General features: G+C 36.3%; 6 protein-coding genes and 1 pseudogene across 8 annotated transcripts; 2 read left to right on the top strand and 5 right to left on the bottom strand.

Moving 5' to 3' along the window:
* Positions 1–3,721: 3,721 nt before the first annotated feature.
* On the bottom strand, positions 3,722–5,494 carry LOC121252032 (transcription factor MYB14-like). The gene is made up of 2 exons (XM_041151486.1): positions 5,195–5,494; positions 3,722–4,919 (listed from the first exon to the last, which is right to left on the bottom strand). Exons 1-2 carry the CDS (start codon positions 5,455–5,457, stop codon positions 4,115–4,117), a joined length of 1,068 nt encoding a protein of 355 aa, XP_041007420.1. The 5' UTR covers positions 5,458–5,494; the 3' UTR covers positions 3,722–4,114.
* A 23,585-nt stretch (positions 5,495–29,079) lies between these two features.
* On the top strand, positions 29,080–30,460 carry LOC121252033. Its single transcript, XM_041151487.1, has 2 exons — positions 29,080–29,587; positions 29,712–30,460. Exons 1-2 carry the CDS (start codon positions 29,399–29,401, stop codon positions 30,294–30,296), a joined length of 774 nt encoding a protein of 257 aa, XP_041007421.1. The 5' UTR covers positions 29,080–29,398; the 3' UTR covers positions 30,297–30,460.
* A 14,424-nt stretch (positions 30,461–44,884) lies between these two features.
* On the bottom strand, positions 44,885–45,886 carry LOC121253379 (annotated as a pseudogene).
* Positions 45,887–48,551: 2,665 nt separating this feature from the next.
* LOC121252031 (G-type lectin S-receptor-like serine/threonine-protein kinase At2g19130) lies at positions 48,552–51,360 on the bottom strand. The gene is given in 2 exon segments (XM_041151485.1): positions 48,552–50,397; positions 50,400–51,360. Coding segments are annotated over 2 exon segments (2,460 nt in total). The 5' UTR covers positions 51,244–51,360; the 3' UTR covers positions 48,552–48,781.
* A 4,318-nt stretch (positions 51,361–55,678) lies between these two features.
* Positions 55,679–58,864, bottom strand: LOC121253378. Its single transcript, XM_041153399.1, has 4 exons — positions 57,754–58,864; positions 57,447–57,643; positions 57,082–57,344; positions 55,679–56,624 (listed from the first exon to the last, which is right to left on the bottom strand). The coding sequence occupies exons 1-4, from the start codon at positions 58,862–58,864 to the stop codon at positions 55,679–55,681; spliced, it is 2,517 nt and encodes an 838-aa protein (XP_041009333.1).
* A 6,527-nt stretch (positions 58,865–65,391) lies between these two features.
* On the bottom strand, positions 65,392–68,277 carry LOC121253614 (5' exonuclease Apollo). The gene is given in 4 exon segments (XM_041153599.1): positions 65,392–66,379; positions 66,757–66,864; positions 67,109–67,317; positions 67,855–68,277. Coding segments are annotated over 4 exon segments (1,320 nt in total). The 5' UTR covers positions 68,147–68,277; the 3' UTR covers positions 65,392–65,668.
* A 436-nt stretch (positions 68,278–68,713) lies between these two features.
* On the top strand, positions 68,714–70,474 carry LOC121251538 (crossover junction endonuclease MUS81-like). Of its 3 annotated transcripts, XR_005938045.1 has the most exons (4): positions 68,715–69,372; positions 69,683–69,762; positions 69,962–70,016; positions 70,128–70,474. XR_005938045.1 is itself a non-coding variant. In XM_041150810.1 (3 exons), the coding sequence occupies exons 1-3, from the start codon at positions 69,196–69,198 to the stop codon at positions 70,180–70,182; spliced, it is 312 nt and encodes a 103-aa protein (XP_041006744.1). In that variant the 5' UTR covers positions 68,714–69,195; the 3' UTR covers positions 70,183–70,474. The 3 variants fall into 3 exon arrangements, 1 of the variants encoding a protein (XP_041006744.1); XM_041150810.1 differs by lacking the exon at positions 69,962–70,016 and having other exon boundaries at positions 68,714–69,372; XR_005938044.1 differs by having other exon boundaries at positions 68,719–69,762.
* The last annotated feature ends 1,615 nt before the right edge of the window (positions 70,475–72,089 follow it).

Below are 72,089 nucleotides of genomic sequence, written 5' to 3'. Positions count from 1 at the left end.
ATTAGGACACAAATATGATGAAAATTGGGTCGAATTTCGAATCCAATCCGACACATTTTTTGCATTTTCCATCCGCCACACACGGCATTTGGCTGTATAAATGATCGAGGCTTCACTCCATGTAAGTTTGTATACTAAAACCCACGATTCTTGATGAATCGTTGGTTTTTTGGTTCGGTTCCGAGTTGACTTAGCCATAAATCTTCATGGGTTAGCTCGTTTGAATGGCTTGAAAACTGCTCGAATAGTTTTTGCCAAACAGACATTTTCCAGTTCGAACGTTGTACTACATGTTCAAACGACAAAAACTAAGTTAATTATTCATTCAAATATATTTACTCTGTTCGAACATATAAGCATTAGTTCAAACATTATTAAATTATCATAATGATGGCCATATGATGATGTTGTTCGAATAATATTTTTATTTATTCAAATGTGTATAAAGCATTCGAGCAAGTGTCACTTTTGTTCAAATGGTTTTACTTAGCGTATAATTTTATCCATTTGAATGGAGTAAATTTATTTGAATGAATTTATGACTAGTTTTTCCGTTTGAACGTGGAGTGCCACGTTCGAACTGGAAAATTTCTATTTTGCAAAATCTATTCGAATAGTTTTAAAACTGTTTAAACAGGCTATTCGAATAGGCTACCTTTTAGTTCAAACAGTACTCAGTATAATATTTTACAATTTTCCATTTTATTTATAGTTTGTTATCTATTTGTTTTATGAACAATGAATTAATGGCATATGGTTGAAGGATACATGGGAGGGAGGGCCAAACAAGTGGTGAAGCTAGTGGGCCGAGGAGGCCGGTACTGGTTGAGCAGGAGATCATTATAAAAGACTTTCTTGATTTTGTCTAGGATGGGAGGAGCCTATTATCTATTATCACCGGTAGAGGATGGAGCCTGATCTTTCAACAGAGGGGGGTGGCCTATCCTGACATGGTCAGTGAGTTTTATCGGGTCATGGGTCGAATGGAGGCTAATGAGGAGTTTTTCTTGTTCATTATTTGGGAAGTGAGTATTACCATCTTAGCAGACATTATAGCTGACTTTCTTGGGATCCCCCATGAGCTTGGTGCATACTGTGCACAACAATCAGGTGCAGGGATAGATGGTGAGGATGCCATCGAGGATGAGGCTCCAGAAGACGACAGTCCCACTCAGATGAGATTTGTAAGTTGATGCATGATGATTCAGCTTCTCCATATGATGGCAGCAAGGTGATCAAACAGGTTGATTGTATCGCATTTTTTCAAATGCTGAATTTGATTGTCTTCCATAATATTGGTCTGAGGAAACACAAGATTGACTTCGGCATCAAACAGGCTCGATTTATGTTACATATAGCAATAGAGAGCCGATTGATCTACCTTTATACTGCCTCATCTGCATTCGATCTGAGTATCGGTATTCTAGTACCGTCTACCGTTTGCATTGATGATCTCTAACCTCCTAGTCCAATCAAGGGTCGATGTGCTAATGACAAAGCAGAGGCAACCACAGATGGGGCTCCTTAAAAAGATAACATTTGGCAAGAGTGAGGGCCACTTGTGGAAGGCTCGTATTAATGTTCCAGCAGCACAAGATAGTGGCACGGAGTGTGATCCAGCTTCTACTGATGCCAGTGTTGATAGACATGCTGAGGGGGCTACTACCACGAAGATGCGATCTCTGCTCGAGGTGCGCCGCACACGTTTAATCCAGGACATGAAGAGGACTGTGGAGAGGATCATTGCGACCATCATGGTTCAACTATAAGAGATTGAGGGATGCATTACTGTCATCCAAGAGGACCTGGATAGTCTTACTCAATAGTTTTATTTTTTATTTGACCTTTTTTTTATATCAAACGTTGTCGATTTAATTACTATATCGTTTTTGTTTGTTATATATAGCTAGCTTGTTTCTTATAAAAAAATAATTTTCTTTATTTTACTAACTAGTTTATGATAATATAAAAAATGAAATTGCCTATAAAGTAATATTTTTTTAATTGCAAATTCTTATTTACTATAATAAAAGTCATTAGTTAATTTTTAAATTAATTATATAAAATTCCTAGGACGACATATATGATATATTTTAATTCATAATAAATAATAATAAATCAGTATAGGTAGATTTTTCATCTTTTGAAAATGATAATTAATAGACTCAAATAAGATTTATTTTTAAATATTTGAATTTCTTTCAATAAATTTTAATAAATAAACTTATTACGATTGTCTACGTTACTGTTCGAACGCCTCTTATGAAAAATTGAATGTCTTATAACTTTGTTTGAATATAAAAATACCGTTTGAACACTATAGCAACATCCCTGCCAAATTTATTTATAACTTCCCACCAAGAAATTCGTTCAAATGATTAAATATAGTGTTCGAACGGGTTCTAACTTTGCTCGGAAAAAATTGTATATACATTCCCGCCACGACTAATATTCAAATAATTATATCAGCATTCGAACGTGAATTAAATTACTGTTCAAAAGTGTATGGGAACGTTCGAATATTATAGCAACCATCACCGCCTGATTTTAGTTTTAGACACAATATTTCGTCCTAGAAAGTATAGTTCAAACAGATATTTGTCTGTTCAAACGAAGCTAAAACCGCTTCCATATTTTGAGCAAAATTTAATTTTCTCCCCAATAAGTACTTTTAGGGACAAAACTTAATTCGCCCCTAAAAAATTTGGTCTCTAAAGATCGAATTTCTTGCATTGGATCGATCAACTATCATTAATTGTCTCCTCAATTAGTTATATTTATTTGCACGATATATATATATATATATATATATATATATATATATATATATTTGTTGTCGATTGGCCTTCAGACTAAAGAACTTTCCTTTTTTCGGTTTTCCCTTTTCAACTCACACCAAATTTCGACACCAAGTTTTGTATTTTTTTTTCGGAGTTTTATTGCAAAGTCATGACGTGGATCAGCAAGCAAGTCTAGTACTTTTGTTGGAGTTCCTGGCTCACTTCATTTAATTAATGTTTGTGTCCAGTTTTCTTTTGTCTTCAATAGTCAATAGACCCTTGCAAACAAGATCAGTACTCAACCGCGCGCAGTACTGGCTTGAGAACATGATTATAGTGTTCCGTACTTTCATTGAATTTTTAAGTTTTAACTACTGCATGCAAACATGATTTGCCGTTATGATCCGTTAAGATTCAATATTGCTAAAGACTGAGTTTATAAGCCATTTAGTGTTTTATTTTTTGCCAATAATTAAAGATTTGCCAGTAAATGGATTGTTTCTAAGAGTGTATCTTCAGACAGAATGCAGCGTAAAAGTATTTTTATAAGCAACTTGCGATCACAAGACGTTATTTATTTCAATTTAACACTTCTAAAACGTGAGGAATTAAGAAAATTGGATATGATCGATTAGAATAAGGATATATATTTCATAAGAAAGCAGTAAAAACATGATCAATAACATTTGATCATTAATTAAATATGACGGCCATAAAATGCACGAGGTGTGATTAGTAATTGACTCTAAATTTATTGAGGGGAGCTTGACCTAGTATACGCATATCTACAAGATAGGCAGCAGCACGAAGTTGCGCTGCCTTTGCAGCTTCGGTTGGGCTGTGACAACTCCATGATCACGTCAGATATGGCCCACAAACCACGCATATACATCATACCAAAATCACTATTAAAGGATCAGAGGCAAAGGGGGATAACATGATTGATCATGAATTAACTTTCCCTTGGATGTATTATATAGTATTCTACAACCCATACATCACATCATATAGGGAGTGATCACAGTAGGAAAGCAACTACTATTACTAAAAGGTAATGCTATAGATATTATAAGTTTTGCTACATATATATAAGGTAATTTGACAAGCTATGTGTCACAAATCAAAAGGCTAATTAAAGATGTACTTATTATATATTTTGGGAATGTATCACTCCAATTTCCAACTCAGTTTCTAAGACAATAGTTATAGTAAAACATGTACTGCATTTAACATCTTCCTCACTAGAAAACCAGTAGTAAGCAAGCAACGTAGGGAATGGATGAAGCTCTCCATGCATAATTTGCTTGTCGGTTCAAGTCCTCAGTTTCCTCATCTTACAGGACATATGCGCACAAGAATTCATCAAATGCTGGAGATAAGTATTCATCAGTGCAGATAAATGGTGCTGAGAAATCACTTGGAATATAGGAGTTATCTGCAAAAAATGGCTCTGTCCAAAAATTACTACCGTTTTCCGTGGATGCTTCAAAGGAAGTAACGACGTTATCGTCCGCAACCATGTTTGTTCTAGTTGTAACTGCTGTATCTTTGGTGATGGAGGATAATTCACTTGAGCATGGTTGTGGTGATGATGGTGAGCTATCAATAGTTTGGGTACTTGGATGTAGAAAAGGTTTATTTGGCTGATCATTTAGCCTCTTTTGTCTTTTCTCGCTCGGGGAAAGATTGTTTGAGTACTCGTCTTTTTCTTCGAATAAACCATAAGGGGATGACAACAATTCATCAAGCACTGAACATAAATACTCGCTGTCCATAAATGGTGAAGGGAACCCAGTTGTAATATTGGAATCATCTGTCAAAAATGGCTGTGTCCAAAAATTACCATCGGTTTCTACATATTCTGTGGAAGTACCATGATTAATATCACCTGCAACCACGTTTGTCCTCCGATCAAGTACTGCAGCATCAATTGCCTCAAGCGTAGTTTCTGGATTTTTAAGAGAATGACTTGGCTCCTTTCTCTTCTGTCTCTTTTCACCCCTAGGAAGATCATTTGAGTCGTGTTTTTCTTCATGGGTGACACAGTTTTGTTTCAAGCGTTTCTTCAGGTTGGTGTGCCAGTGGTTTTTGATCTCATTATCTGTCCTTCCTGGTAGCTGAGCAGCAATTGTAGACCATCTGCAAGTGATCAGAAAATGTAAGAGGCCTTAGTCCAGTACTTCATACAAAAATCTGTTGGGTATGCATGCCTTATTAAAAGCTAATCGTACTAATTACCATAGAAAAATGAGGCAAACTGTATTCAGGAACAAAAAGTTTTGTACAAGAACTGTATGATCATCATGCATGATTCATCTTGGTCGAGTGATGATCATGTAAAATTAGTAAGCCTGGCCGCTTCTCATCATCTTGTTAGTTTGATTCGAAATTGAATGTAATTTATTAAAGCATACCTATTCCCCAACGATTCGTGCAAGTTGATGATTTTCTCCTCTTCTTCTTTGGTATAGTTCCCTCTTTTGATGTTGGGTCTTAGATAATTCATCCATCGAAGTCTGCAACTCTTTCCACACCTTGATAGACCTGCAAACCTGGGTAGCTGGCGCCAATTCCAACAGCCGTACCTAGTGACATAACTTATAAGCTTCCTGTCTTCCTCTGGTGTCCATGTTCCTTTCTTCAATCCATTTTTATCACACCGAGGAGTTCTCACCATCTTTCTCTCTCTCTCTCTCTCTCCAGATAGATATAATCTCCCTAGAATTTGAATCTCTCGGTGGACTTATTTATACCATTTCTTGGCGACCGAACGTGTTCCATGCTAGATATAATAAAGGGAAAACTTTCAATATTAAACAAACGAAGACTACATGTAATTATACAAGGGTCCCTCCTGCAGGAAGCTTGACTGGAGGTCCTTTTTTATTTTTGTTATGTTTATTCTGTGCGGTACATGAAAAAGTAGCAACTCCTACTCCTATAGGCATAACTGCCAAATTATAGGTTCGACGAAACGGGATGCTAGCTTCCTAAGAAACATCAACCCTGGCCTGTTGTGCACACTTTAATTAATGCTGGTCTATGCAATTAAGTACATGTTTTGCATGGTTTCTTGTCTATAGTTTACTTCGATTAGATGCATAATTGGAATTACGATTTTCTTTCTGAAGATTATCAATAAAATTATCATTTTTTTAAAAAAAAGGTAAAAAAATTAGAGCCATGAATAGTACGTACCAGCTAGGTGGTTTTTATTTTATCTTATTGTTTACGTTCCATGGAAGTAAAGTACTCGTATAAGTACTTTGTCAGGGCATTTCACATTTATTTTCTCCCCATCACCGGCCACCTCCTCTAAATTCATTGATAATAATAAATTTAAAGAAAGGGATAGCTCAGATAGGTTAATTTAGACGAATCAGAAACGCACAAACTTTGGGGGCATCCACAAATATAAGTCAAACATATCATGTTATATCGGTCGACCGTGATAGAGCATCATATCAATATGAGGTCAAGGATGCTTCTGGGTGTAAAAGCAAGATAAATTAGGACAAACGTAGTTATTGAACCATACAGAATACACATGGCCATAGCGACCTTAAAAATAAAACAGGGTGACGTACCCGCGTATATATACAGCAATTATTAGTACTAATTTTTATTTTTATTTTTTATTTTTTATTTTTGGAGGTGTTAGGGTTTAACGTCATTAATATTCTTAACGAGAGTGGGTAATTTTCACATTATGCAGACTGCATGTTCATACGTGTGAACCCAAGAACAGAACTTGTCCTGACATGGTTTGATTCACGTGTAGTAGCTACCAAGCTTGTTAGGATCTAATGAATGAAAAGTCACTAGAAATAAGAGTGGAATCAAAGGTTTGAACAGAAAATTATGGTATCTATCCCAAGTCATCATGGTAGGGACCAAATATATATGGAAAATGCAAGTCACCCATAATTTATTTCTAGAGTTTCTATAGATTTTTTTATTTTTTTATTTAGTAGTTAAAAAAGTATTTTTTTAATAAATTGTTAATGCCTTTAAAAAAATATTTTTTAAAAAAATTAAACAAAATAAAAAAATACATTTTAAACTTATTGGTGCATAGGAACTATCAAGATCACCTCACGGTGGCCCCCACAGTTCCCAATATATATAGAAAATGAGCGGTGCTTGTACTTTTGACTTTTGAAAACTTTCATGTTTTGAAATTTTTTTGTTTTGTCACTATAGAGGAGATGGATCCCGATAAAAATTAAAAATTAAATAAAAAATATATTTTTTAATATTATTATTATTTTAAAATTTAAAAAAATTAAATTATTTATTTTATTTTATATAAAAATTTTAAAAAATTATTATAATTAAATGAAATGTGGTAGGCCTAAAGCTGACATGGTAGACATAGCAGTGATATAGTAGAGACATTGAGACATTAATTGTGCTGACACAGCATGGAAAGAAATGGATCAAAAAGGCATTGGGAATCATGTGGTCATTGAAGCTGAAATGGGACTTTGAAAAACTTTAGAAAATTTTGTATATAATTGGGAGTCTTCTTCACGGTTAAGACGTATGATTCCCAACGTCTTCACTTCAAAATGGAAGTCAATGTATTCACATTTATAGTAATTTAGGGGGGGGGGGGGGAAAAAATGTAGACATATTGAAGGGGAATCAGGCAATCAGTGGTGAAGGCTGTAGCTGGGAGCTGACGTGGTTTTATATTTTCAGGAGGAGAGTGCCCCATCCAAGGCGGCCGGCAGCTCCCAGCCGTCAGCTCCGGCCAGCAAGAGCGGAACTAGAAAGTTTTATTCCAAGAGGCTAACTTAATTTCTCTTTATGAAATCTAAATTACATGTATATAAAAAAAAAGGCCTTAAAATTTAAATTTTAACTAAAAGTATTGTTATTAAATCATCTAATTGCTAACAGTGTTAAATATGTTACATCTTACATAATGAAATGAAAGTAAAATAATAATGTGTATAAAATTTTCATTAAACTAATTATTGAGGGGAGGGGGGAAGCTCATCGCATGTCATATTTGTAGATTTTGTCATACATTAATCATTATTCACTCATAAATTTATACCTGACAATTTTTTTATAAGATGTAGAATAATAAATAATGACTAATAAAAAAAATTATTCCATAATTTTACCCTGCCTCCGTATTCAATCGGCGGCCAAGCAACGAGGCAACCTTTAGAAAGTACAAATTTTAAAATGATGATAATGATGATGATGATCTCTTGCCAAAAATTAAAAAATAAATAAATCCACAAACACCCCTCCTCGTACATCCTAAAAAAGTATTAAAAACAATTTCTCCCCGCTCTACCCTCCATAAAGGAAAAAAAAAATCTAACAAAATTCCATACCCGTTTTTTAAGAAATATTTAGACAAATTAATTGGCCCCAAAAAAATTTAAATGATAGGTAATGATATTTTTACACTTTCTTTACTATTTTTTTACTACTAACTTTTTTTTTCCTCATACTCTTTAAATCTGAATTAAAAATCTCAAGACATGGTCGTCTTACATAATTTAGAAGAAATTAAATTCAATCAATTAACGTAAACATGTAATTAATTAAAAATAAATTCAATTTTATAAAAATTGACTTTCTTTCATTCTTTGAGCCGATTTTTATAAAATTGAATTTATTGTTAATTAAATTACATTATTACGTTAGTTGATTGAATTTATTTTCTTCTAAATCATGCAAGGATATCATGTTATAAGATTTTTAATCCAGATTCAAATAGCAAAAAAAAATAATAATAACTGGATAGTAAAGCAGTAGTAAATAATGTGTAAAAGTATCATTACCCTCTAATGATACCTTAATTAACCACATGAAAGAAAAAACCCATGATCCCTCCAAAAACTAAAAATCTGGTCCAAAAAGTTTATTTTGTTCCAATATTTATTTCCATAAACTAGAGAAAAATAGCGCCTTAGTCTTTAAAAAATCTATGAATTATTCAATTCAAGAGTTTGATCCAAAAAGTTTCCAAAGATAATAAGATTTATTCTCCTATATAAAGTTTTTCTACACTCTCCTTTAGTCCATTCAACCATCCTTTTGCTTTTTCTCTGCTTTTTCTATTCTCCATGACATAATCTCTAAGGGAAATGATTGTATACTCCTAAGTTGCATTATAAGTCTCATGCAGTTTTTTTTTTTTTTAAATGGATAAATCCAAGACACACATACAAAAACCCACTGTTTGATGTGTGTCCCACTATTCTTTAAATAGAGTGCGCGACAATTGCACATTATATATAAAATTATATTTAATATTACTCTAATTTTAAATATAGAGATAAAATCATTATCCATAAATTATGATCTACGATTACACTTCTCGCACGTAGAAAGTTAGACAATCTTAGGCTAGATGAATGTGTTGATAACCAATTTATGTCTTTGATTATGTTTGTTGTCTTTCCTTTCGCATAAGTACATATATCTAAGAAAACATGCATTATATAAATAATAAAAGACCACTTTATTGTTATAATATGAGTTCAACCTATCCTAAAGATAAATTCCTAACTCCTCCACAACCTGCAATATTTATCCCCTCGATCAGTATCAAATTGGCCAGGCCGGGAGGTTGATATTGCTGTAATTTGTTGATGTTACCATATTAAATCAAGTGATCACAAAGATAACGTTTTATTTCTTTATTTCTTGTAAGCTTTCAATATGCATGGCAGGGTCACATGATGAGGAATAAATATCCTAAGGTTGAGCTTAAAGTCAAAGTCAAGCTACCTTATTGATCTACATGAAAAATATCATGTTTTCACGTTTTTTTTTTTTTTTTTTTTTTTTTTTTTTTTTTTTTTTTTTTTTTTTTTTTTTTGCTCCAAGCCGTGCTAATTTACAGGCAAAGAGTGTATTCGACCATGAAAATATATAGAATTCAGTTTTGGTATATTCTTTCAAATGTGATCATGACATAGTTATACGAATTGACAAGATAAAAACAAAAAAGCAATCATGAGAGATAATATAACTTGACATGCATGCATGTAACGATCAAGTTTCGGACCATAGATTATATATAGATTTGTTTGGGAACCAGTATATATATATATATATATATATATATATAGGAGCACTACTAGGCCAAAAATACTCACTAGGAAATAAATCAGGATCCACAACCTGCCAAATTAATAAGGCCACTTCGAGTATGTTTAGACACTTTGAGTCTTTTGAAATTTTGTTAATAGTAGTGAAATAATTTTAATAAAAATATTTTATTTAGTTTTAAAAAATAAGGGAGAGAAAATTCAATAAAAATATTATAAAATTAAAAAAATGATTTGAACATAATATTTCGATATTATTCTTGTTTTAAAGTTGGTAAAGATTGTATTAATTTTTATATTTGTATAATAATTATGTAATGATTAGATGAAAATATTAAAAATTAAAATTAAAAAATATTTTATATTTAAGTGATGTTTGAGAATTTTAATACTTTTGTATGTCCAAAGAAGCCTTAAAGCTCTCCACGAGTTATTATGATGCCATAAATAAATAGGTTATTATATATATATATATATAATATAATATAATATATATTATACTTCACTCTCTTTTCGCTCCCATCATTTCATATTGGCTTGGTACAGTTCATCACTACTGTGATATTGACAAATTGACAGTACAGCATATAATATAACTGATCATAAAATTATTATATTGTTCGAATCCTAATATTTAAGAGCAAAATTGTTTTGTTCTGAAATAAAAATTTTGTTTGCAAAAAAAAAAAAAAAAAAAAATGTAGTTTAATTATTTGAACTCAATGCTTATCGATTCAAATGGTCGTGACTCACTTCTAGGGATTCGAACGGTGTTAACTATTTGAATAGTCCATTTTTAGATGTTTGAAATATAATATATCGTCCATATGAATGGTCAATTTTAGACGTTGGAATAGTGTTATCCACTTGAATGGTACTTAATTAGTTACTATACAAATGTATTTGTATAAAATTATTACTTATCCTAAAAATTTAAACTGATGAGAAGATATATAAATTTTATTATTTATTTTATATTTTAATACTCTCCTCACTTGTGGGTCAGACTTTTTTTCAATAAGTAGATTTAACAAGTAGAATATTTAATTAAATAGTGATAAAATACAGAGTCAAGATTCGAACTCGAAACTTTTAGTCTGATACCATATAAAATACCGTTTATCTTAAAAGTTTAAACGGATAAAAAGATATAGATTATTTTATTATTTATTTTATATCTTAACAATTTAGATGCTAAAATGTTAATTGAAAAGGAAAATTTTGTTAGAATTTGTGACTGCCAGGAGCAAAATTTGTCACAAAAGTTGGGAGGAAATTAGCCTCGTTTGTTTTCAGGAAACATCTCATCTCATCTCACTTCATTATTATAACTTTTTCAAATCTCTATACAAAATAAAATAAACAATTCGATTTTTTTAAATCTCAAAATAAAAATTATATTAAAAAATATATTCTAATAATATTTTATTCAACTTTTTAACTTTAATCTCATTTTATCTCATTTTATCTCATCTCTGAAAATAAACGAACCCTAGAGTTAGTTTAACAAGACGTAAAACAAAAGGGAGGAAATGGGAAAAATAGGATGAGATCAGTTAAATTAATATTGTATAAACTGTTATAAATGCAAAATTTTAGAGATAGGTAAGCCGTCAATTCAAAACATGTGGCTGAATTAATATCTAATTGACAGGTACAAGATACGAAAAAATTCATTAAAAAAATAAAAGAATTAGGGTTAAAATATGGATCCAAATTCTGGTCTTATCCGAAAAGTTTCGAAGACCAGAAGATTTATTTTTAATTATAAAGTTTAAAAAAAAAAAATGTATCAGTTTTCTTCATTCTCATACAGTCAATTCAACCATTTTTATTTTTTATTTTTGGCTTTTACCATTTTTTTCTCTTCTCCATTACCCATAATTCACGTACGATCGACTTTTACCATTCACGCGCATGAATTAAACTTTCTATATATATATATATATATATGTATATGTTCGTACACACGAGTCGTAGAAATTAAATTAATAATATTAGGGTTGACCTTAAAGTCAAGTCAAGTCAAGTTACCCATGATCTCCATATGAAAAATATACACGAGTTTTTCTCCTCATGATCGAAGTGCTTAATATGCAGGCAAATTAAGAGAATTAGTAATTAATGGCATGTGAAACATGATAGCTTACGCGTTTATGTTAGCTAGCCGTATCGACGTGTACTACTCGATCGAAGTTGAATTTATTTTTGGTATATTTTTCAATGATCATGAAATAGTAAAGCTTAGGTTTATGAAAGACTTCAAACGATCATGAAAACGTAGTACTAATTTGCCTTCGGAGGAGTTGCAGGATCATGGCCGGCTGCTACCAGAACAAAGCTTTAAAAAATGAGTTAATACTATATATATAACGACAACATTCTACTATAAGAAAATTATTTATTTGTGACTAACTATTTTTAGTGAAAATAATTATTTTATACTAAAATAAGTTTATTTTTGTCGCAAATAGTCGTTATCATCGCATGTAATCCATCACAAATGCTTGTTTTTCTTGTAGGCGCGCGTCATACACTCTCTAATCTCCAATCCCATCACATGATATATGCAGATCATTGTATTGATATTTTGATACGGTATTATTCATGAAACATTACATAAGCCATTATTTTTTTAAAAAAAAATTAAATATTCATGGACAATTAATGTCACATACATCATGAGTCTATATAATAAGTGAAAGTGAGACGAAATTGTATTATATAGCACAGCTAGTCATATCATAAAAATAAGGCATAAATTCAACCTTCAAAGTACTTTGAGATAGCTATAGCTAGCTAGTATGTTTGGCTAAGAATGGGAATGTAATTTGAGAGTTTATTAGAATTTTCTTAGATGGATTATTTATTGGGTTTTGTGAAAATAGATTGAAAAATCTGAATATATAAAATTTTTTTGAAGTATATTTTATATTAAGAATTATGAAAGTAGATAGGTAGATGAGTTGAAAAGTTATTTAAATATAATTCTTTAGATCAGTATTTTTTGTACTGATTTTTGTATATTTTGCTTTGCATGACTAAAATCTAGGCATCTAATTACATTAAAAACTATATATTAAAAAAAAAAAAAGTTGAAATGGGATTTTTTCTTTTAGATTGAAACATGTTTGGGTTGAAATTTAATTAATTAGATTTTATTTTTAAACAGTTAATAATTATTAACAAAACAAGGCCTAGGTTTTCACATGTACAGCATTAATATATATATATATATATATATATATATATATATATTTAGCATAACTAGTACTAAACATGATTGCAAATTAATGTATTTTTTAAATGAAATCTTGTGTTTCATCCATCTAGTGTGCCAAGTTTGACTTTGTGGATTCAACCTATATATAGATTATATAGTACGCGCGTACGGCTTAGTCCTTAAGCCCGTTTGAATACAAAATTTTTTCTAAACTCATCTTATTTAATCGTTATAATTTTTTTTAAATTTTCAGACAAAATATAAAAAATAATTCTACTTTTTCAAATTTCAAGATAATAAAAATATTAAAAAATAATACTCTAATAATATTTTTTTTAACTTTTAACTTTTATTTCAATTTATCTCATCTCAACTCACTATCTTATCTATATTTCCAGCTTCATGTAGGCCAGGGGTTCGTTGATCTGTCTTCCTTACTAGCTAGCCTGCTCCATCACCCAAAAACACTGAGAGTACTGCTCCTAATGAAATAATTAAACCACCATTAATTGTAGTAAAGTATTATTGAACCATTAATAGGGTTACAATATTTGCTGTCATTGTTGGAACCCATGCATCCTGAGTTTTTTTATTTCGAATCATTCGTAATATTTAATCTCATAATATATTTTTAGGTTGCAACTTGCATGACATGATGAGTATTGTCTAACATGCATGTAATGTACTGTCTTGTTATTATATATATATATATATATATATGATCATCAAATACTTGTATATTAGACTCAATCTAATTTTCCCCGCTCTTTTCCCGTTATCCTTTGATGGTAAATTAAGCAGTTATATATATATATAGTGTTCTAATGATAATTTACTTAATATTTAGAAACTAAATTATTCATTTTTAAAGATGTTTATTTAATCTCGATTCGAAGAAAATTCAAGAGTACTAGTCCAAGTCACATATATACATATATATATATATATATATATATATATGTCTATTCATTCGAAAGGTATTATATATCTATTTAAACAGCTATTTTAGGCATTCGAACGGTATTGTTCATAATTTCGACTGTCAATCTTAGGCGTTAGAACCGTATTATTTACGTCAATTGTTAGATACAGACTTTGATGAGTCTTTAGTTATATATACTTTAATCTTTGAGCCACTATACCAAAAAAAAAGGGGGAATGAATAAATTAAGAAGTAGCTAGCATTCATGCGTGATTTTACAGGGAGCCAAATAGCTGTATACTTCTATTTTACAGATATATATATATATAGGTCAACCCTAGTGATCAATTCAAAACACGTGGCAGACTGAGTTATTATATATATTGATCTTAACCCGATTTTAATGTTGTAGAAACCCACCTTATTACATTGTACTTTCTAGTGTAAACGTGCAGACTATGAAGCTTGACTGCAACAATCAATTAATCTTTCCACACGCGCTTAAAGCTAGAACTCATATATATTCTAATGTGTTAGATTCAGTCTTTATAAGTTGTACACTCGTTTAGTGGTACAAACAGATTGACTCGAAAGGACAAGTCTTGATCAATGAATGGATCATCTCATAACAATTAAGGCCAATAAGTAATTCCGACGACTCATATCGAAGTCTATGTTCTAAATTAAGCTGAAATACAATGTTACATTAATTTAAATCACGTTCAAATCATTTTAAAGAGCAAAAACTTCTCGACGTTCACAAATTAATAACGTGATCAGATCTTATTCACCACCTCAACTCGATCGGCCTATTCTTGATATATGCATGGTTTTACACAAATTATATGCCAATTTTAGTGGGAGCAAAGCTAGCATTTGTATAGGGAATTAGGGATAGGTCAACAAACAAAAGATCAATATTATGTTCATACAAGATGCGATTATTGTATTGTAGCAAGTCACATTCGAGCCCTGATCTTTCGTTGTATTTTGCATGGATACATGATGCATGCATGCATGCAGACGATGAAATTTGACTTTAACAATCAATTTACAAATAAGATTCCAATAATGTGAAACCCCATAATTTTTTCCACACCCTGAAATCACCCGTTTTATATATTATAATGTGTCGCAATGACGTTACTCCATACACTTGCAATATATATATATACACAGATTAAGGCCCTAGCTGTTATTAAGTCACTGTCTCCAGAGTAGTGGACCTTCAAGCTTCTGATCTCAAGGCCCGGAGGATACTGTACCTTCGCAAGTGGATCTGGGTTCCCAATTTCTTTATATCAAAGTACAGAATCACATGAACACTTGTTGGCTCATTTGTTTCAAGTGTATATATATATATAGATATATTTCGTAACTATTTTTCCTAAACAAAAAAAAAATATATATATATATAATCATTTAATTCTTTTGAAGAATATGACAAGCAACTATCAATAATATTTTTACTGGCCGGAGATACAAATCCTCACGTTCCTAACATCTAGTTAAGAGTGTAATTGATAATAATCCAGAAAAGGTAATTAAAATCGAGATGTACACATGAAAATCGAAATGGTTTGCATATTTTTCCTTTTTTACTCCAAAATGATCACACTCACAAACACAAACGCACACGTGTATGACTGTTTGGTAAAAGAAATGATTTCATGGGCTATTGGCAAGTATATTCATCATGAATAGGCCCAAACTCAAACCCAACCCATTTTAGACTCAAAACCCAAACTATAGAAAAAAATGGTTAAAACGTGCATTTTGACCGTATACTAATATTTAACCTTCTATTTCTTCCCTCCACCTCCCCGATCACTCTCTCTAGTCTCTTCTTTTCTTATTTCTTCCATCTTCATCAATGTGCTTGTTTGATATTTGAATAAACTGGTGAGACAGCCAAGGGATGAAAAGATTTTTTTTTTTTTTTTTTTTTTTTTAATTTTTGATAAGATCGTGTAGTTAAAATTTTAGCTGAGTACAAGGTTGAAGTAGAGACAAGTCCTTCAAAGAAAATGAGATAAATTCTCGACAAGGCGACTATGTATATGATAGGTGTTCAGTGTGAGTACAAGAATTGGTTGTGGAGGGGCATGTTAATCCCCCACTGGGCTGGCCCAGTCCACCTCGTGAAAGGCCCAAAGACCAGGTATTACTAACCTAGCAATGGCAAAGGAGAAGGCCCAATCAGAATGGAAACATGGGACAACGTTCACATGCACGGACACATGCCAGTGTCTGAATAATTAGTGAGAAGTCATGCCACGTGAAATGACCTAATATGGGTCAAAGACAGGAAATCTCGACAAAGGATCTTGTCCCTTACAAGGCACCCAGAGAAAGGCAGCACCTCACCGCCTACTATGGACGACAATACCCAAGGTTCTGACAGAAGTCGCCAAATTAAATGCAAATGCATGACACCTAGTGCAACCGGAAGAAACCCCAGGCACAGAGGAAACAGAGGCCAACCTGGAGAGGGGATATAAAAGCCTAAGTACAGGTAAGACTAAGAGAAAAGTATTCATCAAGAACTCTTTCCAAGAGATATACTAACTTAGGCATCAGAGGTGTTACACACCCTCCGAGCCCTCACGTTTCTTGTATTGTAGGTTGATTAAGTTCATCGGCCTAGAGGGGGTGGCTGTTGACAATGGAGACAAGAAGATGATGCATGACCAGTTGCGCATCCTCACAAATAAATACGAGGAGATGACCAAGAATATAAGGGCATCATCCTCAATCGACCAGCTGCTTAACAATACAAATCTCCCTTAGAGTGACGAGGTGATGGCCACCCCATTCCTACCAAAGTTCAAGGTTCTACAGATAGAGATTTACAATGGGTCTAAGGATCCGGTCGAACATCTTGAGACATCGAAAGCACACATGACAGACACTCCACAATTTTCCTAGGGAGATTGCCTATCAAGCATTCCCCTTGACATTTAAGGGACCCATCGGGGGATGGTTCGGGGCCCTACAACCAGTCACCATCAACAGTTTCGAGGAGCTAAGCAGGAAGTTCCTTACATAGTTCACGCCCAGCAGGAGAAGAAGGCGATCAGGTGCCTACCTCTTCACCATAAAACAATGGGAGGATGAGAACTTGAAGGCTTACCTCTCCAGATTCAACAAAGAGTGCATGACTGCAGATGACTAGGATGAAAAGATTACACTAGCAGCACTATTGGGCAACATCTGGCCCCAAGTCCCTTCATGGCAGAGTTGGCGAGAAAGACCCCTGTCACACTATGAGAATTCATGGATCAAGCCAATAACTTTGTTACTACAAAGGACACCCTTCAAGCCTTAACTACCATGAGAAGTTCTAAGCTAGAGCAGGCAGAGAATAGGTCCAAAGGAAACACCGGCAGAAGTCAAAAAGAGGAGCCCAAGACGAGAAAATGACAGTATGGCAGAAGGAAGGATAACGGGCCACCTTCTAGGAAAACACACTCAAGCATGAGCGTGAAAGACTAGGAACAGTCTCAGGCTGGCAATGACCACAGATGAAAGGCTTGTAAATATTGCACGTATCACAACACAGAAGGACACCGAACAGAGTTGTTCATTACGAGGTCCTCTAGAAGTACAAAATGAAGCTTAACCAAGCAAAATGTGTTTTTGGAGTAGAATGAGGGAAATTCCTTAGCTTCATGGTCTCAGAAAGAGATATAGAGACCAACCTAGAGAAAATCCATGCCATTATCAGCATGAAGTCTCCTAGGACCCTCAATGAGGTACATAGATTGGTGAAAAGGATCGCAGTGCTCAACACATTTGTTTCCAAGTCATCGAAAAAGTGCCTACCATTTTTTCAAGTGCTACGAAAGGTCTACAAGTGGAATGAAGAGTGTGAAGAAGCCTTCATTCGGCTCAAAGAATACATATCTAGCCCACCCCTTCTGAGCCAAACCGCACAGGGAAAGGTCTTATACTTGTACCTATCCATTACGACGGAAGTCATATTGGCAACATTGGTCCGAGAAGAAGATAAGACACAAAACTTGGTTTACTACACCAATCGGGAGTTCAGGGGAGCCAAAACTACATATCAATAAATGGAGCTGCTGGCGTTTGCATTATTAGTAGCCACTGCCAGATAAGGCCCTATTTCTAGGCACACCTAATAAAAGTCTTGATGAAAGCACCACACAAAAAGGTCTTACAACAACCGGACACATCCGGACGCTTGGTGAACTAGTCAATCGAACTCAATGAGTTTGACATTGACTACATCCCTCAAACTACAAAGGACAAGCCCTGGAACACTTCGTTTTCGAGTTGAAAAATCTGCCCAAAGATGTGCCTTTGCCAACCGATTATCACTGGCGAGTGTGCATCGACGGCTCATCCTACCGATCTGGTTGGGGTGTAGGGGTACACATAATATCAAATCTTGGATAAGAAACATGTTACTAGATAAGGCTCAATTTCAAAATCACTAACAACGAAGCAGAATATAAGGCCTTACTGGCAGGACACGCCATAGTAAATACGTTACGTTTGATGGAAGTAAAAGTGAAGGCGGACTTCCAAGTGGTAGCGAATCAAGTCAAGGGGGAGTATGTGGCGAAAAGTAAAAAACTCGAGTTTTATCTACAGCGAGTATGGGAAACGTGACTGTTTTCAAAACTTCACCATCGGGAAATTTTCCCACAACTGAAAGGTAGACCAGCTAGCACGAGCCGCATCAGGCATCAATGACACGACATTTTCGTCGCCTGTGGTCACCAAGACATTAGAGACTATCGCCGTTGGGCTTGAAGTCTCAAAAGGTGGGGGGAAAGAGTACCCAAGTGGGCACGTGAGATAACCCAGTTCTTAACCACTGGGGAGCTGCCAAGTTAAAAGGAAAAAGTGAGGAAGGTGAAGAATAAGGCTGCTCAATTCATCCTCTTAGATGGAAAACTATACAAACCAGAATTCTCCTCTTCCCTCCTGAGGTGTATCTCTCCTGAAATAACCCAATATATTATGAAAGAGATACATGAGGGAATATGTGGGAACCACTCAAGTAGAAGAAAGGTGATGAGGGCCAGTTATTATTGGCCCCAAGCCCTCAAAGATGCAGAGCAATTTGTCAAGAAATGCGCAAAGTGCCAAATACAAGCACCAATTCCACGCTATCCGCCTAAAAAACTAACATTGATTACTTCCTCGTGGCCCTGTGCTTAATATGGGCTGGAAATAAGAGGATCCATGCCCTCGAAAAAATGAGGAGTGAGTTCATCATAGTAGTGATGGACTAGTTCACTAAGGGTGTAACCAGTCCAATTCGGTTCGTTTTGGACTGTTTTTAGAACGGAACCAATATACACCTATTTTGAAAATTTAAGAACCGATATCGAACCAATTCACCACCGAAACTAGAACTTCCAGTTGTGGTTCAGTCCAATGTTTTCGATTTTATAGACAAACAAAATCATATTCCAACAAAACTTCAGCAAGTGATTGATCCATATCCCTCATTTTATGTTATAGATTAAATTTTATATGTTATATCAATATTCAAATGTTATACTAAAAATTATAAGATTAATTTATATTATATCAAATATTATATTAAGACTTATAAGATTAATTTTATGTCATAAGATTAATAGGCATGAATAATAATATTTTAAAATTTCATGCTATATTAATTAGCAATTTACCATATAATATAATATAAAAATCATATACAAAATATTTTATACATAATATAAAAAATTGAAAATAATATATATATATATATATATATATATGTTTTGGTCCAGTTCAGTTTGAACTAGTGTTCTAAATATCAAAATCGAAACTGGACTAATTTTTAACCGATTTTGTTAAATAGGAACCGGTACTGAACATGATAGGTTCAGAACTGGACCGAAGTCACGTCCCCACAAGTCACGATTTCCTTCAGTTTCTGCATTTCGTATTTTGCTCCACCCCGATACCCACCTCCCCCATGCCCTTACAGTTGAGTTGCTGTTGCGATTTGCGTGAGCCCCGGAATCCATCACCTACCACCACCTCCACATTCTGTATTTTGTTCTGCATACTGTACTTTGTAAATGCTCATGTTTGCATGCTAGTATATGTCATCTGCTTACTGAGTTATTGATAACTTACCCCTTATCTCCACAATATTTTTCAGATGATTTGGATATTTCAGCTGAGGATCAAGATTATGGAGTAGAGGTGAAATGATTTTTAATCATGGTGGATTAAGCATAGAAGGTTTTTTTGAGTATTGGCCCTTTTGTTAAGAAATCTTGTTGTGTTCTAATGACTTGGTATTTTGGGAGGTTGATTATATTGAGGAAATTAGTTTCAAACAAAATGTTTTATATGATTTTGAGAATTTGGATTCTTTGAATATATTGTTTGAATGTGAGTTTAAGTGACAATGAGTAACCTTTTGACCCCTGCGGGATCGGGGCGTTACAATCGAGTTGGTGCAGAAGTAGGCATAAAGGCCAGGTATTCCACCCAGGCACCTAGAAGCCAATGGTTAAGTCAAAGCGTCCAATAAGACCTTGGTAGGGATCTTAAAGAAGAGGCTGGCGGCCAAAAAAGGAAACATGAATAAAAAACTACAAGGAGTTTTGAGGGCATATTGAACAACCATTAAAACCCTAACCGAGGAAACCCCATTCGCACTAGCCTACAAAAATGAAGCAATGATCTTAGTGGAGATAGGGATACCGAGTTATATATTCTAGTTTTTTAGAGAATGACCAAATGAAGATGCTCTAAGCGAGAACCTAGACCTGGTGGGGAAGGGGGGGAAGTGAGATCAAGCAAAGACGACGACCAACAAGAGTGAGGCCCAAGTTGTTCAAAGAGGGAGATATAGTGCTAAAGGAAACTGAGTAACCTCTCAGGAGCAAAGGAAGCTTGGGGCCAATGTGGGAAGGACTGTATGTGGTTACAGCTGGCCATAGACCCGGAGCCTGCTGGCTAACGGATGCCGAGGGAAAAGAGTTGTAGTGCCCATGAAATGCAGAGCATCTCAAGAAGTATTTTTCTTAAACCCCTCATTAAAAAACGTTTCGGGCACATCATGTAAGCCAACATTTTCAAGTTAATTTGTGTTTGGATTATATCTCAATAATTATTATAACATTGAAATCGAGTGCCCAAAGCTCGAGCTTCGCACTCACCTTGCAATAAAGGAAGAAATAGCTTCTTTAAGCATTTCCTTCCTCTCCCCTAGCACGGTTGAGTTTGTCTCCGGCCTAGTTCTCAAAGCCAACTTTGCATTCGCCTAACGATAAAGAAAGAAATAGCTTCCTTAAACATTTCCTTCCTCGCCCTCTAGCACAGTCGAGTCCATCTCCCACCTAGCTCTCAAAATCGAGCTCTGCACTCGTCCGACGATAAAGGAAGAAACAGCTTCTTTAAGCATTTCCTTCCTTGCTTTCTAGTTCAGTCGAATCCATCTCCCACTTAGCTCTCAAAGTCGAGCTCCACACACTCCCAGTGATAAAGGAAGAAAAAACTTCCTTAAGCATTTCCTTCCTCGCCCCTAGCACAGAGTACCCGAGCAAGCAAAACTAGAAAACAAAAAAGGCAAGGAACAAGCAGAATCATCCGGGATACTCACAATCAACAAAGATTGAGTAAAAAAATAGAGTGAGTCACAAGCACACAAAAATCAGTAGAAATAATGCTGAACCAGTGGAAGTATAAAATCATATCTATTATGGTATTGTTCATGGCATTAATACATTCCCATAAAAAAATAATAAAAATGTATAACTAACAATATATGTGCTAGTCAAGGATTCTAGGCCAAATCAGGGAAGGTGTCAGGGATTAGATCTTTGCCCAGAGAGTTATGGACTTGGAGGGGCTGGCAGTCAAGCTTGAGAGTCTTCAAGACAAGGGTATTCAGGTCAGTCTGTGGATTCTCCATCAAATGGTCCCCCAACCTCTCCAAGCCCTCCTTATAACCGAAGCCATAAGCCTTGTTAAGGAGCATCTTGGCCACCGTCAACTGAGGAGAAAGTTGGATCAGGTCTTACTTGGAAGAAATTAGCTCAGATTGCAAAGTGGCTATCTATAGATCTCGGGAAATCAGTTCTCCCCTAGCAAAGGCCAACTCAGACTCCAGAGTCACAATTTTCTAGTCCCAAGATCAAACATCATTCAGTTTACGCAGCCAGGAGTCACTAAGCTACGTACTTCTCCTCTAGCCTGTTGTTTGCCCTCCAGACCAATTCATGTTGTTTGTCTAGCTTTTCCTTCTCGCCCTAAGGTAATAAAAAATAGGCTCAAGTCCCGACAAGACTACTCTGCCCTTTCCACTGTAGCGACATATTCCTGACAGCGCTCCCTGGTCTCCTATAGCTCCACTTCCAAGATGGCTAGCTAATCCTGCCCGATATCTAGCTCCTCCTCCAACAGTTTGGCCTCAAGATAAAAGCGAGCTACCTCCTCTTATGATTTTACTAGGCCAACTTGGAGGCATGCCATGTCATTATGGAGAGCAAAGACCTTCTTCTCTAAATGGCGGGATCGAGCATGTGCAAAGGAAAAGGCAACCTCCGCCTCATCCCTCTCGATCCGCACCTTGACTAGCTCTCGATGAGCTTGGACCATGAAAGATAACAGCATGCGGACCTCCTCCTCCAACTCACCCCTCACATCAATATTCCAAGTAGCCAACAGACAGCCCAATGCAAATCGATCAATGGAAGAACAATAAAGAAAAAAGATTGAGGACGAGCAGAGGGAAAACTTACCAAGGTAGGAATTTTTTGAGCTTATTGGCATTGTCACGCATAGACATAGCTCAGGCTTTATCAATACTCAGATTGGATCAAGAAGGTCAAGACCCAAAGGGCTGCCTCAAGCTTCCCAACTGCCTAAGTGGACAGGAAGAAGGGGGAGAAAGGGCCTCCGCAACACCTGCCTTGGTCACCTACTCACCCAAGGCATCCACAACATCTGCATCGATCGCTTGCTCACCCAGAGTCTCTACATCGCTTGCAAAAGGAGTTAGTGGCATGGGCTCCTCCAGAACCACCAACAAAATGACCTCCGGCTTGAACAAGGTGTTGAAAGGCAAAGAAAGTATAGAGACATATCATCGCTTAGATCCACAACTAAGGGGATGTCTTAGGAAAAACCCTTAAGGTCAAAAGGAAGAGTGGGCATCTAGCCAACAAAGATTGTAAAAGGAACAGGGTGAGGAGAAAGGATGCCCTCGTCGGCATTGCCCGGGAATACATCCACGTCTGAGTCGAGGGTTGGCTCAAAGGTGGTCGTGCATGCCCCAGCGTAATCATTTGGGAAGTGACACCTCTGTAACATCCTCGAAGAGCACACCAGGTTCATGGGAACCCCAGGAAACCACTGACAAGTGATCGGTCTGCGTCATAAAAAACGGGTCAATGTTGGCTCTGGTCAACAGAGCATCGGTCCAAACTTCCTTTTGGTGCCCCATAACCCAAGAATAGGCAGTCCTCAAATGAGCCTTTTCCCAATCAAACAAGTTCAGAGAAAACACCTTGTCATCCGGAACAACTACCCACACAGCTCGAACAGAGAACTCTTGACAAACGGCCTCGCTGATAGAAAATCCACAACCACAACCTAATACAAAAAAGAACCTTCTGAACCAATCCTTAATATGGGAAAAGGGGGACTCCAAAAGGGTAAACATGTACTTGTTTCATGAATGGAAGCTGCATAGGTTGTCATTGTGGCATCGTACCCCATGCATAAAAAAGAACTCTCTGGTAGACAAGTTGGGATAATCTTCACGCTCGGATCCCAGAGCCATGTGCCAAACAACACAGCATGGTAATAAAATCCTCTTCGTGGTGGCATGAAGCTGCAATAGGGCCAGCGCAAGGTAATTTAAGACGTCTCGCATGGGGCAGTAAACAGGAAGCCACAAACCATTCGAAAACATAGAAGGGTACAGTGCGACCATCTCGGGGGAATCCCTCTGAGTCTACCAACCCACAACGAGCCTCCGGAACTTCCAAGACAACGAAGTCAGGCACTCTGTATGAACTTCTCACCACATCCAGATTCGATGAGGTGGTGACTGCAAATCAGTGGTATCCATCAAAATACTAAGAGCTATACTGAGCAAAAACCCCAGGGTCTCAAAAGACCCATTAGGGCATGATGAGTGCAAGCTTGAGGGTTTTTCGAGGGAGAGGAAAGGTTGGAGAAAGAGAAGCTGGGGATTTTCTAAGAAAAATCAAGAATGGGTAGAGTGTAGTGGAGAAGTAGTAAAGGCTGGGACTTAGGGTTTAAATACGAGGCCAGTGTCGATTAAATGACTCTTAGTAGAAGGGTGACAAATGTCACCAGAAAGGAAATGTTAGGAAAAAATCACGTCATCCCCACTATACAATGAGGCGTGGAAATTGAGTCATCATACGTTACCCTATGTGTGGGAATGTGTACCAATTCAGACAATGAACACAGCGTACTAAAACATTGTTGGGTAAAGAATGAATTCCTACCCCACTCGTATGGTAGGAATTTGCTGGGAAACTGGAGGGGCATGTTCATCCCCCACAGGGCTGGGTCCCGTCCACCTCACTAAAGGCCCAAAGACCAAGTATTACTAGCCCAACAACAACAAAGGAGAGGACGGCCTAGATCAGCATGGAAAGATAGGACAGCGTTCAAATGGACACATGCCACTACCTGGATGATTCGCGGGAAGCCACTCTACATTAAATGACCTGATATGGACCACAAGCAAGAAATCGCTGTGGAAGATTGGCACCCAGAGAAAGGCAATGGCTCACCGCCTATTATAGGCAACATGACCCAAGGTTTTGACAGAAGCCGCTTAATTAATGCGGCTGCATGACTCCCAGTGTAATTGGAGGAAACCCCAGGCACAGGGGAAATAGGGCCCCAAGCTGGAGAGGGGAATATAAAAGCCTAAGTACAAGTAAAACTAAGAGAAAAGTATTCATCAAGAACTCTCACCTACCAAGCCCTAAGTATTTTGATTGAGTTTGTCGGTTAGGGTGCGAAAGATGTCCTTAATAGGTTCACTTAAAAATTTACAAGTGGTTAGGATGATGAGGTCTTGGCTGATAAGCCTTGGAGCTAGGGAGATGCTGGATTAGATTTTTCCCCGTCGGTCAGGGCGTCAATTTGGTGGATACTGGATAGGCTGAAACTCTGTTGGGCAGCATGAATATTTTTATTTTTCTCAAGCAAGCATTTCATTAACATAAATATATTAAAAAACACGAGGAGTAACAAACACTCTATTACAATAAATATAGTGTAAAAGTAAAAAATAGATCGGATTTTAGAACCATGTTTTGGGAGTTACAGATTCTTCCATCATCAACTCTTTACAGTTGTTATAGGGATCTCCCGCTCGTCCTCCACCCTTTGCAGAATTGTATCTTCCGGTATCAACTCCGACTCCTCAGTCGTTACAACAGAATTTCGGGGCCGTGATTTACTCCCAACATTTCGCTCTGTCCCCCAAAATCCACTACCTGTTTCTCCTTCGCCGAAGTACCAACCGGAGATGCATACCCAGGCTTGCTTTTCTGTTCACGTCAATCCCACTGTCCCCCAATGTTACTCAAATACAACCACTGCCCATAAGGGAGATCGTCCATCTCAATCTTTGCATGGTTATCCTCTTGCCATTCCTCACAGTCTTTGTGACCATGGCCAATTCGACCACAAAAGTAACAAAAATCAGCTAATCGCTCATAAGAGAAACGAACCCAAACTAGTTCATTGGATCCCAGGTTTAACATCTTGCCCCTCAGTAAGGGTTTGGTAACATCAATTTTAATACGTACCCTCATGAATTCCCCCCATGCCATCTCCATCTTCTCCATATTCACCTCCTCCACTTGTCCCACCTTACTACCAATGAGATTGCCCACATATTCATTTCTTGCACTAAGAGGAAGATCATGCAGTCAGATCCAAAAGAGTGCCTCAGTAAGTTGTATACGATGGATTGGTTGATTGCCCTCTACCTCATTTATCAATACCAAAAGTTTATCAAAAGACCATGGGCCATCCTGCTCAACTCTATTTTTATCCTTAAGGTCCTCAAACTCAACTAGCATCAGTGTTGCATTCAAATCTCTAAAATGAATACCCTTCACAGTTCTCAATATTTTCTCCATCATCTGTTTGAATGCTTCTTTATTGTAGTGCCTTGATGTCAAAAGTTGAACCATCAAACACTTCCCATCCCGAATGATAGCATCCTCTAGTTTCCGTGTCTCCACTATAATTTCCTCCTGCTCGCATTCTGTCAACTTCAGACGTTGGTAAAGGACCTCCAACTTCTCCTCCATCATACCCGAAAAAACCTACACCAGGCAAGAGAAAAGCCTCTATGTGGAAAAAACCATATAGGAAAAGAGTAGTAGATAAGGGTTTTTGAGACAAAATAAGACTAAAAATTTTCATCTCCAAAATATTTTGGGACACAAATGACATTTTTTGAAATGAAAGCTGACAAAAATTTTCGTCTCAAAAAATGCAATCTCTTATAGTGATGAAAAGAAACAAAAGATCAATGAAAAGCAAAAATGTGTAATCCTGGGATGTCACTCAACTAGGGGATAGTGTTGTCAAAATGATTTTTTTTTCATATTTTATTTTACCTTTGATCCTCATAAAATCTTGCAAGTCAGGTGCATTACTTCAATGAATCCATATTCATTTGTTGTCATTGCTTGTGGTCTGCATCAACGGGCCACCTATTCCATGTTCTTTTGGAATTTGGAAATATCTACGGGTGAATTTTTACTAAATTCGCAATAACTTACTTTTTATATACAAATATTCAAAATAGCCGGTCACACATGTATATTGAAAATGAATATTAAAGGTATAATAAAAAAAAAAGGTATATGAACTATAGATTCTACGTTAGGATATACTGCGTTGGTAACATGCGCATCCCAAATTTAATCTAACCAGTAATGTTAGAGATAAGTTTAAGATATTCAAATTTGGCGTAGACTTTTAAAAATAGTAAGACATACTATAAAAATAAAATAAAACTTTTTAAATAGATCATATTTTTTTCAAAGGACTTGCACGCCCTGGATTTGTGCATGTCATTTTTCTAAATTAATAAACTTTATAATACAGGGGGAAGAAAATAGAAAGTCTCATACATGGGCTAGGATACAAAATGCGATTATCAGGCTGAATTATACAAGGAAAATACTAATTTACCTCCTGGGTTTGATCGTTAGTACATTTTATTTTCTTTTTCTTTTTTTTAATATTTAAGAAAGTGACTACTAGTAAATTTGTATATATTTATTAAAAAATTTGAAGATATTTAAAAAAAATGTTTGAAAAAAAATAATACTAGATAGAGTCATAGATTGTGCTAATGTTGTGCATTCCTTTTGAAAAATAGTAAGATCTATTATTAAAAAATTAAAATTTCATTTAAGTCTTATATTTACTCATTTTTTTTCTAAAGAAGTGTGACTTGTGTATTCTATGATTGCAAATATCATTTTTTTTTTATACAAATTCATTCATGCATGTTTTCATATTGAAAAAAAAAAAAAAAAAACAACGAAAATATGATTCAACCTCGAGGAGGCAAAGTTTCAATGGTGTAATGAGGAGGAGGAGGATATGAGCCATGCACTTCTTTATTGTCCCTTTATCAAGGATTGTTGGTATAACCATTTCAATTTCTTAAAAGAAACTGATGTTTGGATGGATTTTGTTCAAATTGCATTAATTGTGCTGAGTAGAGGAAATATTGGGGAGATAAAGAAGTTGTTTCTGATGGCTTAGGGTATGTGGTATAGGAGAAACCAGAAATTTTATGAAAATAATGTTCTTTCACCTAAGCATGTTGTTGATCATGCATTATCATTACATCAGGAGCATAAAACTGTTGTAGGAAAAAAAAAAAAAAAAAAAGGGATGAAAGCTTGTTGTTGTTGGCTGCCACCACCTGCAGGGGTTCTGAAATTGAATATAGATCGAGATCTTTTCCGTGATCAAGGCAGATCAGGTTTAGGGATGGTTTTAAGAGATGAACATGAGAAGGTCATTTTCTCTGCTAGCAAACCAGAACATAAAGTGCAAGATGCTATGGAAATTAAACTTATTGCTATTATGCGAGGTTTACAGATGTGCATTCCCTTGGGTATAGCTGAGCTGCAAGTAAAGAGTAACTCACTTGATCTTGTGGTGCAGGAATTGACTAGAGATGGCACGTCAATGTCCATAGGGAAATCTGGCTTATGAGATCAAGAACATGATGCAAAAGCTTCTTAAGTGTACTGTCCAACACAAAGGGCGTATGGCTAATGAAGCAACCCATAATTTGGCAAGATTTGTGTGAAATCTAGAGGATTTGATCATTTGGTGGGATTCTTTTCCTGCTTGTCTTTCACAAATTATTCGGTTCGATTCTACGATGTAATTGCTTTAATGATGAATAAAACAATTTCCTTTCCTTGTTAAAAAAAAAAAAAAAAATCACATCTAAAATCTGTTAGGCTGCGTTTGAATGTTGAACTGAATTGAGTTGAGTTGAGTTAAGATGATAAAATATTATTAGAATATTATTTTTTAATATTATTATTATTTTAGAATTTAAAAAAATTAAATTGTTTGTTATATTTTATGTTGAGATTTTAAAAAGTTATAATGATGAATTGGTAACTAAAATCATCTCAACTTATTATTACAATTTTTTTAAATCTCAATACAAAATATAATAAATAATTCAACTTTTTCAAATTTCATAATAATAATAATATTAAAAAATAATATTTTAACAATATTTTATCATCTCAACTCAACTCAATTTTTCATCTAAATATAACCTTAGTGCAGAAGCTATCACGATTTGAAACTGGTGTCTCACTTCCTTGTTTTTTTTCTTTCTTTTGCTCCTTTTCTCAACTGAGATACCCAAAAATAGGTTTATAAGACACCTGGCTGGATACTCCTAAAATTTAATGGACAGCCATCCAAACCGTTGTCAAATCACAGTTATAAACCCTACGTACCCAACTAACCAATTACACCGATCACACCCCTTTTTACCAACAAAACCAGAACGGAGTTATACCTCCTCCTACCTGTCCCTCCCTCACTGGATCTTCGAAACCTTGACCACCTGCGGCCTTGCCCATTCCTCAACTTCAAAGCTCAAATATAGCCCCCAAATCCATCACTTTGTCGAGAAGTTATAGCAGCAGGCAAACCGTGACAGACATAAAATCCAACAAGTCCTGGCCTTTATTTTCTTCCAAAAACATCCAACAAAACGAATATCGTTTCCTTTCTTGCTCTTCACTCGCCAGTTTAAACCGAGCCATATCATTATTTAATACCATCTGTAACGCTTCGAAACCCTCCTTAATTTTATCCACGGCCCACAATGAAGATTAACGTTTCAAGAAACAGGTTCTTGCTTTGTTTTCGACCCGTTGTCGACATGGAAGTCGTCCTAGAATCCAAAGATATCGTCGACCGGTCGGCTTGTAAGGAGAAGACCATCAAGGAAATGTTGACTCCAAAGAGAACCTTTTCTCGAGTGCTTCTATCCGTTATTTGTGAAGCAATATTGGTTAGTCTCTCTGAAATCCTCAATCCCAATATAGGGTATATAGTAAAAAAAGATTTTTTTTTTTTTATATAGTTTGTGAGGTCTATTTCTTTCATGACCGTCAATATCATCACTTCGTATACAGGCTAAGAGAGCTCGTGACAGGAAAGTTCATCGTCAAGAGTCATGTCAATCGATCTACCCTAGTCATAAGTCGAGCTACTCCGAAAGTTGTCACGATTTTAGCTACGAAAAATCAGTGAATCAGGTATCCATGGATGCTGGTATTGATCAAGAAGTTAGAACCAACTCTGGGTTAATGTCACACTCAAGATCTTCGTGCGGCTCAAGTACATTCTGTTCAGGTTCCATTTCAGAAGAAAATAAATCACCCAGATCTTTGACCGACATAACAAAACAAGTTGATTGCAGCAATGATCCAGACATTGTAGAGAAGCCAAAGGAGGAGGTTGATGACATGGGTAACTGTTCTAGTTTCGAATCTGGCATATACTTTCTTGCCATTAGCCTTGTGATCACCATCTTGTGGGGAAAGCTTTTTGCTATTTTTTTCACGTTAATTTGGCTGTACTTTATGTCTGGCCGGCACTTTGGTTATGGCAGACAAGAAAATGTGATCAAGTTAGCAGAAACTGAGTCCAGAGAGTACCGAAAAAAGGTCATAATCGAAGGGCTACTTGAAAGGAAACACCACCACAGAAGGCATTAACTATTGTGACGTGAAAATTCCCTATTTCGTCCTTTGATGTGTCTTTTCCGGTGGCTCTCTGGTTACCAAATTAAAGCATTCTCAGAAACCAGGTCACTCTACAGTATACAGCTGTTTCTTCTGATGTGCTCTTATCACTGTACTTTCGGAGATGAACTAGGCATCCTGTTGCCGGTTTTTTTCTCTTTGTTTTTATTTTTCTTTGTTTTTCCTTTTATGGGGTTATTTTGTTTAATTATAAAATATGCTGACAAACGAAAATATAAGAAAGTTTGGACTAATAAAATTTATCAAATTTACCCAAGGAAAGGGGAAAGAAAAGAGGAGAGGGAATAGAGGGAAAGATGTATGAGGTCGTTTTCTAAGAGAGAGATTATAATTTTTTTAAATTTTTACATAAAATTTAATAAATAATTTAATTTTTTTAAATCTTAATTCAATGTTTTTAAATTTTAATTTAATTTTTTTAAAATTTTAAAATAATAATAATAATAATAATAAATAATATTTTTTTAACTTTTATTTAAAATTATTTCATCTATTTAGATAAGCCCATTGATATTAATTTGTACTACCAAGAGTTCTAAAAAGGTGGAGGAGGGACCCGTGGTGGGTCTTTGTTTCTGTTTCCTTTGTAAATGCCTTTTGATTTGGATAAGGTTAGGCAAGGTACAGTACTGCCAAACCAAATACCTTCCATTGTCTTCGGTTCTACGCATGAGAAGTGATTTTCTAATATTCTGCTGATTTACAATTAATCAGTTACAAGTTTTGCTCTCTGCTTCAAAGTTTGCTATATATGACTAGCAATGTTTGAACGAACCTGACATTGAACACTTTGGTTTCATTCAATGCAGGTAGTGTGATAATTAGCGACTGAACTCTGTTGAAAAACACATTCGGCGTGCCAATTTGCCTTATAGTTACAAACCAATATAAAATTTGATGCAACATTTGTAGCATAAGTTTAAAATCTTTTGTACGTATATACTTACAAAGTTAATTTTTTTATCATACATTTTTTTTTTTTAAAGAACTTCTACTTGCAGTCCTGGTGTCTCATTAATGAATGGAGATAAATTAAAAGGGAAAAAAATCATTTTTAAAAGAATATTATTATAATTTTAAATTTTTGTTAAATATAACTATATAGATTTGTATGAGTAGTTTTTATCTGAGAACTGTATATAGACTAATTATTTTTCTAAAGAAAGTATGGAAGCTTATTTTTCTTGTTCTCTTTTTTGTTCTGTCTTTTACTTCCCTTTTGCAAATGACTCCACCAACTAGTCTTTCATAATTTAGTGCAGAAAATCTCAGCGTATATGGTCTGAATGCAGGCCATTGGCTTCATCATGTACTGATATCATTACAATATGCTAATGTGGGCTCTCACACCTGTTCATTTCTTGTTATTTTAGGATTATAAATAAAAGAAAGCCTTTTGATTTCAAACTTTAGCCTTCGTGCTTTCCCAATGTTTATGCGATACATTGAGATTTCCTCATTTGGAAGGTTATAACTTTCATTTTAAAAAAAGAAAAAAAAAAAAAAGGATTGTAGGAAAAATCTAGTTAGACTTAGACTGTGTTTGGATGTTGAGATGAGTTGAGTTAATTTACGAATAATAGTATTTTGTGAGTCCCATTGAGATGAATTTAACTTTTTTAAGTTGACATGAGTTTAACTTTTTAGGTTGAAATATATGAAGTAGGTTGAGATAAATTTAATTTTTTTATAAAAAATTAAAAAAATAATGAATTCTATTAATAATTAATTTGAGATAAGTTGAGTTATATTTAGGGGTGTAAATTTAAACCGAGAAATCTGACTGGACCGGTTGAAAAAATATATATATATATAAATTAATTTTATATATTATACAAAATATTTATATATATAAGTTTTATATATAATATATAATTATATATTAAATTTTTATATATCATATATAATTTTATATCATATATAAAATAATTTCATATTATAATTTATAAATTATAACATAAAATGCTAATATTAAATATAAACATTTGTAATTTGTTTAATCATATGTTATTAATATAATTATATATAAGATAATGTTATTCTAATTTATAAAATAAAAGTTTAATTTTAAAGATAAAAATTTAATTGATCATATGTTTTAAACATAATATATATATATTAAATTATTAATAACATTTTATCATAAGAAATAACACTTTATTATATGTTTTTAACATTTTAAAAAAATCGAAAACCGAATCGGATCGGAAATCGATAAAATCGGATATACCGATTTATGAAAATAACCAGAACGTAATCAGTTTTAAAAAATAAAAAGTCAATATATATCGATTCGATCTTAAATTTTATCTAAAATCAAATCAAATAGAACCGATTAGACCTCTAATCATATTCAACAATCAAACATACCCTTAGATCACCAATTTTAAACTCATTGGAGGTGGCAAAAAGCAATGGTTCAAACCAAAAGTAAAGATAGGTATTAAAGCGATCTATCTCTGTTTGCATAGGTATTGTATGATAGATGAAGTGCAGTTTTCAATCAATTAAATATGGGCATCGATCTGTCAAATGGGATTGCGGGTAGTGAAAGCAAACGATTACCCTGCGAAGCTCTTTAATGCCAAGTGTTAATATGTTTATGAGACGACAACATCTTTACAAGTCCCCTAGGTGTGTTTTCAAAAAAAAAGAAAAAAAGTCCCCAGGTGTAGAGATAATTTCTAGGTAACTAATAATAATGGTTTTTTTTTTTTTTTGAAATGAATTTTTTTATTTTTTTATTTTTTAGTTTGAGGTGCATGAAAAAACACATAATTAATAAGATTTTATGATATAAGAATAAATCTTCTCATAAGTTAATATTTATTACTCTACACTTCATATCTTATAAAAAAATATTAAATATAAAATGTAGAGATAAATATTGATTGATCATAAAAAAAAAAATTAAAAAAAAAAACATCTTATATACATCAATCTTATCCGAACCATTAAAAGTGCATTTGTTTATTAGTTATTGTTTTGTCTCGTGAATAACACAACAACTTTAGTTAATTGTAAAATGAATTAAAATATATAGATGATTACTAACTAGAGATTCATGAAGCTTATAAAAAAAAATAAAAAACTAGAGATTCATGAAAAAGGCTTGTTTACAGCTCATTTGAACGGTATGGCTTGGGAATAAAGATTTGGATATGGAATTTTATAATCTGAGTTTCTTGTTTATATTAAAATTTAGATTTGGGTTTATGCCGAAATTAAAAAGATTTTAAGTTTTTCAAAATCTTGGATTTGAAATCATTGTTGATTTGATATCCAGATTTAAATAGAAACTCTTCAATTCATATGAAACCTTAGTGTATTGTCTCAATAACAATACTAGATACAATTGCTTATAAGCTTCGCGTAAGTATTTTGAAAGTCGAGATCAGGTTGGGTAAGGATTATGGGTGTAAATTTTAACCGAAAAAAGGTCCGAACTAGTGAAACCAATCCCATTTTAGATCCGTTCCCTTAATTCCAAAACCCGTTCTGTTCCGATTTTATGTTTTTTAAGACCAGATTAGATTGGTTCACTATATTATATATTTTAAATTAATTTTTTTAATATTATATATAATATTATTTATATTATATAAAATTTATATATATAATATATATAATAATATAAATTATAATTACATATAAGATAATGTTATTATAATTTATAACATAAAATTTTAATATTAAACATGAAGATTTATTTGATCATATACTTTAAACATAAAATATATATATATTAATAACATTTTATGGCCTAGTAAATTCTCGAATATCAACATATTCATTTTGATAAATAAATAATACATTAGTATATTAATTACATTTCTCTTTAATTAATTAGTATACATTAGTATTAATTACATTTTATACCCTAATACTAATACTATTAATATTAGTAATCCATTTTAAGTCTATATATAAAGAACTATATAAATCATTATAGTATTAGTATCACTATATCACTATAATATATATATACACTATATGTAGCAGTAACACTATAATAGTATAATATATAGTATTAGTATATATTAACATATTTTAAGAGTTATAGCATAATATATGTATAATAGTATAGTTAACTTAATATGTTAGTATTAAGTTCACTATAACTATATATAGTATTAATATCACAATTAGTATAGTATATAGTATTACTCTTAGTATTGGTATAGTCTATAGTTATTTAGTATAAAGTATTTTATTAAAACCAAAAAATCGGACCGGAACTGGTGAAACCTGGGGTACTAGTTTAGGGGGTAACCGGTTTTTAATCAGTTTTCGAAATAGCAAAACTGGTGTATACTGGTTCGGTCCTAAATTTTGCTAAAATCGGACCGGTTACACCCCTAGTAAGGAAGATAGACAACAGTTGAAACAACTCCTAGCGGAGCACAAGGATGTATTCGCCTGGAGTCACAAGGATATGCCCGGAACTGATGAAAGCATTATAGAATATCAATTAAGCGTCAACCTAGAAGCTCGACCGATTAAGCAAAGGAAGGGGAGTTTCAACACTGAGAAATATGTAGTAATAGTAGAAGAAATTGATTGACTCCTAGCCGCCAGATTCATCAGAGAAGTCCATTATCTCAAGTAGCTCTCGAACATGGTACTTGTCAAAAAGTCAAACAGGACAGAAAATGCGTAGATTTTACGGATCTCAACAAGGCTTGCCCGAAGGACAACTTCCCTCTATCGAGAATCGACTTAATTGTAGATTCCACAACAAGACACAAAATGTTAAGTTTCATCGACACCTATTCCATGTATAACCAAATATGAATGAGCCAGATTGATCAAGAAAAGACAGCATTTATAACCGATCGAGGACTATATTGCAAAGTCATGTCCTTCGAACTAAAAAATGCAAGAGCAACATACTAGAGGCTAGTAAACATGATATTTAACGAACAAATAGGACGTAATATGGAAGTCTACATCGATAATCTACTGGTCAAAAGTAAGGAACCAGAGCAACATATGAAAGACCTGAGAGAGGCTTTCGGGGTACTACGACGCTACAAAATGAAGTTGAACGCAACAAAATGCGCATTCGGGGTGTAATCACACAAGTCTTTAGGCTTCATGGTCTGAGTGGGGAATCGAGACAAACCCTAAAACGGTACGAGCAATTAGCGAAATGAAGTCATCCAAGAATTTAAAAGAAGTACAACAACTAGCAGGAAAGGTGGCAGTGCTTAACAAATTTGTGTCCTAATCGATGAACAGGTGCCTATCGTTCTTTTAAGTCCTATGGAAGATGCAAAACTAGGATACCGAGTGTGAAAAAGCTTTCGCACTACTAAAGGAGTACTTGACCCACCCACCATTGTTAAGCCAAATTAAGTAAGGGGAACCTTTGCTACTATACTTGGCAGTCACACCAGACGTCGTGTCTGCCTCGTTGATACAGGAAGAAGAAGGCATACAAAAACCGACGTACTACATAACCTGAACCTTGAGGGGAGCAGATATTCGATATCCAAAGGTCGAGATGATTGTGTATGCAATGGTGATTGATGCCCGACAACTACGAACCTACTTCCAAGCCCACCCCATAAAGGTGGTGACAGCAGCACTCCTTCAAAAGGTGTTACAGCAGCCAAACAAGTCGGGGCAGGTTGATTAAATGGGCGACTGAGCTAAGCGAGTTTGACATTACTTACGTCCCACATACAACAGTTAAAGGGCAAATCTTGGCTGATTTTGTAGCAGAATTCTTAAACTTTTCCAAAAAGGAGCCAAAATCACCTGTAGGGAAACCGTGGGAAGTGTATGTCGACAGCTTCTCCTGCTGAGCTGGAGGGAGAGTATGGGTATATGTGGAGGCAGAAGATGGGACCAAAACATATTACGCAATAAGGTTGGGATTCAAGGTCACGAATAACAAAGTCGAGTACGAGTGATAGGACTCGTCATAGCCGAATATTTGGGAGCAAGAGAAGTGGAGATGAAAGCAGGCTCGCAGGTTGTGGAGGCCAAGTAACTAAAGAGTATTTGACAAAAGGTGAAAAACTAAAAAAATATTCGCAACAGGTTGATGAAGGGTACGATAGCCTTCTTTACTTCCAAATCAGTTGCATCAAGCGATCTGATAATTGGAAGGCTAACCGGCTGGTACGAGCAGCATCAACACAATAGGAGGCAACTTTGCTCTGGGACGTGGTCATACGGACCATAGAGGCACCGACCATTGGAGTTGAGATCTTGAGAGTAGGAGCAGACTCCTTGGAATGGACATGCAATATAGTTAGATAGTTGGTGACCAAGGAACTCCCGACCACCATTGCATAGTGGGGAATAGATAACTTGGTCGAAGTAATGGCAACGATAACTTCCCAGAACATCACGAGGTTTCTATGGAAAAATGTGGTATGCCAGTTCGGGAAACCCAGGAGCATTATTTCTTGCAACAGCAAACAGTTCACTCCGAACACTAACGAAATTGGTGCACCCAACTCAGAATCAAAGTTATATATTCCTCTCTACGGCACCCACAAGAAAATGGGCAAGTTGAGCAACAAACAAAACAATAATGGGAATGCTAAATAAAAGGTTGGGGGGAGAAGAAATGAGCCTGGGCAGAGGAACTTCCAGGGATTTTATGGGCATACAGGACAACAACAAAACCACTGACCAGAGAAACATCATTCGCCCTGGCATACGGAAGTGAAACAGTAATACTTGTCGAAGTGGGAATACCGAGCCACATAACACAATATTTCAACGCAGAGCAGAAAATCAGGGCATTTGAAGAGAACTTGGACTTGTTGGAAAAAAAATGACCGATGCAAAACCCATTACAGAAGGAAGATGAAGCAGTACTTCAACAAAAGAATCAGGCCAAGATTCTTCAAAGTAGAAGACCTGGTCTTCAAAGAAATGGGAGTCACTATGGTAGAAGGAGGGAAACTAGGGACCAGAGATCTACTGTCTCAAAGACGCTGAGGCGCACCCCTGAAATGCGGAACATTTGAGGAAGTATTTTATATGACTTTCATTGTAATGATTTCATTACAGTAAGAGATCTGATTGAATTTCTATTCTTTCACTATTCTTTCTTTCATTGCTCTAACGCTCCACTCGCCCGACGGTGACAAAGGAAGAAACGACTTAACACAAAGTTCCTCTCATTGTCCCAACTTATGCGGTTGAAGCATCATCCCGCTACAATTAACTCAAGTAATTATACTCCCCCAACTTACGCAGTCGAGGCATCCTCCCGCTACAATTACGTTGAGTAATTATATTCGCCCAAATTCACATGGTCGAGACATCCTCCCGCTACAATTAAGCTAAGTAATTATACTTGCCCAAATCCACGCGGTCGAGGCATCCTCCCGCTACAATTAAGCCGAGTATAATTATACTCTTCCAAATCCACGCGGTTGAGGCATCTTCCCGCTACAATTAAACTAAGTAATTATACTCACCCAAATTTACACAGTCGAGACATCCTCCCACTACAATTAAACTAAGTAATTATACTCACTCAAATTTACGCAGTCTAGGCATCCTCCCGCTAAGCTTGACCTGAGTAATTATACTAGTTTAAATTCATGTGGTCAAGGCATCCTCCTACTACACATAAGCTGAGTAATTACACTCGTCTAAATTTATGTGGTTGAGGCTTTCTCCAACTATGCTTGAGCCAAGTGATCCCACTCACTCCCGAGGCGACAAAGGAAGAAACAACTTAACACAACATTTCTCTCATTGCCCCAACTTACGCAGTTGAGGCAACCTGCCGCTACAATTAAGCTGAGCAAATACTCATCCAAATTTACGCGATCGAGACATCCTCTCACTTCACTTAAGCCAAGTAATTACACTCGTCTAAATTTATACGGTATAGGCTTCCTCCAACTATGCTTGAGCCGAGTGACCCCACTCACTCCCAAGGCGATAAAGGAAAAAACAACTTAACACAGCATTTCTCTCCTCGCCCCAACTTACGCAATCGAGGCAACGTGCCGCTATAATTAAGCCGAGTAATTACACTCACCCAAACTTACACAGTCGAGGCATCCTCCCGCTACAATTAAGCCAAGTAACTATACTCGCCCAAGTTCACACGATCAAGGCACCCTCCTGCTACACTTAAACCGGCGACTAGCCTCAACTTCCTCAGTTCTAGGAGGAGAGTCACAGGGTTGGGAAGATCCACACCCCCCCCCCCCCCCGGGTGAAGTGTTTGTGCGAGAAGATTTGTGAGAAGCCATGTTGAGAATGAAGGAGAACGAGGAAAATTTATTAAGGGACACAAGACGCAGCGAGAAAAGGGTGCTCTGGAGAAGAAGGAAAGTAACTAACAGAGTTGAAATGGAAGACGTATAAAGAATACTCGTTAAAGAAGAACTACACAACTTGAAACAACAAGACAATAAGGAAGGAAGCATGTCAAGTGTGAAAAAGGGGAAAGTAAAGGGTGCAAAAATGGAGTGATGCCATCACTCCCTGACACATGAAAATAGAAAGGACAAAAGGCCAGATCACAAAGCAACACTATGAGTACAAGTCCCTTCACGCTGCGCGTGATGAGACTTCGTGAAGTAATTGGAACTAGAAGGGTCTAGTTTCCCTATCTACCCAATGGGCCTATTGCACAACCTAAAGGCCAAGCTCAAACAACTGGGCCCGAATGAACACATCGCATGGGCTATGGACCATGACAACAACCTCCGCAACATACGAGATAAGAACTCAAAAAAATTTTAATGGCTATGGGAGCCCGATAACTCCTCGAGAATAAGATGAACTACGAGTAGCGAGAGAAATTCAAATAATGATCACCCTAACTTGAGTTCAAATAAAGGATAAGGTGGTTACAATATCCAAAAGGGGTCCATCCACCACTCTATATATATCCGTCAATTACCACTCTAGGAGATACGTAAACATTGCTTTTTTGCTCTATATGTGATACTAGACAATTCACCTAACTTAGGCATAGGAGGTGTTTCTACACCCTTGAGGGCCTATTTTCCTTTTGGTTGTAGGTTGCGGGCAGCCAAGAATGTGAAACATGTCCACAACACATAAAGTATCAAAAATTCTATACTCAGGCGATTTCGCGTACACCTTGCGGACGAATCATAACCTGGCATTCCAGGTCATAAATGAAACAAGGCATTTCATTTAAGAGAGAAATTTGTAGGAGAGTGTAGTCGGTGGGTGGGGAACAAAATTTTTTACAAAATAGTATGTTCGTTGTTTTTTTTTTTTTTGAAATGGTGTGTTTTGAAATTTGTCTTCCATCTCCTTCCTGTTCCTTTCTATTTGCGAAGTCCTCGCCCATTTTCTCAATCCCTAACCTTAACATATCCTTCTCCATTTCCCGTCACATTCTCTCATTCCATTCTTCTCCTTCTCTCCTCTATCTCCTCCCCCATCTCGTTCTAGATGACTCCATCTCCCCCTGTGGTATTTCACTTGTTATTATTCTCTGGATGTATATGATATTTCACTTACATTTGATATTTCACTTGTTGTTTTTGGAGAAAATAAACAACCTACTAGTTAAATGTATGAGCGGTGCTACTCTACCACCCGAGTAGCACCGCTCGGTATTACCGCTAGTTGTAAAATTAATTTTTTTTTCTATTTGAATTTTTTAATATTTTAAAAAAATAAAAAAAATACATCAATACATTTAAAATCATTTTCTTCATTATTGGGTTATAACAAAAAACCGAGTGTTATGATTTAGACGGCATAGTAGACTTTTCCTAAATATATTGAGCTTTCTGTTTTGTGTCATGCTAAGGGGTTTTAATTGGGTCTAGAATAATTCTTTAGGAGATGTGAAATTGTTTGTATGTTCAATAGGAAAAAATTATTGTCCTCTCAATTGTACCATTCTATTTGACTGCTTGGTAAATTTTTTTTTTTTAGTTAGTTATTAAAGAAGTGATTTTAAGTGTATTGGAATTTTTTTATTTTTTAAAAATATTTAAAAATATTTAAAAAAATATAAAAAAATAAAAACAAAAAACGATCAACTTGAGCAAGAGTAGCGCGACTCTTTTCGATGTATTAGAGCACTCTCATTGAATTAGCCAAAGTAAAGATATTTTTTATGAATGTAAGAGAAATTTGACTTTTGACTATTCCATTCATATAAATCTCCACATTGAAATAGCTATTTTTTCATTATATAATAATAAAATAATATAAGATGAATTTGGTTTTGGTTATTGTCATATCCCGTATTTACGTGTATTTTGACTAAGAAAATTATTGCATTTATTAAGATTATGAGTTTTCTTGTTTTAAATTTTAGATGATTTATGTTATATTATTTTAAGATTTTTAATTGTTAATTCAATGTGTTTTCTTGTTATTAATTATTGATTATTATTTAAATTGATCTTTATTTTAAATTAGTTTATTGTTAGATTTAATTATTTCATTTTCATTTAAGCACTACGTTTAAATTATTTTATTTAACTCGCTGTTTTGAAATAATTTTCCTTGGATCATTTTGTGACCCAAGATGTAAGGATTGAACCTTATTTCTTTTCCTCACTTATTTCTTTTCCTCTTTTTCTTTTCTTCCTCTTTTCTTTTTCCCCAATTTCTTTTCTCCTCTCTCTCTCTTCTCTCCCGCGCGCGTAGCACCCCCTCCCCCATCCATTTCGTTGCTCACCACCCACTGCCGCCGTGTTCCTCACCGCCCCTCTCCTTCCCTTCCCCACCGGCCGCCGACCACCACCCTTCAATCCCAACCTCTCTCCGGCCGCCATTTGTCCCCATGCACAACGCAAAGCCACGGCACCTCTTGTGTTCGCGCACCGCCGTCACGCCACCTTTGGCCACCATTTCTTCACCACTTCATCATCAACCTCCTAGCAACCTAATGCACCCATCCTCAGCCCCGATCTGTCACCAGTGAAGCACATTCATGAACATTTTAGATTTGGACATTTTAGCCTTCAACCGCCCTCTACGCTGCCACCCACGGCCAACCACCGCCACTATTGGCTTCACCGACATCTCTAAGCCCTTCCCTATCAATCTCGGGTATTGATTTGTCCCTATTCAAAAATAGGTATTTGAGACCCACGACCACAGTGCATTTTGCACTGTTACATTGCTGTGTTGCCACTTCTCGCAGCTCTGTGATCCTTCGAAAATTATTATATAGCGTTGTAAGTATTTTTTCAAAGAACTTTCGTGATTTAAATGTATTTTTACACTAACTCATTTTACTGTGAACTGATTGGTTATGCCGGACTGAGTTCGAGGAGTAGGGGGTTGGATGGATTGGAAGATGGAGTTGTTTGTGTGATTGGTTTGTGTTGTGATTTGTTGATTATTGGATAATGCGTCGTTTCATGTACATTGCATTTGCACGCATGTTCATGTTTTTAACTGAAAACTGGGTTTTCGCATAATTGCATACATGTTCATGTGTTTATTTGAAAGCTGGATTTTCATGTGAGAAATGATTTTGAGTATGTTTGAAATGATTGGATTGACTGATTTGAGACAAAGGAAAAGAGACCGTAGGGATGATGGTATAGTCTCGCCTGCGATTCCCGCCTACTGTGCACACGGTAGGGATGGGTGATTCCCGCTTACGATGCACGCGATAGGAATGGTGGTAAGAAGGGATGGTGGTAGAGTCCCGCCTGTGATTCCCGCCTACAGTGCTCTAACAAGTACCTTTTGTGTGAAAAGGAATTGTAGGGATGGTGGTAAGCAGGGATGGTGATATAGTCTCGCCTGTGATTCCCGCCTACAGTGCTCTAACAAGTACCTCTTGTGTGAAAAGGAATTGTAGGGATGGTGATATAGTCCCGCCTGTGATTCCCGCCTACAGTGTTCTAACAAGTACCTCTTGTGTGAAAAGGAATTGTAGGGATGGTGGTAAGCAGGGATGGTGATATAGTCCTACCTGTGATTCCCGCTTATGGTGCATGCAGTAGGAATAGTGGTAAGCAAGGATGGTGGTAGAGTCCCGCCTGTAATTCCCGCCTACAGTGTCCGATAAATGATTTTGTTGTCGGTTCATGATTTAATGGTTACGAACACATTTTCTGAGAAAATGATTGATGTTATTCATGGCATGTTTATGGTCAAATGGGGTATTTGGCATGTGTGGAAAATAATCATTTTCGGGAAAAATGAGGTTTTGGGATCTGTTTGTTAGTTGCATTATTGCGTTTTTATCCCGAGGGATGTTTGGATTATACTTACATGCGGTACCGTTTTATGATAACGCAGATTTCGATGCAGATGAAGCTGAGGGTGAACCTGATGATTCGGCTCCGCCTGAGGGGTGATTTGAGATCACTCGTATCTGTATTTGACTTCGTATTATATTTTATATTGGGATAACTGTATAACTCTTTTTAAATGTTTTACTTATGTAAATTTGTATTAAAAATTCTGGTACTTAGTTAACTTACTTAAATTATCTGCTGCATTGTTTATTCTATATTGTTGCATATACACACACTTGGCACTATTGTTGAGATGTGTGACCCGTGTTGTTATCATCCCGATGTCACGATTCTCGCGTTTCCATACGTGGGAGTCAGGACGTCACAGTTATTCACATTAAATCTCCAAATTAGATTATACATTTATTCATTACAGTAATGAATAACTAATAATTTCAAAAATATTTAATTTTTTTAATTATTATTTTATTTTATTTTATCATATTTTACTATTCTACCTATTATATATTAATTAATAATCATATTTTTATTAAATTAATATATTACTAACTCAAATTAATATATTAATTGTGATAAAAGATGTGATAGAAAGAAAGAAAGAGGGAAATAATTAATAAAATATGTATTTGATATATGTACAGTAATATTTAAATTTAGAAAAATTTTTGAAAGTCATTGTAGCTAAATTCTAAATATTTAAAATTTAACTAATCTATTATGAGCATATTTTGTTCTCTAATAATTAAATATTCAATAGATTTAGATGTCGTTTAGATTCAGAGATGAGTTGAGATGGTTTGTGAATAGTAGATAAAATATTTTTAGAATATTATTTTTTAATATTATTATTATTTTAATATTTGAAAAAGTTGAATTATTTATTATATTTTGTGTGAGAATTTAATAAAGTTATTTTTCGATTTGAAAAAGTTGAATTATTTATTATATTTTATGTAAAAATTTGATAAAATTATAATAATAAAAATAAAATAAATTAAGATGAATTGAGATAATTTGTGAATTCAAATAAGGCCTTAACTTTTAGTTGACATAACGAGAGTGATCTAAGTGGACATTGAACACCGAGAAGCAGAGAAACAGGCCGACGGGACCCACACGCATAAATTATGTACTATAAATATCATCTCTGATAACTTTCGGAGAAAGAAGCATAAAATTCCTGACAAAAAAACCCCTACAGCAATGAGACACAAGGACTCTGTTAGCCACACGTTGCTGGCGGTTCAAGGACCCCACACGCAGTCGAAATTTGAGTTGTTTTGTGGGGAGGTGGAGTTGGACGCCAAGAGACTCCCGATGGGAGGATGTTTGTATGGTGGTGGGTGGTGGTTTAATGCGTTGTATCTGAGGTTGAAAGTCTGGAAAAGAAGACAAGTTTTATACTAAAAAAAATTATCAAAACAGTATAACATGGTCGGAAAGCCAACCGGCGAGCAGTTGAAGCGGCTGGATTCCAAAGGAGACTGAGATCCGAAATGGTATGGTGGCGTCTTGATTCTACTTGTTTCTACTTCTTTTAAGATCTAAGGAATTAATATTGGATTGACCATCTCAATATTTAAAACTTAAAGAATATTTAACTTTTTTATTTTTAGTTAATCATTTAAAATTTAAAATCTATATTAGATTAGTCATCACGTTCTCTATAATAATAAAATATTATTATTTTTTCTTATTAATATTTCTTTGATTAATTTTTATTTTTTAAATACTTTTATTTTTATTTTCATAATCTCCAATAACTCTTTCATAAGCGATATTGCTTAAAATAAATAGATCTACTACAGTAGTATTCACACCAGAATTATCGAAGTCATGTATTCACAAAAACTCATACTCAACTCTATACATTTCAGGTCTAATAAAAAAACAGAACAGAACAGGTTAATCTCCAACGAAATACAACTAAAAAACATCAAAACCAACTCTATTTTCACTATAAACAAAAGAGATATCAAACGAAAGTAAATAAATCTAACCCAAAGTTGAAACTAGGAAACCCAGTGATTCATCCAGAGAGTAATCACATCTTTTATTTTTCTTTATTTTCCTCTGCTTGGAAGGTAGGAAAAGATTGGAAACAACAAATAGCTATAACACCAGGTGAAAAGAAGACTTGGAACCAAATCAACAAATTGTAATCACAAGAAAATTGACCAGATCTAGACCTACAAATCGTACCAACCAAATCAACAACGAGATTTCCCAAGAAAAGCATCAAACACTCAAAAGCCAAGTCCTATTTTACAAATATCCGTAAAAAAAAAATTCCCTGATTCAATAGGAAATTATATAAAGAACCAGGAAGATGGTTGTTGGTCATTTCAAAAGCTTGCTGATCTCCTCTGGATGATCTACGCAATATTGCATCTGCTCCTTCAATTTGGGCCCAAACTCCTTGTTGAAGCTATTGGCAACTGCTGTTGTAGCTTTTCCTCCACCATATCTCTAGGTGAAATCCTCCTTGATTGGCTCAAGGAAGGCAATTGGCATCTGCCGCCCAACAGCCTCAACAGCAACCACACAGTAAGTGAAGCCGTTGTCGACGAGGTAATTGAAGGTGTGGCCGTCGCAGTTGTAGGTGAACCTGTTGTTGGAAGTAAGGAGTTTCTGAAGGCACTGCGAGGCGATGCCAGTGAAGTTTCTGCTGAATTCCGTGTATTCAGCCAGGATCATCGTCCCTCGAGCCACGAAGCCGTAGATTAACGATTGCTGCCCTATCGAATTGATCACCTCAACCCTAACCCTAGGAAAGAGAAAAGAAAACAAAAAAAGAGAGAAAAGTCTCGGAGGGAGATGAACTCGATATCAATGACTTGCATATCGACCTACAAACATCTCGAAGCGAAGCTGTCGCTGATTTTACTAACTTGCAAAACCAATGCTTCCTGAGATAAAGAGGGAAGATGAAGATGAAGAGAAAGAAGAGAAAAAAAATAGAAGAAGAGAAAGAATGAAGAGACGTGTGAGAGAAAAAGTGAGGAAGAAGAGAGAGAGAGAGAGCTGCGGGAGAGTGGAGCGACATTAATAAACAATTTATTTAGACTTCTAACAGTACTTTTCATATTTAGAAAGAAAGATGAAATTACTATCGATTATATTTTAAATGAAAAGAGTTTGGTTAATTCAATGTGCACCAATTTTTGATAAAATTGGTTAAATTTAAAGATGAAAAGTACTTTAAAGAAGCTGATGCAGATGCTCTAACAAGTGGGTCTAATATGACGGAAAAATTATTTTTTTACGAGTAATTTAAATTAAAAAATTTACAGTAGCAAGAGACGGAAAACACCAACAAATTACATCCCAAAAACCAACCATTACTGTGCATAAAATAAAAAACAATCGAAAAATAGATTCTAATAACGATTCTAGTCCCATAAAATTAGATTCTAACGATTCTAGTCCCATATTATCTCAACTAGTAGCCGAGAAAGGACCATCATAATTAAAGGCGGTTTTGTCAGCTGAAAGAAAAATCTATCACACAGCTAGCTCGGATGTGCACGTGTACATTTCGTATTTAAAGCGGTCGTTGAAGATCTCTCCCGCAATATCTTTTGAATATATCAACAAAATATATTTTATAATACATATTTTAAAATAAGAGTATTTTTATAAGAGTAATATTATATATAATTATAAAATATATAAACGTTTTATAGTTATTTTGAAAAAAAATAAAATTTATTATTAAAAAATTAATTTTTTTTCATGTAAATCTCTTATTTATTTATTTTTTTTCAAAAAGATTACATAGCACTTACATACTTTATGACTGTAAATATAATTTTTTTCTTATAAAATAATGTTATTTTTAAGAAATATTTTATTAAACTATCCTTTATTTTAAAACATAGTTCCGTAATATATTATAAAAAATGATTAATTTTTCTTTTTTCTTTTTACAGTATAGCGTACAAATGACGAGTAATAGCATTTTTTTTCCATGTCATAGATGTATTAAACGCTTACAAGATACCAAGTTTAATGGGATGAGAGTCCTGTAATCTTCTCAAATCTAACAGATATAACACAAGAGCAGTAAAAAAATAGAATCTGTAGCCAAAAATTTGGCTTCCACCTATTTTCTATAAGGGAAGCAGTTTGAAATAGTTTTTATATAATGTGATAAATAGATTATAAAATTAAGGCTAGAAGTCGTAATGGAGAGTTGTGCGCTATATTTTATTGGTCTGAACTAGTTGAAGAAGACTTTCACGACTACTTAAGTTGATCTAATCAAGTTGGAACATAGAATAGTAACAACAGAAACTGTGTCGAATCGTTGGCAAAAAACCATTATTGATTGTGGTGGCACGTACAGCTCACGCGCTACACTGACTGTGTTTGGATGTTGAACTGAGTTAGATTGAGTTGAGTTGAGATGATAAAATATTGTTAAAATATTATTTTTTAATATTATTATTATTTTGAAATTTAAAAAAGTTAAATTGTTTATTATATTTTATGTTAGAATTTGAAAAAATTATAATGATAAGTTGAGATGAGTTAAGTTTGATTTAGTTTCCAAACGTATCCTAAAATAAAAATATAAGCCAAAGTTAAAAATTCGAAATCACTGATATATGCCACTAAAGAATCTTATGTTTACTTACTTTTATAAAAAATAGTGGGCAAGATTCATAAATTCTGTACTAAAATATCATCTCTATAACTCTCGGAGAAAGAAGCATAAAACTCCTGACAAAAAACCCTACAACAATGAGGCACAAGGAGCCTGAGCCACACGTTGTTGGCTGTTCATGGACCCCACACGCAGTCGAAATTTGAGTTGTTTTGTGGGAGGTGTAGTTGGACGCCAAGAGACTCCGGATGGGAGGACGCCTGTATGGTGGTGGGTGGTGGTTTAATGCGTAGTATCTGAGGTCGAAAGTCTCATAAAGAAGACAAGTTTTATACTAAAAAAAATTATCAAAACAGTATAACATGGTCGGAAAGCCAACCGGCGAGCAGTTGAAGCGGCTGGCGTCCAAAGGAGACTGAGATCCGAAATGCTATAGTGGCGTCTTGATTCTACTTGTTTCTACTTCTTTAAAGATCTAAGCAACTTTATCGTAGTTGATTCTACTAGTAATTTATCCGAAATGGTAAAGCTTTGTTAAGCCCAGCTTTAGACATTGCTTCTCCAAGCTGCACGGTTACCGTTTTGTGTGCACTTTACCGTAGCTGTTTCGTTGTTGGATGAAAAGAAGAGAAGATTGTAAATTATTGGATATTATCACTGAAGTTATTGCTGTTCCTCGAAGCTTTTAGCCGATGATTCAATGAATAGATGATGCAGATCGCGCATACTCAGACCCGCCAAAACAAAACAGCTGAATAACTAACTATGAATTAAATAATCATGCACGTCTGAAAATAAACCTGAGTTCCTTAAATTATTATAACAAGGATGCTACTGAGAGACCTGGCTGATTCAATACAACATGATTCAACCCTTTGTATTGTACCCCACACACTCTTTTCAGCCAAAAATGGAAAACTTGATTCACCTCGAGTACAATTCGAAGAAATTCATGGATCTAACTCATCTTATAAAACCGATTCTACAAGAGAGGATTGATCGTTCCTGATAAACATGCCCAGGACCTTGTACACAAACAATGTGAGATTATTCCTCAGCACAACTTCTGATTTATTTGGCATGTCATTAGGTTGTTGAGAGAGGACTCAAATAAAGATGTCATTAGCAGTATGTTTGGCAGAAACATAAAACAAATACCATTGAGTGGCAAAATGGCATTCCTGCAGGGTTTTATTCTCCTAAATTTTATTGCTATTGTCGCGGGCACAATCGTTTCCGGTTCAAATTCGTACTGATCATTTGGTAGATGAAAATGAATTGATATACAAATCTTGTCTGCAGATCATTTTCCTTTCGGCATAGCTTCAAGTCCTAAGTTGCTACTAGAAATTATAGCAATTAGCAAAGTTACAGACATGACAAAATGAACAATGCTCATAACTACAACATTAGCCATAGCGAATCATACTATTTGAGATTTTGAAGCAATGCGAAAAACTTAGATGGTAAGGATCCCAAAAACACCTAACAGAGTAAACAGGTTTCAATCAAACACATAGCGGAATACACAAACATCCTACCAGTTACCTTACGATACAAAGTGAAAATTGCAGAATACAAATAACAACTTACATTCTTAACCACATATTTAAGAGCTCACGAAGTTGTCATTCGGCCTGCTCTTCAGACTTTGAGCTTGGTGATGACATGGTAGTCTTCGACTGAGAGGAAGAAGTTGAGGTATTGCTCCGTGCTTGTGAATTTTGGCTTGAGGATGATTCAGTGAAGAAAATTATGTCCTCCTGGTTGTCCACCAACACTAGGAGAGATCTTGGAGTTGGGGCCAGGTTAACATCCAAAACTCCCTCAAGGATCTGAACTACCTGACCCATCGTTGGCCTACTAGTTTCATCATCTTGGATGCACCAAGAAGCAACTCTACAAACCCTTGTGACCTCTTCTACATCAGCATTTCCCTCCAACCTGGGGTCTAAAAGGCTAAAGATATCACCCCCATCAGTCAAATGGCTTGCAGCCCAAGATGGGAAGAATTTAGTTTTGCCATCTGGAGATGGCTCAGCGTTCCTCCTTCCGGAGACAAATTCAAAAAGCATCATTCCATAGCTGTAAACATCAGCCTTGGCTGTGATGGCCACTCCTGAGATCCACTCCGGAGCAAGATAACCTCTGGTGCCTCTCATGGTTGTCAGGACTCGGCTGAACTCCCGCCCAACAAGCTTTGCCAGGCCAAAATCTGCCACTTTTGGACAAAATTCAGCATCAAGAAGAATGTTTTCGGGCTTTATGTCGCAGTGTATGATGCACTCTCTGCACTTCTCATGGAGATAAGCCAACCCTCTGGCTGTTCCCAGAGCAACGTGGTATCTTGTTTTCCAGTCCAAAACCTCAGGATTCTTTCCATGGAAAAGATGAGATTCTAAAGATCCATTTGGCATGAAATCATACACCAGCAACTTTCTAGTCCCCTCGGAGCAGAACCCACGAAGCCGGACTAGATTTACATGTTGGATTGTCCCAATTGTGCTGACTTCTGTGCGGAATTGCTTCTCTCCTTGGCTGATGCCTTCAAGTTTCTTCACTGCTATCAATGTGGAATCAGGTAACGTCCCTTTGAAAACTGAACCAAAACCCCCACCTCCCAACTTCTCCGAGAAATTCTTGGTGGCATTTTGCAAGTCCTTGTACCCAAATGCCACCAAAGAACCTTCTATTGATTTCGCTATTCCAACAGCTCTCTTCCTTCGCCTAAGTATTACAAACACAAGAAGACCAACGAGAACTACTACCCCTGCAACCGAACCCACAACAGCACCGACAATTGTTCCCTCATTATTTTCATGACTTGAAACCTCTGAAGCTGCCAGTCTGAGATGTAGAGTCCTTGCATTATGATCATCCGCTGTGAGTTGCTTCAGATTCAAGAGATCCCCGATCCAAATTGAACAGTTATTCGTCTCGTAGGCATAAGCAGTGCAAGAGCAGTTATTCAAGCAGCTTGATTCACATTCTGCAGCAGTTCCAACCAAAACAGATTGTTGTCTTTCAGGTAATGCCATGTTGGTCGTTGGAAAGAACTTGTCCTGCCGTCCATTAACAAGACTGGTATTCTCACACTGCAAGGGCGTTTTCCGCACGCAACCACCAGAATAATCCTTCAAATTCCACTCATCCTGCGATTTGTGATCAAACCCTTCCAAACAACTGCAAGAGGATTCACTTCCTCCGTTGCAGATACCGAAGGCCCCGCAAATAGCATAAACCTCCAAAACAAGTTCCAATTGCTAATTACCCATGTCTGTTGTTTAATTTGACCAGAAACATCCATCACGAACCGAGATATGATGGAACTGTTGTAAAGAGAATAGGTGAAGTAACTCTCGTTTGTGTTGTTAACATAATCGAAGTTGTAGATATAATTGAGCCTCATTTCAGGAACGTAACTAAAAATCTTCCCATTCCAAGGTCCAGTATCATAGTATTTAATAGACCTATTCCACAGAATAAGATATGAACTGGTATTTGCCTGAAGCTCAAGAGAGAAGAGTCCCGGAGCAGGATCATTTTCACTCCTCCATGAAGTGAGACGTTGGTTTTCCTTGGTAATGTTGTTGTATCCAATCTTAGCACCAGGAAGCCATGTATCAGTTGGATGATCAAAACTTTGCCATAAAGGTTTTGAGGAAATAGACCCACCTCTAAGAACAAGATTTCCCTTATCTAGAAGAACAGCTTCTACAGCACTTGAGGTGTTGGAGCTCAAGTTTGTGGACCAAACTGGGATTTGAGACTCGTTAAAGAGAACCAAATTACCATCTGAGATTCTTAAAACAGAAGAACTTGTATCAGAGATAGGCTTATCTCTGTTTGCTACCCAAACTGCGGTCCGTATTGGGACTTTGCCGTACCAAATGCCTATATAGTAGTTCGAAGAGTTACCTGGTTTGAAGAAACCCAACACAAAGTCCCCATCTGCAGAGACAATGGTTTGGTTTCCAGAGAGAAATTGGTTTGCAGAGATGGTGTCAGCTCCAAGGGAGAGATGAGTGTTGACAGAGAAGCCGAGGAACAGAAGAGAAAGCATGAGCCATGGATTCCTCTTGGCATCCATGGCTGCAAATAAATTTTGCAGACAAGGTAAAGATATTTTGAGGAATAAGAACTTTTGCAGAAGAAGAAGAAGAACGAGTTTAGATGCTCGGATGGCCAAGGAGACATGCTAACTCATTCTATCAATTTTTAGCATATTTATAAAAAAAAATTAAATACATTTAACATTTTTCTTTCGGATAATCTAGTGGAGACTGGGACCCCGCGAGAGCTCCCCCCGCCTTGCGTCATTCTCCACTTCCCCATCGGGCGACAAGTCAAAGAAAACGCCTTCAATTCCCTCCCAACCTCGGAGCGATGCATCAAGTTTGTGGAGTCCAACGTCTAGAATAATTTATTAATCGTACAAGATCTTGCTATGTCAAACATCTATTATTTAAATTCATCTTAATTTATTTTAATTTATTATTATAACTTTTAAATTTTAATATAAAATATAATAAATAATTTAATCTTTTCAAATTTTACAATAATAATAATAATAATAATATTAAAAAAATATTTTAATAATATTTTATCATCTTAACTCAATTCAATTCAATTTAATATCTAAATGTAACTTAAAATTATATGAACGACTATATAAATAAGATATACATATTCAAACGATATTTTTTTCTTTTTTTATTTACTGGGAAGGGGTTTTGAATTTTAGACTTTCACTTTAGAGGTTAAGATTATGTCTGGCCACACTTTTGACATATTCAAATAAATTTTATACTATTTATTATCGTATCCGTCTTTCAAAATATATTAAATAGTTAAGAAAAATTAGGAAATATATTTTATATGTATCTTAAGACCGAGCCGTGAATACAAAATCACACGCATGATTCAACGGTAATGAAAGAAGTCAGTCACAACCACATAAATTTGCAGCAGGCTTGGGAATACAGGCAGCAAATTTCTGGCTGAGACAAAGAAATATAAGCATGCCGTGTTGAAATTCGTGCACATAATTTTCACTCGGAGAAAGTGTTGCGTGACTTTTGACCTCTGAGCAATTGGGTTTAATGGGGTTCACAGGGAAACTAATTTTGAGCTGTAATACGCTATTTGGCATTGAATGTTCAAAGTTAACCAACTTCGTACTACAGAAAATTCCAAACCATATAATAGAATTCCACCCATCATTCAATCTCTCTATGCATCTCCTCCCTGTATTGACCATGACTTGGGATGCTGAAAGATGACACCCATTCAAAATTTTCAAATATTAAAATCATCCGTCACCACCACAAGCTCGCTTTATTTTCTGTCCACGGCCATTTCTTTTCGTCCTTCAAAGTGTTGAAACAATTCCAGATGGGTAGGTCCAATTGGAGCGAAGACCTGTGGAAAGAGAATTCCGGTGTGAGACCAAAAGTTGTGAAACCAACTTTGACAAAATAAAAGTAAACACAATCAAATAATCAATCATACCACATAAAATTAATATGGTTTGACAAGATGTCTATTTCTACAGAGTTATAAAAGATTTTATTATGCTAAGAAATCACAAATACACTTTGAGGCGAAATCTCATTATTCAGAATATTCAGAACTCACATTAAGTACATATTTATAGTATCACAAGACAGAAATCCTAATTTTCACTTTTCTATGTTATTCGCTCGAGTAAAGTGTTGAACGCACATCGAAGTAAACTCTCTATCTGAGCTTTACTCGAGTGACTTGTCTAACGAGTGTTAAGCAAACTTTAACTTCGGCTTGGGGTGGCACAAGCCTCATTGAAAATCCACCAAAAATCATAACGCATCCTTGTTAGATCAAGTCATCAATTCGGGCCAACACACCAACAAAAGCAGGCTCCACAAACCCAACAACCACCACTATTGTCGATTTGAATGACTGAAACTAACTTAGTTTCATTGCTGAAGTCCTAAGTGAATAAAACTACAGTACAAGAGTTTCAGGCGTCATCCTTGAAAACCAACAAAAAGATGTAAAGAAATTTATAATCAAAACATATAATTAACTGTGGAGTCATCTCATAATGTCTATCTAGGATGTGCGATGCCTAAAACCTCAACTTTCACAAGACTAGAACTCTTTTTAACCACATTCTGGATAAGATTGTTCATCCAGTTCTGGCTCAAGAATCTGGTATACCCGGACCGAAACCCGGGTTGAAACTCAGATCAGATTAGCCCAGGTCAAACCCTGGCCAGAACTTAGATGAATCCGAGTTTTTAACAACCCAGGTTTTGAGTTCCAGGTTGAACCTGGGTTTTTGTTTTTTTTTTAACAAAAAAGAGTGCACATATTCCAGAGGGAAAAATGAGAGTAGCTGCTTCAAGACTACTGCTGTAAAGCCCAGGCCCATGGCCCAAATCAGATGAATCCCAACCCTCAAGATTTTACGGTGTCGTTTAGGTAAGAACTTTTTTTGGTTCAATTTCTCTTCCCTTTTGTTTATCCCCACCCCGACGGTTTTGCTTTTCCTCCCTCTCTTCAATTTAGTTCAGCCCGAATTTTTCTCGTTCCCGTATCCTATCTCCCCACGAATTATTTTTTTATAGTTTCTTTTCTCTTCTTTTCTCACTTTCTATCTCACTCACAACAGAAACCTTCTCGGTCTCTCACTATTATGATTTATGTCAATTTGTAATTTGTAAATCTGGAAATATGGTAGGCAATTCGAGGTGCCTGGCCTCCACAAGTGTAAACGCAATATTCTGGAAAATCTGATACATCATGCATTGATAACTGTCATATAAATAGAGTTTTACATGGACTTAGTCAAATACTAGACTGACCCACGACACCAACTGACCCATTAATTATACGGACTCAAAATAGGAACTGAATAACAAATACTGAAGAAAAAACATAGTAAATGTGCTTCATAACAAATACAGGCTGGAACCATCACACAAGTGGCCCGTAACAACCTACTGGACTCAACTACCCAAACAACTCGAATAAAACCCATTAAATCAACTACGGTCCATAGGCCCAGACCCAGTCCACCATACTTCGGACAATACCTTAAGATTAGGGTTCCCTCATTTCGCAACTCATAACACACGCCGGCTCTTCAGAAGACCTTGTCTACAAGGTCTGGAAATCGCCTCTACAACTCTTCTCGATCCACCCATGAAGCATCGTTCTCGTCCAAACCTTTCCACTGGACTAGCATCTCTATACCAGCCCTTCTTCCTTTCTTGATGATACGCCTGTTGAGTATGATTTCTGGCTCAGGTTCGAGGTGCCCTTCGGAGGTAAGCCGCAACAACTTTGTGGATGGTTAAACTTGTTCTCCCAAGGTCTTTTTGAGACACGAAACATGAAATACCGGGAAGATCTGTGACTCGGGTGGTAGATCTAAACAGTAAGCCAATTTGTCGATTTTTTTAGTTATGGTGTACGGACCATAATATCTTGGGGAAAGCTTGAGATTCCTCCTCATAGCTACTAACATCTGTCGGTAGGGATGAAGGCGAAGGTAAACTTTGTCGCCGATCTGAAACTCTCGATCCGTCCTATGTTTATCCACGTAAAATTTCATCTTTTCTTGAGCTTCCTTTAAATTTTTGCGGACTAACCTATTTATGAGTTATCTGCTTCTTAGTTCTTCCTCAACAGCTTGAACCTTAGTTACTCCCGGTTCATAAGGCATCATCCTCGAAGGTAGTTGTCCGTAGACCAATTCATACGATGAAATCTTGGTGGAATTGTGTTCCGAGGTATTGTAGGCGTATTCGGCCAGAGGCAGCCATCGTGCCCAGTCACGAGTTCTGTCTCCTGAAAAGATTCTGAGGTAGCCTTCTAACCCTTTGTTGACTATCTCTGTTTGGCTGTCTGTTTGAGGGTGGTAAGCTGAGCTAAGCATTAACTCAGTGCCACTCATTTGGAAAAGTTCTCTCCAGAATTGACTGGTGAACACTAGATCCCTGTCACTCACAATTGTTAAGGGAAAACCATGTAATTTAAAAACAGTGTCAAGGAATACCCTAGCCACCGAGGCTGCTGTGTATGGGTGTGATAGGGACATGAAGTGAGCATACTTGCTCAATCTGTCTACTACCACCAGTATTACAGTTCGCCCTCCTGAAGATGACATTCCCTCAATGAAATCCATACTGATATCAACCCAATTCCGTGTAGGAATAGGTAGAGGCTGGAGCAGTCCTGCTGGGTTTATATTCTCCATCTTATTTCTCTGGCAAACATCGCATTCCCGAACGAAATCCCTGACATCCTTTCTTAACCCAGGCCAAAAAAACTCTTTTTTTAACTCTTGCATATGTCTTATAGAACCCCATGTGACCTGCTAATGGGCTGTTGTGGAACTTCTGCAGGATCTCATGCTGGAAGGTCACCAGGTTCCCGAGGTGCACCATGCCTTTATAAAAGAGCAGGCCATCACGTACTTGGTAAAATGATTGGTTTTCCAGGGTTCCCTGATGGCATTTGCTAATTAGCTTTTGTAACTAGGGATTCTGTAGGTAAGCTCTCTTTAACTCCTTAATCCAATTGGTTTGAAGAAGGCTTATGACTTGAGTATGTGCTGGTTTGGATTGTATCTGGCTGGAAATGGAAGTGGTTTGTTTGATTGGGCTTTGTGTATCTGGAGGGTTTTCTGAGGTGGTTAACTGGGGTATTATCTCGGGCTCCTTCATGGAGGGTAACCTGGATAGTGCATCAGCCACCTGATTGGTTTTCCCACTCTTATATTCCACTGAAAAATCGTATCCTAGCAGTTTGGAAACCCATTTCTGTTGTGCCGGAATCCCCACCCTTTGCTCTTGTAGGTATTTCAAAGCTTGTTGGTTTGTACGAACTTTGAAATGTTGTCCCAATAAATAATGCCTCAATTTTCTGATTGTCATTACTAGTGCCAAAAGTTCTTTCTCATAAGTTGATAAGGAGAGACTCCTACCCTTTAGGCCTTGGCTAAGGTAGGCTATAGGTTTCTTGTCCTGCATTAATACAGCCCCTAGACCTTCTCCTAATGCATCATACTCCACAACAAATCTCTTAGAAAAATCAGGTAAATTTAATACTGGAGGACTTACCATTGCTGCCTTAAGCCTTTCAAAGGCTTCTTGTGCCTTGTCGGACCACATAAAGACATTCTTCTTTAAAAGAGCAGTTAAGGGGGCTGCAATAGCTCCATAATTTCTCACAAATTTTCTGTAATATCTTGTAAGACCCAAAAATCCCCTTAAGGCCTTCAAATTTCTGGGCAGTAGCCACTGTTGCATAGCTGAAATTTTATGAGGGTCAGTTTTAACTCCTTCCTTAGAAATTAAGTGACCTAAATACTCCACCTCACTACAACCAAACACACACTTAGACTCCTTGGCATAAAGCTGATGGAATCTTAAGGTGTCTAAAACAACTTGCAAATGTTTCACATGATCTTTTAAAGACTTGCTATAAATCAATATATCGTCAAAAAAAACCAAAACAAACTTTCTCAAGTAAGGTTTAAAAATCTCATTCATCAACCCTTGGAAAGTGGATGGGCATTAGTAAGCCCAAAAGGCATCACCATAAATTCATAGTGACCCTCGTGAGTTCTAAAATCAGTCTTTTGTATATCTCCCTCACGCATTCTAATTTGGTGATAACCAGAACGCAAATCCAGCTTTGAAAAAATTTCAACCCCATAAAGTTCATCAAGCAATTCATCAATGTTAGGAAGATGGTACTTATCTTTTATTGTGTCCTTGTTGAGAGCACGGTAATCAACACAAATCCTCCAACTTCCATCTGCTTTCCTGACTAGCAACACGGGTGACGAGTAGGGACTCTGGCTTCCTCTAATTATCCCACTTTTGAGCATCTCAGCCACCAACTTTTCTATCTCTTTTTTTGATAGTAGGGATACCTGTAAGGCCTTACACAAGTTGGTTTTGCTCCCTCCAATAGCTCAATTTTATGGTCATGACTCCAGGGTGGAGGCAATCCTTTTGGTTTTGAAAAAACATCCTCAAACTTCTTCATAATCTGTTCCAACATTGGTTCCCTGGGTTCTTCAATCTGCCTCTCAGTTTCACCAATTAATTGCAGCCACATTCCTTTGACTGTTCCTTGTTGTAAATTGGAAACATCTTCCACTACTTCCAAGGCTTCCTTTAGAGGTTGTAGACCCTGCAGTTGGATTTTAGTCCCCCTAAAATCAAACTGCATAGTGAGATCAAAAAAATTCCATAGGATTGATCATAGATCTCGCAACCAATCAACTCCTAATACCACATCACAGCCTCCTAGAGTTAATAGATAGAGATTAGCCATACTCTTTAAACTCTGTAGCTGAATAGGAACTATCCTACAGTAACCTTGGCAAGGAAGGCTATCCCCATTAACCACTTTAACTGTCAGTTGGCTCTCCTCCACTGATTGTTTCAATTTCCTTGCTACATAAGGATCCACAAAGCTGTGTGTGCTTCCTGTGTCAATAAGAATAAAAACTTTTGTTGATTAATTAAGCCCTCTATCCTCATCGTTTTAGGGGATAGTGATCTAGCCATGGCATGTAGAGAAATGCCAAGTAGTTCACCCATCTCCTTAAATTCTTCATCCATTTCCTTTGGTTCCACGATGGCCAACTTCCCCTCCTCAAACTCGTCACTCTCCCCTTCTTCAATTCCTTCCAACAAAAATAGCTTAGGCTTATTGCATTTGTGACCAATGTGGAATTTTTCATCACAATAGTAATATAAACCTGTCTCCCTCCTTTCTTGCATTTGGGTTGGGGTTATTCTTTTAATGGGCATTATGGGTTTTCTATTTGGGTTGTATGGGATTTGTGGAGTTATATTTTCTGGTCTATGGAGTGGTGCTGGTAATATGAGGATTGGTGGGGCTGGTGGAAGTTTTGGCAGGTAAGTCTGAGTGGGTTGACTTGGATTTTGGGTTCTGTTTGGGGCTGCCCTGCTCCTCCAAGCTACCTCTTCCTCTTGTGACTTTGCTAACCCAAATGCAGCTGAAATTGTATTTGGTTTAAGCATTGTTACCATAATTTTAAGATCATCCCTTAGGCCACTAATGAAGGTACTATTACGAAATTCGTCCGAAAGTCCCTTAATTTTATTTGATAGGATCTCAAACTCAGTTTGGTAATCTTCTACCGCAGAGGTTTGTCTTAGTTTTGTAAAGGCTCCGATTGGATCCTCAAATATTGAGGGCCCAAACCGCACTCTAAGTGCTGCTGTAAACTCCTCCCATTTTCCCATAGTGCCCGAATCCTTGAGCCAAGAGAACCAAGATAAAGCCTTGCCTTCCATGTGGAAGAAGGCAATCTGAATTTTTTGGTCTTCGGGTGTGTTGAAATATTCAAAGAACTGTTCAGCCTTAAGGATCCATTCCACAGGGTCTACCCCATTAAATTTAGGAAAATCTATTCTTAGGGATCTAGTATGTATCCCTCCATTGCCCTCAAATAATGGATTATTGAACTGACCTTTAACATTGGATGATCCTTCTCCCGAGTTTCGATTATTGGCCTTTAGAGCTAGTTGGTCATAACTTGCTGCCAAATTGTTGAGCTGCTGTAACACAGCTTCCAGCATGCCTTTTTGTCTGCTTTGTTCTTCCCGCAGGTGCCCCGCTTCGGCTGTGAGCATGGAGACTGCTTCAGACAGTTGAGCTTGGCGTGTACCCTCAGCCATGATGCAGGAACGCAACTCTGGATACCACTGTTATGATTTATGTCAATTTGTAATTTGTAAATCTGGAAATACGGTAGGCAATTCGAGGTGCTTGGCCTCCACAAGTGTAAACGCAATATTCTGGAAAATCTGATACCTCATGCATTGATAACTGTCATATAAATGGAGTTTTACATGGACTTAGTCAAGTACTAGATTGACCCACGATACCAACTGACCCACTAATTATACGGACTCAAAATAGGAACTAAATAACAAATACTGAAGAAAAAACATAGTAAACGTGCTTCATAACAAATACAGGTTGGAACTTTCACACAAGTGACCCGTAACAACCTGCTGGACTTAACTATCTAAACAACTCGAATAAAACCCAATTAAATCAACTACGGTTCGTAGGCCCAGACCCGGTCCACCATACTTCGGACAATACCCTAAGATTAGGGTTCCTCATTTCGCAGCTCATAACACTCACTTTCCTGCATTTTGGCCAAATCTGAGTCTCCATTGGTGCCATCTTCAAACTCGACAACGGTATGTGTTCCCTCCCTCCGAATCTCATCCATTCACCCCCAATACCGTGAACCACCAACTAAAGTTACCGAGCTCTCTCTCCTGCACGACGGAATCCTTGAGACCATTGACTCACGCCTGCATCCTTCACCATCTTACCACGTTATGGCCACCCCGAACTGTTACACACCCCAAGCGGCAGGCTGCCTTTTGTTTTATATTCCAACCAAAGCTGCATCCTCAGGCCGTGAACTACCATGAAACAACCAAGGTGCACGGTCACTTCCACCCAATTAATACCGCAAGCCAGACCCACGGAAGAACACCTCAAAGCCGTAAGAAATGCTCCATCGCATCCTCTGTTTTAAGAAGCGTAAACAGAGCAAACTATCTTCTTGCTCCTAGGCTCGGTTCCACCCTCTCCACGCCCTCACCGTGAAGCCCACAGAGTACTGTCCGAAGTCCTTATGTGATCTCTCCTCCTTGCTAGTTCTGTCTCGGTAAGCCTCTACTGCACCCCTCTGCTATACACAAACGGCTACCTTATTTTCAAATAAAATGTAAGTGATTTCTTCGAGCCTTCCATAAAGTTTATTATGCATAGTAGAGTAAACTTTTAAGATGAAATTTCATTTATTTCCCTCTGAGTTATAAGTCTAATTATAATGCGTTTTGAAATTGTATTTTTGTTGGGTTTGATTTTACGATGGGTATAAGTTTGATTGCAGAAAAGTATTGAGTTATTTTTAGTGTTCTTCGTCTCACTTTATATTTAACGGAAAATATTTAAAGACTTTAATTATATTATCTGATATTAATTTTATAATTTGATTTTGGTAGTAAATTGTAAGTTAAGCATATTATATGAAATAAATCTTTGATAGTTTTAAATTAGATATGATTAGTAATTTACGATATTTTTTTAATTTAAGTATTATTAAGAATATTTTATGAATTAATTTTGTTTAAGAAATTTACGATTTCCTACTAGATTATATGTTTGAAGTATTAAATTATCGTTTTAATAATAGTTTATAGATATATGAGTTTTAAATATAATTAAGTTAATTTTCGAAATGAATTGAAGTTGCCTTGCCATATTTGATAAAATTATTTTATAATAAGTTAAGATTATTTTTAATGATAATATATTTATTAGATTTTTTATAACTATATAGTAATTAAAGCTATTTTTTGTAGTATGAATTTAGGTAAATGAAGAGTTTTAGTCTTTTAGAAGTTCGGTAACACTTAGTGTTCTGTACAGATGACTATTGACTTTCATTCAACACGATTGTAGAAAGATTCAGAATAGCTAAAAAGTGTAAGTAAACGAAGTTCCTATACTAGATTTGCATAAAAAGAAATGAATTGAGGTTGGTTTGTAAAAATGTGCATGTTGTTTAAAAGGAAAAGGTAAAAAATGACCTTAAAATATGTTTTAGATTCACTCATAAGATATGTATGAAAGAGAAAAGAAATGATTTTTACATGAATAGTATAGACATGAGCAATATTTGACATATTTCTGAAATGTGCAAAAGAGCGAATATGATATATGTGAATTTTTGTACATATGATATGAAAATGATTTGGATTTGTTTTTTATCAAATGGAAATTATATGAATATGTTCAGCACGTGGTTTGATATGATATGGATATGAAAAACCTTTGGCATACTTATCTGTTTTGATTCTGATTCTGAATATGGTTCTGATATGATGATACTGATTCACGTTATATGGTTGGTACCAACATGATATGATATGAGTGCACCCACTTTGGAAATAAAGTGGTCTTTTATGTATTCTTTTCTGTATGCACACTTGGGACTTTGAGATTGAAAAATAAGAATTTTCAAAATATGATATTGTCTGATTTGGCCACCGGGGATAGTATAACCCTAGCGGGGGTTAAACATTGTATATGATATGATATGGTGACATGATATGATAAGATGAAAATGTTTAATTATGATATGAACAAAGTGTTTTTGAATATGAATAAAGCGTTTTTTAATATGAAAATGGTCTTTGAATATAAACGAATCTTTGAATATGAGCAATTAGTTTTTGAATATGAAAAGAGTCTTGAAATATGAAAATGGTCTTTGAATATGAACAGTTGGTTTTTGAGTATGAAAATATTGAAAAGTCGCTCTGATTTTTCTTAAAACACGTTTATGAAATCTGCATGTATATGAAAATAAAATGTTTTGTTTTTGCATACTGAACTTTCTGAAAAGACTCATGTTTACATACTAGTATATGTTTTCTATTACTGAGTTGTTGATAACTCACCCTTTATTTCCATAATAATTTTTAGATAATTTTGATGGTACAACTGGAAATCAAGTCTAGAATTCATGTATAAGGCTACGTGAGCATGGTAAAATAAGTACAAAGAGGGTACTTTGGTTATCTAGCATTTTATTCAATAGTTTTGCATGTTTTGCTTTGTCAATTGGATATTTTGGAAGGTTGAAGTTTATTTTGAGACTTAGTGGCATTCATAGTTAATTATTTTGATAGTAGTAGTTTTAATTTTAAACATTGAGATTCATGTGTAATTGAGAAGTTAGAGTCTATATCTAAATTGAGATTTATGATTTTTGAGTGACAAATAATGACTCTCCAACCCAACTGAAACCGAGGCGTTACAACTGCTTTTCCTTTTCTGTGCCATGCATGCTCACACACCTTGTAAAGCTCGCCTCTGCGCAGCGAGATCCCCACGTGCTCTATGAATATTGTTGCTGTTGGTATTTTTTAATAAATAGAATTTTTTGTAACGTTTTTTTTTTATTGCTATATATTACGGTAGCATTAGAAATTGAGAAGGGTCATCAATGTGGTTTTATTCCTAATCCATTAATAGCTTTAATGTTTCAAGAGTTAATGTACGTTACAGAGTTAGTTACGTTTTTTTTTTTTTAAATAAAAATTATGTTTGACCATTGTGGGGTTGATTCGTTTTTTATCATTAGTTTTGTCACTTTATTTCTTACTGGTTCTGTGCTCATGTGTTAATTGCTAAGCCGTTTTATTTATATTTATTTGGGTGTTTTATTCTTTTGATTGCCCAGTTTCGAATCTCTTGTTTAACGTCTACCTTCCTTTTTAAATTGAATAGAGGTCGGCGTACATAGTATGGTGTTGGTTGCAGAGTGATATTATTATTTTTCTTTATCAGATGAAACATTGTGTTTTCTTTGAATAATAGAAAGAGACAAAGTATGTATATATTTTTTGAAAGATTTTCCAAAAAATAGAAAGGTGTTTTTTGAGAAGAGTTTTGAGCTCAACCACTTGTGCAGAATTGGTTCGGATTATACGACGATCGGTTAGATTGTTATATTTTAAAAGAGTCAAGTTAAAAAGAGTTCTGCTGTACCGGTTAATTTGAAACTTTGTACATTGCAGAGGGCTTGAATCTCCTTAAAGAGAGCGATTTCTGTATTTCAGTCCAAACTGACTTTATTTTAATTTTAATTTAATTATAATTTTTATTATATTATTGTGTATTTCATCAACAGTTCTAATTATGGTAACAAATGTCAATACCCTCCTTTCCACCCTCTCTTCTAACACCCAAATCGATTATGGGTTCTACAACTTCTCCGCCAGAGAAAACTCCGACAGAGTTAAGTGTTAACGCAGTTGCGCTTTGTAGAGCAGACCTTACGCCGACCAACTGCCGGAGTTGTGTCAATAAGTCTACTTACGAGCTCTTACTTCTGTGTCCAAACCAGGAGGATATCATGTGGTACATGAATTGTACAATACAATACTCGAACAACTCTATATTCGGTGTCATGCAGTTTGAACCTGTGCAACATCTTTACGCCTCTGTAAATGTCACGGACCCGAGTGGGACGTTCGACCAGGTGCGAGAGACATTGCTGGATAGCCTGGGAAGTGAGGCTGCAGCTAGCGCTTCAACTCTTTGCAACTTTGCAACTGGTGGTGCGAGCTCCCCATACTTCATTCTTCTAGGTGCAAGCAATTTCGCGTACCCATTGCGAACCGAAAGTGACATGGCAGGTAGGGGCATTTGTGTAATTGTAAAAAGTAAAAAATGAAAAGAAACTCTGAGAAGAAGAATCAATAAACCCCTGAAGTGAGCAGTACGGAGTCTTCAGAGAAGACGAAGGGTCTAGATCAAGTGGCTCCTAATCATTCACAGCATGACGGCCAAGGAGAAATCTCAATCCCGTCCGGCCTAAAGGGTCATGGGTTCAAAAATGAAATGATTTCACTAGAAAAAATGCTTAAACAGTTACAAAGTGAGGATGAATTCAAGGCAATTGGGATTGTCGGCGAGCTAGGTGTCGAAAAATCAACTCTTTGCCAAGCGCTTCTCAACGAGAATGAGGTCAAAACCAGCTTCCTTCCTAGGATTTGGGTACGCATGTCCAAGAAAAGTGAAGCAGAGAACTATAAAACTTTACTGGAAGAGAGATTGGGTGGATAAAAGATTTTCATTCAAGATAATCTAAAGTGTACATAGCATATAATATTTATATACAAACTCTCCATAACTTCCTCCTATACATAAGCTATTCAAAAATAAAAAACACTATCACAACGTAACAAAGCTGTTGGCCCGAAATATCAGTTGCAATATCCTCCATTTTGACTGGGGCACTCTTGTTCCCTTGGCTCCTGCTGTGTCGTTAGGATCAATTTCAATTTTATCTCCAATAAGAACTCACAGGAAGCAGTCGTTAAAAGAATGTTGGAGTGTCTTGGAGTTGACGAGGAGATCATTCAGAGCATCTGCGTGGATAATGGACTCCTCCTCAATAATAAGGAACGCATCTATGCTCTACATCTCCAATTGAATGGTAAGAAGTATCTCATCGTACTTGATGATGTTTGGAAAAAGGATGAATAGTACCGAGATTTGAGTGTTGCAATAAATCGTAGCTATGATTGGAATGAACGTCTTGCATATGGATTGGCAAAAGGAAACGAGGGAACGGTGATTGTCACGAGAAGGAATAAGGAGGTAGCGAAGATGATGGTCGGGAAGGAAGAAAACATACATGACCTTCTGCCCCTTTGGAACCAAGAGAGCTGCTGGTCAATATGCACAAACATGGTCGAGAGAGAGAAACAAGTGTTGAACTTAAAGGGTCAAGAAGATTTAGAAAAAGCAAATAAGGATCTTTTCGAAAAGTGTGGTGGCCTTCCACTCGCAGCAAAGATGATGAGGAAAACTATGGCGAAAAAGCTGAAAGACGAACCCCATGTTCTCGACCGACGACGACAAAGCGTCCGGAGAAGGCACAAATCATGTTCGTGATCTTCAAAGAAGCGAGGCCCACGACGACGGAGCGTCCAAAAAAAGCCAAGAAGTTGGTCGTGTTGGATCAAAAAATGGGGGTTAAACGAAAAGTGGGAGATTTTAGGTGGAAGAGAGAAAGAGAATCGACGGCCTGAAGAGAACTAGAGAAGTTGCGCGGAGAAGAGAAGAAGAAAATGGCCAGAGAAGAGAGAAGGCACGCAGAGAAATTACCAGAGAAGAGAGACGGCACGCGGGGAAGAATCGAAAGAGACTTTTCATTTAACTTTAGATCCCGCCCAAACCTTCAGCGCATTCAAGTAAAATAAAAAAAGGTTCGTTTCATTCATCCATGTCAGCACTTCGGTGCATTTCGGTACACAATATTGCCTGAGTTAAGAGTTTTCCATAAAAAAATCCGGGTACTGGGTTTTCCGCGTACCGGGTTTAAACCCAGTACCCAGCCCGGGTGTACCCAAGTTGGAGGACGGGTACCGGGCCAGGACCGTTAATTCGGGTTCCAGAACGAACCGGAAAAAATCCGGCCCGGATGAACAGGGCTAATTCTGGGTACATACAGTGGCATTCAACATGCAGAATCATCTCTGTCAAATTGTTATTGAAAGCATGTCAAACTTCTCAAGTCAATAATCAAAATAATAAGAATTTACTTATAAAAATAATAATAACCAAAATAATACAATGGACAAAGATGTAGCGAAAAATATCAAGGAAAAAGAATGGTTTCGTGTTCTTCATTAATCAACAAGTTATCAGCATTGTACTTTCTCAGACAATTTTGATCAGAAATGCAATGGGCCATGAAATAGTTTCTTCTTATCTTGCCCTCTACAATGTTACACAGAAAGCAATGAAAATAATAAAATGGATATGAGGGAGAAAAGGAATAAAAATATCCAGTTTCAGGGGAATTTCGAACTCTAGTTGAATTACATCCAACCTTTGGATACACCCACCACCTTTTCACTGCCAACAATGAACAATCAATCAGGACAGTCATTTTCCACTATCTTTGCCCCGCACTGTCTTCGTCTCAACGCACGCATCCTGCTCATATGAATACCTGAATATTTAACCTTCACAGTTCTTCCTCTTTTCCACTCTGACTCAGCAGAAACACCCTTGCTAAAGAAAGTCCTGGTCCAGACAGCTGGAACTTTTTCAACTCTCTCTTTTCTCTTATGTTTGTGATGTAACATTTGAGCTGGTTTGTTGGCTCCACAAAGACAGCCAAAATAGTACAAAGGATCAACGTAGCAAGTAGATGAAGAGACAATGCCTTTCATGCTGGTCGGCTGGACAAGTTTTAGAAAATCCTCCAACTCTGCAAAGCATGAGTGATCCGAGTATGGAACAGAATAAATGTACTCATGAAATCTTTCCACATAACCTAGACCTCCATTTTGCTTATCAGTGCAGTTCCCACTGTTTCCACTCCATTTGCTTTTGTTGTAATGAGAAGTTAAAAGAGAACCAAAAAGTTTGTCACCTCTTTCAAGAGGTTTCACCACCCATGGAAGACCAGATGGCATGATACCAATGGTTGGGCGCATTGCATTCAGTCCCTCTAAAGTTTCAATGTTAAAACTGTAACGAGGAACTGCTCGCACTCTCGTAAGAGAGGTATTGGTGGTAAATATGTCATGGAACCCAAGAAGGTGCATAGTTTGTAAGCGTTCTGGCCACACCCAAATCTTGAATTAAGAAAACAAGAAAATAAAGTGAACAAATGAATAGCTAACAAATCAGAAGAAAAAATATTAAAGATACAGTTTCCAACATATATATGTAGATACTAGCATAGGGGAAAAAGTAAATAAGAATATCAGCATACTTTTAACTTTAAAGTCATATGATCAATGACGCAGTTCAAATGTTATAGAAATAAGAAAACATAAAGGCTACAACATTGATGATAAAATGTTATATTATTTTCTGCAGTCATTTCCAAAGTGGAAGTTCCTCCTAGGTGCATATGCATCATGGTCCATCATGCACTTTACAGAGACCATAATGGTAATCCATAAATAGAAATCTAGAATCTCCTCCTGAAAAAAGGGAATGAACAGACCTTTATTTTAAGTGCACGAGAAATGTGAAGCAAAAGATCTTCTTTCCCCAAAGAATCAATCCCAATAATGAAGTCATGTTCAGGATGGGAGCCAATGATATTGACAACCTGGAAGAAGCCATCAAATGATTAGCTAGCAAAACAAGAATTTTTTATTAATATGATATGTTTTTGGCTAAATTGATACGATATCTGATTAAAAAAAAACGAAAATTTTAAAACATAAAAATAAACTACTTGCATCTACAGATCAGCGTCATTGTTCACTTACACGCAGCTGCAAAGTGCATAAGACTTTACCAAACGATCTAGGCTAAACTAATGAACCTCTTAGAGAGACACGCAAGTGCACCTGCTGAGCAGCAACTTCTCGAGACGGAAAACCATATGATGGATTGCAGTATGTGTTATCCAAGTAAAGAATGTCGACCACGTCATCCTTGAGGGCATTGAGGAGCATGGTCCTCCCTATATCTGCCCTCTTACAAGTTGCTTCCTAGCGGAAATCACCGGTGTAAAGCAAACAACCAAAATCTCCACGGAACAAGAACATAACTGCCCCTGTTGCATAAAGATAAAGAAATGAACAATCATAAAGCCAATTTCAAATTAGGTTCAACATTATAACCAGGTGCCCTGTTCAAAACAAAATCAATTTTCCAAATGAACTAGTTAGCAACCAAATCACATCCCCGAAAAGGGATAGTCATTTACATGTGCACAAATTACAAGCATCATCCAACAATAAGAAGAATCAGCACATGTAGGCACGCATGCACGCACACATACACATCAGCCTACAATATACGCAAGCGCGCACTTGCCACAGAGACACACCAATCAACAATCAGTAAGAATTGAACTCGTACTATGCATTGCTAAAACTTGACAAGAACTCATTCTTTCTTTACATGTAGCTAATCTATAAAGCAAGGAAATCCAATGAAAATCATAAATCTAATTACAAATTTAAGTACTCGAAAGAAGGGGTTCTATTCTTTAAAAACCTAAACCAAGCAGTTGGTGAGTAATTAAACCAAGACATCAACTATAAATCTTACTTCTGTTTATTTGTACTCTTTCTATAGTAAAACTTACCAGGGCAATGGTGAGCGTCGATGGACAGGACCTGGACGACGGACTGCGTACCGGTGGAGGTTGGAGAGAGAGAGAGGGAATGCCATACGCCGACATCGAGGACGCGGAGCAACGAGAGGTTGAAGTCCCGGAACCTGAAGGGGAAGAGCTTGGCGGTGAGGCGGGAGCAGAAGATTGGGCCCTTTGACCAGGTGGAGGACAGGCCTTGGGTGTGGTCGGAGTGGAGGTGAGTCAAGAAGTAGGCCTGGCTGTAGCCCGTCCACCGGTCCACCGAGATCAGGCCCTTGTCCATTGCATGCGACGGCGGTGTTTCTTGGGCTCTGTAGGACCGTCACCGGCAAGGATGAGGACGGAGAGAGAGGAGCCAGAGAGTTTCTGTTATTTTAGCGCACACACAGAGGTGATTGTTTTTGAAATTTCAACTTTGGAAAATTGAAAAGACTTGAAATTTATAAGTGTTGGCGGAAATTAAAGGCTTGAAATATGAAAAGAATAAATATAAACAGAAGTTACGGAACTATTTTGTATATATAATGTGGTATCATATAGATCATATATCTTTCAAGTTTAAAAATAAAAAAAATAGAAAATTAGAAGCAGCCATGTAATGAATGTAAAGTATATACTACTACAGTAACTTTTCTCTAACATTACTCATATAAAAAACTCTACTCGCATCTGGGATTAGAACCAACATCGTACACGTCTATTTATGTGTAAAAATAAAACGGGATGTTTCATTGAAGGAAAACTCTTCAATCAGGCAAATTTGCGAACCGATTGCACACCGAACGATTACGAAACAAAGTGTTTCATTGAAGAGAGACTTTTGAATTTAGTGCATCTGGAGAGGGAAGAAATTTTCGAATTAACCATACGGTGCGTTTCGTTTTTTTATGCATCTCCTCCCCGTGTTTTCCAAGTCCTCCCCCATCTGTAGACTGAAACCATCCCTAACCCTAACCCCTCCCTAACCCGTCGCAGTCCCTCCCCCATCGGAAATGATCCCTAACCCTAACGTTCCTTTTCCATTCACCCGTAGCTTTCCCTTGTTCCAGGATCTGCCTTGATATCCCCTGTCGCATTCCGAACCCCACAAGTCACAACACCTGAGTGCCATTTTGTTCTTCTTCTTGTTCTTCTTCTTTAATCTCTGAACACGCCCTAAAACCTTCACTGGAAACCCTAGAAATTAGTGCTTGAAATGGACATGCAGAGGCGTGTGGTCAATTCAACATTTATCGAGAATATATTTACTCAATCCAGAATCAAAATCGAGATGAGTTCTCTTGAATCCTCTTACCTATTAGTTCATAATGCTTCTTTGAAATTTTGTCATAAATGTTGACTCTTCTGCTGGTTAGACGGTTACCAGTTGGAGATGGAATCTGGATAGCTCGCCATAAATATGTTGATAGTGAATATGTACTTGATTATATTGTTGAAAGGAAGAATGTTGATGATTTACACTGTTCCATCAGGGATAATCGATATTGGGACCAAAAACTTAGGCTTTTGGTATTTCAAATAACTCAATGCCTTATATTTCTTTCTTGAAGTTTCCCTGCAACTGTTATTTCTGGTGTTAAAATTTGCTACACACACATACATGAATGGATGGTTGCTTTGAGAGTAAAAAAACTCTTGCTCTTGTGGTCTGTTGAGCATGCTTAAGGATAGAGCATTTGAAGTTCTTTCCTAGTAATTTTAGTATTAGGATTTCAGTTTGCATGTGCAAGAATTTGCTACTCTGTCTCATCTTCTGCTTATGTTTATCTTTAATTTATATCATCCTGACTTTTTTGGGTGTTAAGTTGCTTTTTGTAAGAGGTGTGGACTTAAGAGGCTGAAATATCTTGTGGAGGATGACCCAAATTCTTTCGAAGTTGCCGAAAGCATCAAAACAACGTAAGTGATTTTCTGAAAGTATTTGTAAGATCCAGATTTTTTTAAACCAGAACATGCATGCGTGTTTGCGACTCCATGGTTAGCCTATTAAACAGATGCAACAAATAAATAGCTATATATAATAAAATGTGGACTTGTGCTTAGAGGTGTGAAATTGTCCTTAATATATTGGAACCAAATTTTATTTTGAAATAAATAGTAATACAAGAACCATGGAGAAATGATAAATTTGATTCACGCCTGTTGCATCCCAGGTTTGTTCATCTACAAGTCCCTAAGCACATATCCTAATATAGAACTTGAATGGGTGCCTTTTTATTTTATTTTATTCCACTCATTCTGCTTCAACACTCTGTTTTGACTAGGAGGGCGACCGAAGTGCACAAGAGGAGATGCTTAGCAGGCAGAGTAAAGATGTGATCAATTTAGTTGCTAGTAAGAATATATTCAACTTAGTCCGGGGCAAATGAGTGTTTTAATCCCCTTGAACTAACAATGCTTCATGGGCTCTGAAGCTTGTATTTCATGATGCAAAAGCAATTTGCTTTAAACTTCAAGGAGATTTCACAATTGAGCACTATAAATAAGAGATGAGAGTGTGGAGGATTTGTTGAAGAGCTTTCTTATGTTGAGCAGTGCTCTGTTTAATTATTAGGACTTGGACGTTATTTCACATTCTCTATTGAAATGTTCAGAAAAGATATGCCAATCAGTCTTATTCTCCAAGTTTGTTGTTATAATTAATATCATTCTTATTACAGCTTGATGGCATAATTTATCTTTAACCATCATTTGAAAAAAAATTAGGAACCTCTAGCCATCAGGATGAAGAGCAAGATTCTAAACCAATGACGCTTGCATATTTGTCTCTAGATAAAGTGGAGGTAAATAAAAAATGTCAAAAAGTTTAAGACGTCGACGTTAAACATTTGAGAAATACTCAGTTTATGTGAATATTGTGTCAATTATTTTACCATCTCTGCTTTATTACTCTAACATTTGTATATGCAGCTTATTAAAGGTTGGGACATTTGGTGATATCCACTGGCACTTATCTGATAGGCAGAGGAAATACATGTGCTACTCACGTGAGCACCCTTTGGCCTTCTGTCTCTACGAATAATAACCGCTGGATCAAAGACACGTGCAGCCATCTCTTGTATATATATATATATATATATATATATATATATATATATATATATATGTTTTCCCGTGTTAGGGTTACGGACTGATTTTACATTTGAGCAATTGGTTCTTTTGCCGTTTTAGAAAGAAAGAAGAGAGCTTTTGTACAGAGGGAGAGAGAAGCTAGGGTTTACTGAAGGAGAAAAGAAAGCTGTGTTGAGGCTTGTATTTGGCTCAGTATTAGCTTGATCTTGTGTACATACATTGGCTTTTGAAGATTACTCAATAAAGAATGATCTCTGAGGTTGTTCCTGCCGTGGATGTAGGCCATTAGGGCCGAACCACGTAATCTCTGTTTGTATTTCTTATTCTTTACTTCTTTATTGTTTCTTGTTGATCTATTTGTTGTTGTTGTTATTCTTGATGATTTTATCTCTGATTCTTGTAATTTCTTGACCGAGTCTTTTTTCGAAGTTACTGAGTTCTAAGAACAGAAGGGGACTCTGCTTGTGTGTATCACAATTGGTATCAAGAGCTTAGGTTAAATGGGGACCACGAAGTTTGATGTTGAGAAATTTACAGGGCTTAATGACTTTGAATTATGGAGAATAAAGATGAGAGCTCTGTTAGTCCAACAGGGCTTACAGGATGCTCTCACCTTTGGAAAAATGGGCTCTTCCTCGAAAGAGGAAGGAAAGGGAGAAGTCCAGAAGGACATTCTCCAAAAGGCCCACAGTGTACTTATTTTGTCTTTAGGAGATAAAGTGTTGAGGGAAGTAGCAAGTGAGGAATCTGCCGCTGGTATCTGATTAAAACTAGAACACCTATATATGACAAAATCCCTAGCTAACAGACTTTGCAAGAAAACTAGGTTATATACTCTTAAAATGACTCCTGGAACCCCAATAGGGGAACATTTGGATACTTTTAATAAAATTATATTAGACCTATCTAATATAGATATTAAGGTGGAGGATGAGGATCAAGCAATCCTCTTGCTGAGTTCTTTGGACTCATCATACCAGAACCTTAAGGAAACCATGATGTATGGTAGAGACACCTTATCTCTAGATGAAGTGCAGTCTGTGCTTCATGCTAGGGAATTACAAAATTAAGAAGATACCAAACGAGAACATGGTGAGGGCTTGTCTGTTAGGGGAAGACCAGAAAAGAGAGGCAAGAAAAATAAATTAGACTTT

This window comes from Juglans microcarpa x Juglans regia, chromosome 2S, assembly GCF_004785595.1.
Source record: "Juglans microcarpa x Juglans regia isolate MS1-56 chromosome 2S, Jm3101_v1.0, whole genome shotgun sequence".
Lineage (NCBI taxonomy): Eukaryota > Viridiplantae > Streptophyta > Magnoliopsida > Fagales > Juglandaceae > Juglans > Juglans microcarpa x Juglans regia.
This window is presented reverse-complemented; position numbering and strand designations above follow the sequence as displayed.

Coding starts and splice junctions, on each gene's coding strand:
- LOC121252032 (XM_041151486.1), bottom strand. CDS start 5,457: ATGGTGAGAACTCCTCGGTGTGATAAAAATGGATTGAAGAAAGGAACA. Junction 4,920..5,194: donor CACGAATCGTTGGGGAATAG/GTATGCTTTAAT, acceptor GATCACTTGCAG/ATGGTCTACAATTGCTGCTC.
- LOC121252033 (XM_041151487.1), top strand. CDS start 29,399: ATGAAGATTAACGTTTCAAGAAACAGGTTCTTGCTTTGTTTTCGACCC. Junction 29,588..29,711: donor TTATTTGTGAAGCAATATTG/GTTAGTCTCTCT, acceptor CTTCGTATACAG/GCTAAGAGAGCTCGTGACAG.
- LOC121253378 (XM_041153399.1), bottom strand. CDS start 58,864: ATGGCTGAGGGTACACGCCAAGCTCAACTGTCTGAAGCAGTCTCCATG. Junction 57,345..57,446: donor CTCTAGGAGGCTGTGATGTG/GTATTAGGAGTT, acceptor ATCCAACTGCAG/GGTCTACAACCTCTAAAGGA. Junction 56,625..57,081: donor ACTTGTGTAAGGCCTTACAG/GTATCCCTACTA, acceptor ATTGATTTATAG/CAAGTCTTTAAAAGATCATG.
- LOC121251538 (XM_041150810.1), top strand. CDS start 69,196: ATGTTGACTCTTCTGCTGGTTAGACGGTTACCAGTTGGAGATGGAATC. Junction 69,373..69,682: donor ACCAAAAACTTAGGCTTTTG/GTATTTCAAATA, acceptor GCTTTTTGTAAG/AGGTGTGGACTTAAGAGGCT. Junction 69,763..70,127: donor GCCGAAAGCATCAAAACAAC/GTAAGTGATTTT, acceptor TGTTTTGACTAG/GAGGGCGACCGAAGTGCACA.